General features: G+C 41.7%; 3 protein-coding genes across 3 annotated transcripts; 2 read left to right on the top strand and 1 right to left on the bottom strand.

The window, feature by feature from the left end:
• Window positions 1-11841: 11841 nt before the first annotated feature.
• On the bottom strand, window positions 11842-13318 carry rpa3 (replication protein A3). The gene is made up of 4 exons (XM_079571458.1): window positions 13137-13318; window positions 12988-13062; window positions 12678-12789; window positions 11842-11969 (listed from the first exon to the last, which is right to left on the bottom strand). Exons 1-4 carry the CDS (start codon window positions 13233-13235, stop codon window positions 11887-11889), a joined length of 369 nt encoding a protein of 122 aa, XP_079427584.1. The 5' UTR covers window positions 13236-13318; the 3' UTR covers window positions 11842-11886.
• A 477-nt stretch (window positions 13319-13795) lies between these two features.
• umad1 (UBAP1-MVB12-associated (UMA) domain containing 1) lies at window positions 13796-29474 on the top strand. The gene is made up of 4 exons (XM_079571353.1): window positions 13796-14000; window positions 14396-14486; window positions 21184-21269; window positions 28945-29474. The coding sequence occupies exons 2-4, from the start codon at window positions 14405-14407 to the stop codon at window positions 29242-29244; spliced, it is 468 nt and encodes a 155-aa protein (XP_079427479.1). The 5' UTR covers window positions 13796-14000; window positions 14396-14404; the 3' UTR covers window positions 29245-29474.
• A 3706-nt stretch (window positions 29475-33180) lies between these two features.
• On the top strand, window positions 33181-63520 carry glcci1a (glucocorticoid induced 1a). The gene is made up of 8 exons (XM_079571266.1): window positions 33181-33954; window positions 49880-50028; window positions 57947-58036; window positions 61754-61915; window positions 62168-62320; window positions 62441-62651; window positions 62767-62884; window positions 63095-63520. The coding sequence occupies exons 1-8, from the start codon at window positions 33558-33560 to the stop codon at window positions 63372-63374; spliced, it is 1560 nt and encodes a 519-aa protein (XP_079427392.1). The 5' UTR covers window positions 33181-33557; the 3' UTR covers window positions 63375-63520.
• The last annotated feature ends 321 nt before the right edge of the window (window positions 63521-63841 follow it).

Genomic DNA, 63841 nt, shown 5'->3' with positions numbered 1-63841 from the left:
TTCAGGTGGGGGTTAAGAGGTTAAGTTCAACATCAGTGGTGTAAAAGTTGATTCTTTTGATTACTGCATTATTTGAACTTGAACCAAGTAAAGATATTCACAAAGTTAAAATGCATTTATCTTGCAATAAACTCACTGAACACTTGCAGTCGGTGAATCTAAAAGCTGCACTAAAGTAGTTCTAATCAGAAAACCCACAATAATAAAGTCAGAAAACATTTGTTTCAGTCTCACCCTGATTCATTACAATAATAATAATAAGTCTTCATAAACAAAATAACCCAACTCTTTACGTAGTTTTCAAAAATGCATGTAGTTAGTCCACTATTTCTCCCAGTTTACAATTTACAATAGTAACAGAAGCAGTTATTTTTGGGTCATTACAAAATAAAAATAAACAATAGGTTTCCAGTAATTGTATGACACTTCTTATAATCTACAGAAGAATAATGAATCAGTCAAAAACACTTATTCATTTATTTATTATTTATTATTTCTTAAGATTATAAACAAATATGGGTTTTAATAATGTGGTTCATCAGCGAGTATTAGACAAGAATCTCTATACTCCATAACTCCAACATTTTATCAAAGTATTTTGTAAAGTCACTGGACTGACTGTAGACCTGTCGACTTAAAGGCGATAATCACAATCTGTGTGATTCTATGAGATTTGGATCATAATACATCCATGATTTGGATTGATTGAGTTTGAGCTTTGCAAACATAGTGTGTGCAAAAGGTGCAACGCTAGAGGGCAGCATTGTGAAAAGAAAAATGTTTCTTCAGATAACTGTTATAATAATGTTGTTATTGCAATATTTAGGAAATCAGGCCAAACTTTGATTTACATGCATTCATCTATTTACATGCACAAAATGTCGAAATGTTTATAGCTAATAGGTTTATTTATGGGCGACATATTGGCTACATTGTAACTATTCCTTATGCATTTAGCTAGTTTGCTAATTGACGCAGTAGTTAGCCAGCCTATATTTATGTCCATAATAACTGCACACGTGCTAACTCAGTCTACGTACCTTTGCCTGGTGAACACTCCAAAAGTAACTTCACTAAATGTCAGTGTAAAAATAATAACAAAGACTATGCTTGCAGTCCTACCTGGTCAAAGAGGGACCGTTGAAGTTTAGTCCATGAATGACACGGCGGGCTGCTCCATGAATGGGTGCCTGCAGCGAGGATAGAGAGGCGGGAGAGAGCCCAACCTGCGGCCGCCTGACAGCGCTCTCTCACCGGTGACAAGCTCCGCGCACTCACCGCAGCCCCCGCACGCGCACTTCCGCCTGAGCCTTCAGAACAAAACTCAGGGCCCCCGTATTGCGCGTTGCTTTATTATGTTCGCCTCGGTATTTTGTGGTTTGTAAATAAAATGACTCTTAATGTATAGGACTATATAAAAGGCCATATTATGCTTTATTCAGGCTGTAGCGATTACTTCATTCCCCAAAGTATCTGTTTTAGAGTTCGGGAATGTGACGTCATATCGCTAAGCATTATGGATTAGCAGCAATTGTAAACTAATGGAGATTTTAAAAGTTAAAATACAAGAGTTATTGTTCACATTAAAACACTTGGACACCACAGTGAGTTAGATGTATTTACCAGCAGTAACTCAGCAGCTAACGGAGTGATTCCACGGCTTTTTTTCTCCACTTTTTATACTGTTTTTAGCTATTGTTAGTCAATGGAAATGTATGCTAACAGCTGCAAAGATGGCCGATCTCCATGGTAACTATGGACTTTCCCGAACTCCATTCTGTAGTATAACTTAAAAAAAAAAAACACATTTGTCTCCAAAATATCCGTATGTTTGATTAGATCATAAAATGCAGTTATAGTAAAGCCCAGCAGAGGGTGTAATTGCTGCTTTTGTACATCTGGGCCGCTGTCCAAAAACAAACCTTACAAATAGGCTATGCTAAGCACCGGCAACCATGCTAGTCAGTGCTGGGAAGACGGTATAATCACGGACAGTTTCAGAACCTGTTTGGTGAAGGTGTCTGAGCAGGAGTTTGCAAATTCTCCCCGTTTCTGGATGGATTTCCTCAGGATGCCCCGGTTTCCCCCTATCAACTCAAAACATGCACGCTAGGTGAATCCTCCAGCCAGGTGATTCCAATACCATTACCCCGGTATCAAACATGGGGTCAAATGTAGAATTTCCCTACGCGTACAATAAAATTCACCTTAAAGCCACACTGCGTAGAATTTAACCCAATAAATAAAATTGAAACACAAGCATTTATTTCTATGACAAACATTTTTCATCATTGAAAAATACCTCATAAATGTGCAAACAAACATGTGCTTTTGCTCAGCTCTCCTAAGAAATGACTGTAAGTTTACCGGGAGTGGGTGCGTCTCCAGCTCGTCTCCATGGAAACGTCAGCAGAATTTGAGATTTACATAAAAAGGTTCTCATCCAAATCAATTCTTTGATTACCCACTGCAGTAATAGCATTTTCTGTGTCGAGCTGGTCATTAAGAGCGTTTTGTACTGATGGCAACAGTATAGTCCAAAATGTTACACAGTGTGCCTTTAACCTGAATTAGACATAAAACAAAAAAATAAGCATTTAGGTACAGCAAATAAAACGAAAGTAGTATGTAATATGATATCTCGGTTCGCTGTTCTGTGTGGAATTTGCATGTTCTCCCCGTGTCTGCGTACTCTGGGTTTCCCCTACCACTAAAAACATGTACAATAGGTCAGGATGAATGAGTGAGTTTGAGCGTACGAGTCGGGGACAACAGATGGAAATTAGCCCATGGCTGCATGAGTCCCATGTGTGTTCAATAGCATGCACGAACAAGCAAAGCAATTTCCAGCCCCCCAGGTTGGGACCCAGTGAATTAGGTGGTGTTTGTGGGGGGGCGGGCGGAGGGGGTTGAATTAATCTTGAAAGAAACTGCAGATGTGTTTTTGATGGAATAAATGACATCATTAAAAGCAAAAACAAAACAAGTAATGTCAGCATGCAGGACCTTTAGTATAATGTGGTAGATTTTTGTTTCTTGCTTTAATTATATACTATACTACTATTCAAAACGTGGGAATGGTAAGAGATTCCTTTAGAAAGTAAATTCCAATGCTGTGCTTTTATTTTTTTAAACTCCAACTCCACTTCCCTTTCACCAGAGCGAGCAATTGACCCAACTGGACCTTCACACACACATTCATACATCAGTGTACACAGGCACTGGGGGCAAGGCGGGTGAGGTGCAATGCCCAAGGGCACAATGGCCAAGCCCTTAAGCCAACTTAGCTCACTTTTAATGTTTGAAACAGTCAGTGGACCTGGGCTATGTGAGGAACAAAGGCATTATTGTTAGACAGGGGACATAAAGTCAAACAGCACAAGAGACATTAGCATTTACAGCCCACCTACAGCCGGACTGGGCCGCTTTGAAATACTTCTATTAGCTGCGGCTATAATTCACACGGACAGACTTTGGAGGGGAAAAAAATCTCCCCTGTAGCAAGTGTAAATCACAGATGTGTCAGTGGCAAAAAGTTACCAATCAATCCGTAAATATTAGCTGGAAGCTTCAAGAGAAAACTTGACTTCAGGTTACACACTTTGGAGTGTCCTTTCACCTTCGGGAAATAAATCATAGGCTGCTATTGTCAAAAACGCATTTTTGCTCAGTACATTACTTGTGAAAAAGCAAATAATTATAGTTTGGCCCGTTCGGTTTGCACATGTAGACCACCCCTGGGTTCTGAAAGCCCACCAAAATGTCAGAGAGGCTGGGACAGTAAAGTGGAGAATTTGAATTTACTGATAATATAATATATTCTGAATAACTATGCAAAATATGCAGACAAAAGTAACCTGGGTAAACAAGCAGCAACCCCCTGTCTCTTGGTACAGCAGCGTTTTTTGTTTTGCCTTTTTGTAGTCTCTGTGTTCCACAATTGTTGCTTGATACTTTTGTGCATCTTTGCTGTGTTTTCGTGAGGTTCAGTGGATTTTTTTTTTACTGCAGAGAGTCTGTACCAAAGTAAACTGCTAGCTTATGAGCTAAAGGCACCCAGAGCCTCTTCAGTATTTCTCTCCTCTTCAGACACCTGCAGCACAGTGGAGGCAGCACAAGGGGCACTACAGGAAACACAAAGGGGACAAACAAGGAGGTATTAGGGCAAGACTCACAGCTGGGAGATGGTGACAGACCCCAGAAGGCAGTGCACAGTTTCGGAGGAGCCAGCCAGGTTTCCCGGGTTTTCCTCCTGGTCAGATTAGCCCACAGTCGCAGCGAGACTAACCCAACGCCTGAATGACAGTTTGTTACTTACTTACCTTAAAAGGATTTGTCAGCAAGTATTGACCTCTAGCAGCAGGTTGGATATGCGCCGATCCACGAACCAGATGATAGCTTAAAAAAACACTTAACTCTCCTAAAAGATCTGCCATGGTGGGGACCGTGGGGGGAAGTAAGAGGGTTTCCCAGGGGGCACAGGAAGTTGTCATGTCGCACGGTACTTCGGTATGTCGCGGTAAGGGTTAGCGATGCCCTTGGGGCCGAGCTCGTTGTTGTTTGGTTGCATCGCCGACTGCTTGTATGAATGACCCGCTTATCGGATCACCGCGAGATGCCACTTTTACAAAGACTTCCATCGCGGAAAAAACTCTTTAAGAACTTTTGTCAACTATTGGAAAACTCACACAAACATATAACAATAGGGTTAGCCCGGTTTTAACAGACCCTGGTACTCATTGTGTTTCGTACAAGGGTCTGGACCTTCACAATTGAGCACTGTTATCAGGTGGGAGGGGTGAACGCCTTTGAAACGATTGGATCTGATGTTCGCTGGTGTTTGAAACGATTGGATCTGATGTTCGCTAGTGTTTGAAACGATTGGATCTGATGTTCGCTGGTGTTTGAAACGATTGGATCTGATGTTCGCTAGTGTTTGAAACGATTGGATCTGATATTCGCTAGTGTTTGAAACGATTGGATCTGATGTTCGCTAGTGTTTGGTCGTGACGTATGTAATGTAATGAGCCAGCTTATCCAATGGGCTAGCAGGGTGTGGAGCCCAGGGGCCAGGGACCAGTCAAAGGCCTATCAGAATGTAGGAGGAGCATGGTTAGGTTTTTTTTTGTGGGATTTAGGGTTAGGGCTAGGTTAGCGTTAGGGTTCGCACTGAGGGGGGGTGGGGGCCTACAATTCTGTTTAAGCCCGGGGCCTATGGGTACATCAAGGTGGGCCTGCTTGGGAGCACTACTTGCGCATTCCAAGGCTTCAATTTTAACCATTTTAGCCACAACGGATTGACGAGCTTCCATTACTTTCGCCGCCACTACAACCAGCAAATGCGGCGCAAATGCTTGACGTCACCTACAACACCCGCCTCCCCCACTCGCTCAATGGTAGGTAGAAATTCAACCGATGTAACACGGCAGGTGAGATCAGACCCAGACATACATGTACGGAAATTATGACTGGAGTTTACGGATGGCTAAGGCCAGGCTACAATAGGGTGCAAGCTCAGCAAAAGTATTCAAATATCAGCTCAAATGAGGCCAAAACACTTTGCCCCTTTGGTTCTCAAGCGGGTCGCGGGCCATTTCCTTCAATATTTATCTTCTGAGAAAGTATAACACCATCTGAGTCTGTTAAAATAACTGTTATCAGCTTGTTTTCATCACAATGTCAGCTCTTTAGGCTTATCGATTGCTTATTCAACAATCATTCGTGGGGAAAACCCAATATTTTTGCGTGATAGAAGACAAAATCTATTCTTTTTTGGGTCGCAGCTCGTCATCCTATGTTTTGGCTCCCGGGTCCCACCATCACAGCGGCGTTTTGCAATGGCGGCCCCTCAAAGCGAGAAAGGGCCCTGAAGCAGCCTGTGGGTGCGTGACGCTGCTGGTGGGAATAGACCAAAGTCAATGTGGCTGCAGACGGCTCAGTGCTAAGACAACACGGCCGCTTCCTGTCACATATTTGGTTAAGCCTTTACCAGGGCACTACAGTGGCCTGCCAAACCCAGGAAGTTATGGCTATGAAGCAATGAATCAATGGCTTGTATTAAAATTTAGGATAAAAACTACAGATGTGTGTAATCAAAGGGAGGGGAGTTCTTTTTACAGGTTATTCATGACCCACTTGTCTGGAAGATTCTTTTGTTGGAGGTGTAAAGCATGGCTATGTCTGTTGTTCACTGTAGAATGGTCAATGAATCAATGTCCTGTCTCTCACCGATGGAATATAAGCCATCCAAAAACAACTGGGGATTTATTTCTGTTGAGAAATATGTATAGCCGACAGAAAATATGATTTGAAATGGCAGGACATACTCAGTCATATTTTCACTTAGCGAGTTAGCGGTCACACTGAAATATTCGGGTGCGACAGTGTGTTAGATGTATTCATAGAGACCCAGCTGTTGGTCGAGTTGTCCCGAAGCTTAAATCCGGTGTGAACCCAAGAGCTGAAGAAGCCTCTGGGATGAGACGCCTTTATTTCACATCTCAATAACCCAGTCAGATTACTAATTTGTTGTTTGCTACTTGCTTACGACAAACGTAGCAGATCAATCTCTATCTTCATAGCCAGAATAGATAGTAGCCTCTAACAGTTTGTCCCATAGAGACTCTGCTTTTAAAGTTTCCTTTGGAGCAGGGCCGGCCCAGGCTTTCACGGGGCCCTGAGCATAATTTGAATTGGGGCCCCTCATTAACCTCTTACCACCCGCCTAAACCAAATGCATTCTGTCCTCTTTGGCCATCATATAGGCCTGTGTAACACCTCATTTGAAAGCTAAGACCCGCAAAACTGATCTTTTTCCTTGCATTGTTGCTGTGTTGTGTCACCTTTTGTATGTTTTTTTTCTTCTTTTCTTTATTTTTATTTTTGTGACATTTTTGTTGAGTTTTTGTGACATTTTTGTTGAATTTTTGTCACATTTTTGTTGAATTTTTGTCACTCTTTGGTTGAGTTTTTGTCACATTTTTGTTGAATTTTACATTCTTTTTACATCCTTGTTTTCTTCTCATCTATTGTGGCTATTTTGGTGCTTTTTCCCAAGAAGCTTTTTGATTAGGGTAAAGCCAAACTGGAGAAAATAGGATCCGTTCAGGTGGGAGTTAAGAGGTTAAACATGTGCTGATTGGGCTCGATATTGATGTACGTAAGTTAAATTTAACTTCTCGTCCGTCTTGAAGGGAATGGAATATTTATAGGCAACATAAATTCAGCTAGGCTAGGCTAAATAAACAGAGTTTTATTATTTTGTTAACTATATTGAGCGTACTGTGGTTTTCACAACATTGTTTTTAATGTTTTCTGCAATAAAAATGTAGGCACTCTTCAGGGGCCCCTGGTCACCTCAGCCCTAAGCAACTACGGCCTATGCTGTCCCTGCTTTTGAGGTCGTTTTGAAGATCCTTCATGAAATGGGCCTACCTTTGTGCTAACTACCAGTGCATGAGGCAAGAAACTAAAAAAGACTAGAAACAGCTCAGCTTTTACACAAAGGTGTGATGTGTCCTTATATCTAACCCTGATGTCCTCATCCAGTGGGGCGGCTTCAGAGGCAGCCATGACCGTTTCTGTCTGTGGACCATTTGCGACAGCGCTCCCTGTTGCACTTCAGACTGCGGCAGGCCTGACAGCTCCAGTCCAAACCTCCCTCTGCCCGGGGCCCCAATATAGGCCTGTGATAGATGTGCCGACATGTTGGCTCACAGAGCGTCAAGATGAACTGCAAGGTTAAGGCCAAATGTGGTGCAAAAATGCACAGGTTCATCCCGGTATGTGGCATTATGAACCATTAGCCTTTGCTGGTATGCTAACGGCGGAGTGAGGGGAGTTTACAAAGGCCTCTGCGTATTTTGAACTCCAGATACTTGTAGATACTAGAAGCGGACCGGGACGCACAGCAGTGAGAGATGACGGATTGAGTGGGTAATCATCTTGTTAGGCGAAAGTAAACAGACAGTCTTTGGAGCCGCCGTCAGAGTGAGCTCTTTATTTGACAGTGTCAGAAGTGTCAGGGTGTAAAACCTGCCCTGTTCTGCCTCCGATGTTAACCCCAAAAAGAATTTCACCCAACAGAGTTTGAGCGGCTTCCAAAGGTCTCTTATCATGGGCCAGTACAATAAACACAAAATATCAGAGCCACAGGACTTGTCTCGTCTCGCTTTATTGAAATGCAACATACTTACGTCACTTGTAGTGAAGTAACTGTAGTTCTTGAAATAGTTTTATCACAGAGTACTTTCAAGTCTATGCTATTTTGAAGTAAAGCATTTGGTTATCCACTGTGAGTAAATCTGTAACATAAGAAAATACATATTTTCCAATTAAATTCCAATAAATTTTTACGCGCCTTTCTTTTAAAAAAGTGGATGTTTGGAAATATCTGAATTTTCACTTTTTTTTGCCTTGTCTGTCTTATCACATCAATATTTGGTTGTAAATATGACTTTTACACTCAGTTGTATTCTAGTAGCTTGGCCAGCCATACACATTTCTCTTTAAATCTGAAATATATTCAAAGGAAAATAATCTCCAGTTTAGAATAAACAGAAGAGAAAATAAAATACAAAACATGCTCCTTATGACATGGAAAATGTAGTTTTTGCAGTGGATAATCAAAGAATAGATTTGTATGAGGACCTCTCATATTTAGCTGCCTTTATTCGACATCTCCATGGCGACGAGCTGGAGGCCTCCCTTTCCCAGTAAAGATACAGTCAGGTTTGGGAGGAGGTGAGCTGCTCACAGCAAACACACATATTTGTTCATTTTTCCGGGTATTTTTCAATGATAAAAATATCTGTAATAAAAAAAAATGCTTGTATTTTATTCAATCTAATGGATGGAAATGTTATGTCGTGTGGCCTTGACCTCTTAACCCCCATTTTTTTGGTAACTGTTTTGTTGCATTTTTGTCACTATTTGATTAAATGTGCTCGGGTAAGGCGGGGGGTTCAGAGGTTAAAGCAATGTTACTTGATGACAATACAGTACAAGGACTGGGACAAGTCACTTTAGTTGCGATACAATGATACACATCACGATACATAGGCCGATACGATACGTTTTGTGATACAGTAAGTATTGCGGTGTCAAAAAGCCAAATGGCATTTGACATATTTTGTCTAAACACTTTATAGTGTTTAGACTATAAAGTGCATTTCCAACATGGGTTTAATACCGAGTGCTGCGTAACTGTTCCTGAAGAAATTTTACGTTATAAAAGTCTTGAATGGATTGATACTTTGATAAAGTATTGATACTTGGTGTTACAACAAAGGCTTACTGCGATATACTGCAAAACAGTATATTGTCCCAGCCTTATAAATATATGGGCGGAGGCTATTCTAGCAGCCTCTTCCCCAGAGTCTCCACGTGGAGAAGCACTGGCCCGAATCCAAGCTCCTTCTTTTGTATCTGAGCTCAGAAACTCCAAAACGCCCACTGCAGTTTGGGATAAGCACTGTGCGGATAACCCCAGCTCCAAGTCTGGGAGAGAATAAAATGATTAAATGACAATAAATTTGAACGATAGTCATCTCATGGACACTTTCCTGATCTACATTTTTTTTTTTTAGATGCGGTTGTGTCGGAAAACGAGTGGGTTTCCATGACAAACAGGTAGAAACATAAACAGCGCTGTCTGAACCTGCAGAGTTTGGGCAGCTGGCTCCCCCTGGGCGACTCTCTGTATCTCTCTCAGTCAGGCTGTGGCAGGAGACCATCACTGCGCCCGGCCTGCTAAACATATACACATCAGTACATTAGTTAGCCATAAAGATACAGCACTGTCTTCATTTCCCAGCCAATACACTCATGTTACCGTCTCCAAGAGTCATTTGTCATCCCGTTTGCAGACAGAAGTACAAATCAAAGCGCTGTCAGATACTGCCCGCGGCTCTGGAAAAAAAAAGAAAGAAAAAAGATTCTATTACACACTCTGTCAGGACTTAAATGTACGGTATTTCAATGATTTAAATCTGACACCTTTAACTCTGTCCAGGAGCAATGACATTTGAGAGAAGACGGAAATATAAAGTGCCAAAAGAGGATCCCAAACCTTTATGTCTATGACGTTATAGAGCAGTGGGTCCAGAACTTTTCACAACATCAAATATTTAATCTTCCGAATTCCGCCAGGCCTAAATAAAGATCAAGCAGGACTAAGACAGGTCTAAAATGTTTCTACAAAAAGCTCCTCAACTGAACAAATCTGGGCCCAAATCAGAAAAGCACCAAACTGCAAATGCATTTATGACTTCCTGTTTCGATCCAGCACGCCAAAATAAAAGCACCATCTTATTCATTTGGCTCAGCAGTTCATTAGTTCAACTTTCTTTCTGCCTTCATATTAACAGACAAAACACTTAAAATGTGTGTATTTAATTATATTCTTGTAACGTTGCAAGTACCTGCTGAACTAATCAACGAGACGAGCTGTGCGCCTTTATTTTGGCGTGCTGGACTGAAACAGGAAGTCACTTCTTGGGCGGCGTTGTTATGATTGGAAGCTATGCACAAAGTCAATTATAATGAATAAAGTCTGAAGTCGATATTGGAGGTTAACGGACAGTTTTCCACGGACTTAAAGGTGCATTACGGAACTTTTTTCTGCAAATAAAACCTTGGTGTTAATGCATATTTCAACCCAGTGGCGTATGAGTGGTTAGCGTAGCATGTCGGGGAGCCCGGGGCTGGTTGTCTCACAGTTGATGAGCGCTGGACTCTAGAAGGAAGTGTGACAACCAGCCCCGCCGGATTCCCTGCGAAGACTAACATTTGGGGAAACACTAAATAGAGTATGGCGCGGCCTGACAATTCTTTGCATTCTTAAAGGTAGGTATAGTATTGAGAGGCATGTGCTCTTTAAGTTGCGGGGTTATCAAGGTGACAGACATGATTGATATGTTGAATTATTTGACAGGTGATGACGCTGGCGCAGCATTATGAGCCAGTTTTAACTTGATTACTTTCCGTGATGCAACATCGAGCAGGCTTATGTTGTTCACACGTTTATGGCTTTAAAATATGGGTTTTAGCTTGAGATTGTTTTATTTATTTTTTCGTTTGCAGTTAAACTACGTGGTACATGAAAGGCTGCGTTGGTCAAGAGTTATCGTTTGGCGAGTATCACTTACGGCCAGTAGAGGGAGCCAACTTCACCTACTAATTTAAAACTACATATTTTCTTAATTCTGATCATTTGATTTAACCTCTTAACCCCCACCTGAACTGAGCACATTTTCTCCAGTTTGGCTTTACCCAAATCTAAAAACTTCTTAAAAAAAGCTTCAAAATAGCGAGGGTGAAAACGCAAAAAAAAAAAAGTGAAAAAAAATGCAACAAAAATAAAATAAAAAAACAAAGAAACAAAGTGATGTTAAAGCAACAATAAACGGCCCAAAAAAAACTACAAAAAATGTGACAAAGCGACAGAAGTTACGATCGGTTCTGTGGGTCTTAGCTTTCAAATGAGGCGTGACACTGGCCTAATATAGACCATAGTATAGTCTGTAAGTTCCAGTCGAGAACCATTTAGATTTGGGTAAAACTGAACCGGAGGAAATATACATGGTTAAGAGGTTAAATAGCCTTGCATTAAACCTTTTTGACAATTGTTTTCATTGCACAATATATTAATTTATAACTGATATTTTCAAACATTATTCAGTAGGGGCAAAGGGCAAATTTCTCAAAAATCCTGACAACACTATGATGCTACAATGCTACCATCTGCTGGCCATTATGTTTCATGCTTTGTGACAAAACATACCAAATGTAGCAGTTTCAGCTGTGTTCAAATTATATTTATTTCGAAAACAATTTTTTTTACAAATATACATAAAGAAAAGTGAAACAGTTGCGCGTGTCGAGAGCTTAACCGCTGGCCGCTCCTTCAAACGGGTAGTGCTGGGGGAAGTCGTGGATGATCTTCAGCGCTTCGTTGTACAGCTGGACATCTGCGGGACGGAGAAAACGTCACTTGAGGAAAGAGTTGCAGTTTGAGGCGAGGAGAAAGAATTCTGAAATGCACTCGAGAGAATATTCATGTTGTTCTTTCCATTCCATCTTAAAGGAATAGGCCACCGTTTTTACATACTGAGATATGCTCCTAAAGGTTATTGACGGAAGTGAGCGGGGGAAGTCTTTAGGAGTTACTGCGCGGACGTTTTGCTCCTCGTATCATTACGCCTCACAATATAGTCCCCCTTTTCATTTGCTTATAAAATCGACATGCTACATTTCTGTGTAAATATACTTCGCATGAAAACACTTCACGTAACTTTATTTAAATAGGGAACACGTGGAAGAGCTTGGTAGCTTCTATCGTGAGCTTTTTTGGAGCTATATGACATGTGGGAGAGGCTGCGTATGTGCTCCGTTTGCGTGACAGAGCGCACGGACAAAGACCAGACGGGGATATATTAACTCGTCTAAGGTTAGGTAAGAGCATATCTCAGTATGTAAAATATTCCTTTAATGAAGAGGAACAGGTCATACTATATTTGATAACTCTATAGCTCTGTAGAAGAAATTACACAATAACGCAGCTTTCCAAGCCCAAATACTACTACTACTACTACGTGGGTATTAGTATGAACTGAAAGTACTTATGCATGTGTTTCCAATGTTAAATGTTATAAATGTGGTTTACTAATCCGACATACCAAATGGAATGCCTTTGTCCTCTCTGAGCATGTTGTATGTCGTGGCCATTATGACTCCTTTATTAGACACCATACCGATGACCTCCACTGCTCCAGACAGCTCCTCCTCAAGCTGGGAGACACAAGACGGCACAGCTTTAAACATAATGTCATCTTTCTGATGGGTATTGAAGACAGTGAACAGTCATTTTGACAGCTACAGTCCTGTCTAGTTCATACTGCTGTTGTTTGTTTTGCTCTTGGGACCTGCAGTCTGCACACAACATAAAGCTACATATTTACGATCCAAGTGGAAAATGTGAACACTTACAGGATCATTTAACTCCACTGTTGCCACCTTTCCCTCTCCATCCGACACGGTGAAGGTTTTTCCAGTGGGGTGGACCTGACAAAGACGACAAGACACATCAATAAGAGAAAATACTTATGACCAGAGCCATGACTGACATGTTTACAAACCTTTTCCACCCGCCCGACAAAACAAACCGGTCTGTTGATGTGCTGTGAGAGCATAGAGGAGTTTATTCTCGGTTTGGGGACGTCTATAATGTTTGCCATGTTGATAATAGGCTTCTGTGGCGCGGTTGTGAGGGGAAAATGGATCTGCGCGCGCGAAATTGCTTGAGGTGCACCTTTGTGTGGAAGGGAAACGCCGAGTAGGGCGGGATACAAGGACTTTACATTCACAAAACTACACGGCGTCCGCGCGGGCAACCCTGGAGTGGAAAACGAGCGCTCCTTCGACTTGCTAAGCGGTGTAACAGAAAAGGGGTCCCCAGAAACAGAACAGTATGGTTCCGCTACATTTCTCTTATGTATTTTTTAAATTGCAACAATCTCGTTTTAATAATCACAGCATTTAGGATTCGACATGTACATTTAGCAGGACATGAAAAATAATAATAATTTAATAATATAAAATATATATATATATAACATTTGAATATCCCCATTTCAGAAAATAATGACCCCTGTCCCATAACCTAAAAATATATTTAGAACATTTGTATATCAACGGAGAAATATAATATGGTTTTAATTTTTTATTTTTTAATGCAGCGGAACCACTTTGCTAAAGGAAGTTTCTGCAGGGACGTTTATCTACCGTAACACACGCATCTAAACACCGATCAAAACATCAGGAGCGATCATGAAATACCAATAACATGCCGTCAAACGCTTAAATTGTGTTATATATCTGCCTAAATATACTGTTTATTAATCCCTTGCTGAATCAAAAGCAAGTTGAGCGTGACAGAAAGTAAAAGCTCGCCAGTTTCGCTTTGACAGCCTCTCAAGGGGACTTTGTCGGGAAATTAAAAGGTAAACTTCAGTCGACATTTTGCTTTTTTGCTATAAACCTATCAGAGGATTACTCTGGGCTTTTATTAAAGTTAAGTTTGTGGTTTTATAATTATAATCAAGATGAATCTCGATGAAAACCATTAAGTCAAATGTTTTGCAAGAGTACAAATTGATGATAGATGAAAACGTCATGCATATTAACTACAGTATTTTTCTTTGACTACAAACCAATTGCCTTTCAGTTAATGTTACTACTATATTTCACTATAATATCCATGACCCAAAATAACCAAACTTTATCTGGATGCATTTCAAATGTATACTGTGTGTAATGTAATCATTGCTACATTAACATACTTCCATGGTCTTAACTATCATTGGTTGAGTAACATAATTATTATTTGTGTTGACAGGTGGAAATCATGTTTAATTTATTTGGATTTCGCAAAGACTCAAAGAAGTCGACATCAGACAAGGAAGTAGAAGGAGGGTTTGTTATTGTAGGTAAGTAATCCTAGCTCTTAGAAACAGAACAAGGAACAAAGCTATTCTTCTATTCTTTGTCTTTATTTTTAAGGTATGATTTTTAAGGTATGTTGTAAGGAAAAAACATTGCTTGGACTGTCTTTTTTTCATGCTTTAATAATCCCACATTTTTAGCCTGACTGTTATGTGCCAATATGAAACAAAGAAACGCTGACACAAAAGACCGACCAAATGTCCAGGTCCCATGAGTAGCGTGCGACCCAATTTGGAAACCACACATTTCACAATACTTTATGCAACACATTTACCGTTAACACAGTAGTGTAGTTTAAGTAAGCAGATGGTCAGGGGCAGTGTGGTATTTTTGGAAGAAGAGGCCTTGGCTGGTGTCACGGCCAGACTTTCTCTTTTGAGGTGTGGGGGGGACACGCTGCGTTCACAGGCGCTCACTGTAAAACCCCCTGCTTAGTCACGGCAGCGCTGGAAAGACACGGATGCAATCGGACTTACAGTGAGGTCAATGTCTGAGTCATGGTTACGGCGACAATAAGGTTTTATTCTTCGAAAGTGTTCACAGTCTGCTGGTCCGAAAGTACTTCACTTCATCAAGTTATTTTAAGGTAGTGACTAATTGAATAGGTACAATATCACGACTATTAAAAAGTTTTTACACTACTTTGGACACCCGTAGAAGAATACCATTTGTGTGAAGAAAAATTCCGTTAGTTGTCGTAAAATTATTATAGAATATGATGCAAGGCGTACATGTGCACTGACAAGGTATGTAGTTAGAATAAGCTAAAATAATGATGATTGATAAACAACTTGATAAACAATTTGAGCGCTGACATGTCCAGGTCAAGTACCTGTATAAAGTTGCCCCCCATAGTGTCTGAATCACTCCAAAATGGTGTCATTTGTTGGTGCTTAAAGGAATAGGCCACCGTTTTTACATACATATGTTCTTACCTTAGCTTTGACGAGTTCTTTAGGACCTGTCTGGTCTTCACCCGTGCCTTCAGTCACGTAAACACAGCGCAGACGGCGTTAGCATTTAGCCTCTCCCTCTCTCCTCTATAGCTCCAAAACAGGTCAAGATAGAAGCTACCAAGCTCTTCCACGTTTTCCCTATTTAAATATGGTTACGTGAAGTGTTCCACTACAAAGTATAATTACACAAAATTAAACAATGTGGATTTTCTAAGCGAATAAAAGGGGGAACTATATTGTAAGGCGTAATAATACCAGGAGTAGTTCGAAATCCGCGCAGTAATCTTCACTTTACTGTGCGGATGCCAAACTACTCCTGGTATTACTACGCCTTACATTATAGTTCCCCCTTTTATCCACTTAAAAAATCCACATTGTTTAATTTTGTGTAATTATACTTTGTAGTGGAACACTTCACGTAACCATATTTAAATAGGGAAAACCTGGAAGAGCTTGGTAGCTTCTATCTTGACCTGTTTTGGAGCTATAGTGGAGAGAGGGAGAGGCTAAATGCTAACGCCGTCTGCGCTGTGTTTACGTGACTGAAGGCACGGTGGAAGATCAGACAGGTCCTAAAGAACTCGTCAAAGCTAAGGTAAGAACATATCTCAGTATGTAAAAACGGTGGCCTATTCCTTTAAAGGAGCTAGATGCAAGTTGGCCATTTTATACTCATCACTGCCACCTCAGGTCATACGTGTAACTGCAGCTTCTATATTAAGCTTGTGCATGACGGCAATTCGGACCCGAAGTAACACCTTTTTGAGTGACAGTGCAGGATTTTAGAGGCAGTTGTGGTGAACTGGTCTGAGCTCATTCTACACATTAGGACATGGCTGGAACATGTAGGGGAAGGAAAATACATACATTTATAATTTTTATTTATTTATTATTTTATTTTTAGCGCATTTTCTCCAGTTCGGTTTTCCCTAAATCCAAGAGCTTCCTACCTTTTTTGTCGTGTTTTCGTAGTTTCTTTGTCATGTTTTAGGCAATTTTCATCACATTTTTGTCACTTTTTTGTCTCTCTTTTGTGGCTTTCTTGTTGATTTTTTTGTGTTTTTTCATCACTCGTGTGTTTTGGTTGCTTTTTTTATTGTGTTATTGTTGCTTTTCCGGCACGTCTTTGTCGCTCTTCTGACACTTTTTTGCTTTAAGATTTGGGTAATGCGAAACTGGAGAAAATGTGCTCGGTGAAGGCGGGGGTTAAGGGGTTAAAAGGCATTCACTAATTTCGTTTATCGCAGTATTTCCCCAATAATATAGAATTTCTACTACTTCCTACATGTACAATAGGTTAATTCTCCATCCAGCCAGGTGATTCAGACCATAAGCCTGACGCGACATCTTGAGAAAGGTCCCGGGGCGCTGGACAAAACAACATTATTTAGATATTAAGGGACAGTGCAGACTTTTCAAAGGCCAATAACATTCACAAATAAATAAAAGCACTTCTGTCATGTTTTTGAAAAGGCTCCAACATTATAACGTGGCTAAGACCTCAAAAACACTGATGTTGAAGCTCGTGTCCAGGCTCTGGCACTAGATCACAACACTCATTCTTCATCGGCGCCACGTCACATGACAGTTGATACCTATTATATTGTTATCAGATAAGAGCTCGCATGTGTAACAGGAGCGAACCGCGGACAATTGTTGCTCCAGTCGTACAAGGGGAAAGTGCGGAGATCCAAGCAGCTGGTGGAGCGGTTTACGCCCGATACCATCTGGCCTCGCACAAAGAGCCCGGGCCCCCGTGGCGTCCCACAGGAGCAGAGATGGGAAGTTACTGTCACATCAAAACAAAAGGCGTCTCCCAAGTAGCTACACTGTAAACGATTTCGCCTGACCATGAATGAATGACTAACTCTTATTGGATCCCATATAAAGACTCCCGTCCTGTTCCTTGTAACGTCTTAGCCAAACTTTGACCTAAATTGCTCAAATAGATTTCTTTCGCATGACAAACAACTTCAAAATATAACACCTCTATAACCTCACAATGCCGAAATACATGGTAACCTTTGATGCTCCTCAGTTCTTCACAATGCGCCCTCTGCGGGTGTGTATACACATTTATCACATCAAGGCCTTACAAAAGTTAAAGCAGTACTGAGTAACTCTTGCCCCTAGAGGCCATAAGCGCCATTGCAGGTGTCGTAGTATGTTGTATGTTTTACTCATTAATTGTCCATGAGAGAAAATACTACGCTGACAGACAAGGGAGAGGGATATTGTACATCGAATTACACAATGGAGATAATGTTTTTCACTCAAACTTGGCTGTATACTGTTTAAGTGGGCCTCATTCCGATTTCCAACCAAGTTAAGCCATAAGCCACGCCCCCGCAAATTCTGATTGGATGTCATTCCAAATGCAGCATTTTCAGTTTGCTTTATTAAGTTAATATTGTCGTTTTACAAATGTTTAAGGTTAGGAATTAAGGCTAGGGTTAGGATTAAGGTTAGGAAATAGGATTTGGTTAGAGTCAGAACAATGTGGGGGTGGGATCATGGCGTAACTGGGTTGCAAAGCGTAAAGACGCCTTAAGTGGCGCTAGCCCGCAGTTAGCTTTGCCTGTTAGCCTGTTAGCTTCTGCTTCATGATTCCATTAGTGTGTATTGGTGACTCCGACCCGTAGGCAGTGAAGTTGCAATTGTGGTTTTCTGGCCAGAGACACCAGGGGGAGATGAAAGACCCCCCAATCATCCCATTAACACCTGTATTACCCCCAGAGGGACTACGAACAGGATTTATTAAGATAAACAAGTTACTTAGTACTACTTTAACCTTTGAGAACTTTATCAAATTTTCTCAATTGAAAGGGGCTAGATGCAAGTTGCTCATTTTATACTCACTACTGCCATCTCAGGTCATACGTGTAACTGCACCTTCTATATTAAGCTTGTGCATGACGGCAATTCGGACCCGATAAAACTCTAGATCGGACATTGCGCTCCTTAACCTGGCAAACGTGGCGCCCATCTTGTGACTGGCCGACGAGGCTAACCCCTATAACAACCAATGCAAAACCAGGAGTAACATTTTCATTGATTCAATGGCAATCTTGTCGTTTTAATTGTGTTTGCATTGTTTGCATTCCTAGGGCTCAGTGGTTAGCATTCCTTGTATCACTATCACATGTTCAATTCAAATATTGGTCATGTAGTGTTAAAAAAAAATACAGAAATGCTGTTTTAAAGTAGGAAACATGTGTTTTATTTAAGATACCTTGAAGTGAATGATTTGAAGTGTTTGACAAAGGAAAATCCATGAACAAATGGAGCTAAATGTAAATGTAGCTGTAACCGAAATAGAATTTGAAAAACTGCAAATGCGTTATTTTCTTGCCAAGTATGACAATAGGTCAGCCACAATTGTCAAAGAGTCATGAAGTAACTCAAAATAGATCAATACAGTACCAAGGAAATAATTGGTGTTTGATTTGATTTCATTGCACTGGGTTAGAGGGACCAGGAACAAGATGGCCGCCAGGATTGCCATTCGTCACAACATATTACTTTGTCCATGTCCTATAGAGTTTTATTAAATATCTTTGCACTAAACACTTGCATCAGCAGGTCTTTAGTGTGCACAGTTCCTCTTTGGGCTGTGGGCTAAAGGATCAGAGGTTCTCGCAGGAACAGCCAAGTCCTGAGGCATAAAACTGCTTTTGGTCAGTCAGCCTCCAAAGAACTGAAGGGAAAGTTAAACAGAGACCTTTTTAAACATAAGCTAAAAGACTCTTTGAGCAAAGGTCAGATGAAGCTCTGTTTTCTCCTTGGAAAATCACATCTAGGGATTAGCTTTGCATACAATGTAACACGAGCTCTTGAAGCATTTTTGTGCCTACACAAATCAACACAAATAAATAACAGGCATTTCTCGACACATATTATTCGAAATTAAACATACTTCAGGAATGACAGAGACTAAGGTGTTGAATGTAGTTATACATCCATAATAATGCTAATATAAATAAGTAGTAGTAAGAAAGCTTCTAAGTGCTTCAATGTGATTAACTTTCATGCATTTGAGAATAATACAAGTGAGGACTAATGTGTATTATAAAATGATTATCATACACAGTAGGGGTGGGAACCTCTGGGTACCTCACGATTTGATCCGATACTTGATACATGGCTCACGATGATGACAACCTTACGGTGCCGATGCTGCGATAATTGATATATTGCACAAAACATACCTACGATGCACAATACGATACATTTCTTTTGACGACAGAGGTCTAAGAAACATGTGATTTTTAAACTTTTTTTTTAACATACTACATATTATTCATCATTTGCATTTAACTTAAAATGATCCCTGATTTTCTGAAAATGGGTCTATTGATCTGCCAGTGACCGCATTTACATTTAGATAAACAAGAAGCCACAGTCCCATCTCAAAAATCAACCCCAAATTTGTCTTATTTATATTTATAGAAACTATCATTAAAAGTCATATATTTGTGGGACTGTGTTTGGTCCAAGTGCTTAAAATTATCGTGCTGCCCTCTACTGTTCTGGCTGAATTCTTGGTCATTATTGGCCTCTATTGACTGTGAAAACTGAGGAGCACTGCTACCCCATTAATATGCGTGACATCATCATAAGTATTGACATCAGAATAAAAAGTACGTCCTGCAAAAACAAAAAATCACTAATTACCAGGCAAATACACAGCCAGAGCGTGCATCCTGTTTACGTACAGTTAATAAGAGAATAAGAAGTTGATATGTTCCTTTTTCCAAACCCAGGCCCACAGTCATGAACCTGTTTTTGCATTAAAATTATGTGTTATTGCCAATTTCAACAACACAATGTTTAGCATTAACCTTACGATTTGCAGCATTGACAATGACGAAGCTTTTACTTTTCACATCATTATTAACTGCTGAAAATTTGTGAGAAGTATTTAGTAACTTATTAATAACATAATAATTAGTATATGGAAGAAATGGAACGGAAATAGAAATTAAATGTTTGTCACCCGAAAAACCTATCATTACTTAGAAACGCCAGGCAGTTTTTAAGCAAACGTGTTGTATAGTTTAGACCCACATAACAACAGCTGCACCCTTCCCTTTCTCTCTCGGCTCTTCCCTCCTTTGTTTTATCCTCCTTTGACGACAGAGGTCTAATTAGCTCAGGACGGGCTGGAAATAGACCCATTTGCAAGGAATATATGATTTTGACGTGAACGCTCCACCAAGCCTCCCGGCTAATTTAAGGATATTTTTGTACGCAGGGCAATAAACACTGTTGTGTAAATGGGGGGGGCCGGGCTGTATTTGGTACATCATGTGGTTGTTTGGCCGTGGCTTACTTATAATTATCTACATTTGAGTTATTTTGTGATGAAATCAAATGTGTCGAGACTCGTGGAGTTACGCGGTAGCACACCTTACAGAACCGCCACTGGGTAAAAAGAAACACATATTGATCTTTTTTTATATTAAAGGGACGTTACCCCATTTTTTTGTATTGTAGAATAGTACATTTCGTTTGCCACCATCAGCCTAAACCGTGACGTCTATCAGCAATAAAAGTGCAACACAAAACTAGGTCCAATCCAATCCTCGGACTTACCTGGAGATTTTGATTTGGAGAATGATTTGATAATATCTATACATTTTTTTCATCTAATATTGTTGCTTTCTATTGTTTATGCTCGACATTACATTCTAATGCTAATGTGGACTGATCTCTTTTCAATCAGGAGAGACTGTGGAGGAGCAAAGGCAGAAGATGCAGACAATGAACATCACTCAACCCTCAACAAATGTCATCGTACAGACATCAAAGGTGAGGCCGTTTTTTTTCCAGTATATAACTATTCTTTTGGCAGAAATGGCAAATATTTTGGACTTTGTTTTGTAAATTGCAAAGCGGTTTTCCTCCTCGTTGGGCTGTGCAATTAATCGAAATTCGATTACAATTTCGATTATTCCACAAAATGATTACAAAATTAGCATAATCGAAAAAAATAACTTTTGACGTAATCAAAAAAAACAACAACATTTTTTTCACTTTAAAAATAAATAAATTGCAAAGCAGACTTGCATATTTCATGGCGCTGGGATTATTTCCCCTTCGCATTTCACATGCCATGGCTCATGCTTTTGCCTGACTGAAAAAGAAACAGTGCTGCTCAGTTTGCTTGCGCAGGTGTGAGGGCTGGCCAGCAGGGGGCAGGTGTGAAACAGAGACCTCTCCTTAATCGAGGCACACGTGAAATCATTTGAACTTTTATGACAGCTCAGAAAACAGAAATATTCAGCATAGTTTTTTTTATTAATAAATATATACATAAAATAAAGACCTTTTTTTATAAGGAACAAATAATCGTTTCAATAATTGTGATTTCAATTATGACAAAAATAATCGTGATTATTATTTTTTCAATAATCGAGCAGCCCTACCTCCTCGTAAATGTACTGATTTCAGAAGCATTAGAAGTACTCTGTGAAAATCTGTGGCACCAGCATGGAATCTGACACCACTATTGTATCAGAAGATCCCAATAGGACAGTTTTTTTTTGGAATTTAGCTTGTTGCGTATCGGCTGTTTATAAGTGTTAAAGGTCAAAGTTCAACATCAACATACTGCCGTCCGTGCTTGATCACCAACTTCCACACATATCTGAGAAACCTCCACCGACCTGTTATTAAATTGCTATATCATACGCCTTTTGAGAAATGTTTTCACCACACAGATTCTAATTAGGTTCATATTTGCGGCCAGCGCCACGTGCTGCCTCCATACGTCCTTCTCCTGCTGCCGCTTTCTCGTGTCGTCGGGTGTGTCTTCTTTTAATCATGCGGTGGCAGGACGCACTTCAAAGCTCGCAAATGAACGCTTATTTCCCGCCATGGACATTTCCCGCAGTAATGACAGGATCGCGGCGCAACGTGAGAGTTCTGTTGCACTTGCTACATCACAACCTTGGACCAAGAGTCTTGAGTAAGATTCAGAAGTGTTTATAACCGACCAATGGTAAGTAAGAGGTCAAGAACGCCGTGTCGAGGAAAAAAACATGAATAAAAAGTAGGCTCACACATGGCCGTGTTAAATCCTGCATTTTGTCCATCGATGCCTGCTCCGACACGCATCAGAACATTGTGAACATTTTAAAGTCCATACACTCCCTCCAGACTTGTTCTTGTCATTGCAGCGCTCAGATCTCCAGCCCTAGCCAGTTTAGCCACTTTCAAGTTAAGGCCTTTTCACAGTCACCGACCTGCTTATCTCTTGTCTGGAGTGGTTGGACAAATGAATGAAAGCCTCGTGCAAATGAAAACAAAGTTCCTCCCACTTTAGCCAACAGCTGCAATAAACCAGTCCATTGAGTTCATAGCTCATAGTTCATAAATACGTGAGTGAATGTAGCATAAACATTTGTTTCAAAAGGTTGTCTCTGCACACTTTAGCCTCTGGGTACTTCACGATTCGATACGATTCACAAAACATGGCTCACGTTAACAATAATCTCACGATATGCCGATACTGCAATAATCGATATATTGCACAAAATAATATATCATGATTATAAAGAAACATATGCCTTTTTTTACCATTTGTAACAGTGTTACTTTCTAGACAATTGCATGTTCCATAGTTTATATGATTAACATTGGTTTTCATGTACATTGTTGCCCTTTCTCTTGCATAAATCAGTGAATAACTATTAACTGCCGAGTGACCCTCAGGTGACAGTGGCACGCCACCACATTCAAATTTAAATGCTCAAGACACTAGTCCTTTTTCCAAAATCCAAGATAAAGCAGTACAAAGTAACTTGTTTACCATAATAACACGTCTGCGTTGTCCCTGTGGGGGTAATGCAAGTGTTGATGGGATGATTGGGGGGGTCTTTCATTGCCACCTGGTGTCTCTGTCCAAAAAAACACAATTGCAACTTTCCCTGCTCCCACCCGGAGGCGCCATACACACTAATGGAATCACGAAGAAGTTAACAGGCTAATGGGCAAAGCTAACTGCGGGATGTTTAGCAGTATTTACAGCCACGGTTGAGTGACCGTGGTTGTGGCACAATGTACAATATCCCTCTCTCCCTTTGTCTTTTCTGTCAGCGTAGTGTTTGCTCTCATGGACAATTAATGAGTTAAAAAAACGCAACATGATACGACACCTGCAGAAGCGCTTATGGTCTCTAGGGGCATGAGTTACTCAGTTCTGCTTTAACTTGATCTTATCTATAAAATACATGAGATAAATAAAAGCTATAGTTAAAAGTAATATATGTGTGTGACAGTGTTTGATCCAAATGTTTAACATTGTAATGCAGCCCTCTACTGTTGTGACTGACTTCTTGACCATTATTGGCTCTCAATTGACCGTCAAAGCAATGGAGTACTGCAGCCACATTGATATGCATGACGTCTTCATATACATGATCCTCAAAAGTATCGATATCGGAATAATAAACATCGGTGTTCTATCGTTCTGCAAAGTATTGTGATTGATTTATGAACGTTGTGTTCATGAACGTTGTTCATAAACACACAAAGACATGGCCTGCAGATAGCGATCATGCATTTCGTTGGTGTGAAGCCTTGTTTTGGCCTTTGTTGTCGGCTTGTTTCGAATTATAACTCTGCTCTGCCCTTGACTAGTGCCCTCTGCTGGTGTTCGGTATATGTCACGATACAGTATGTATCACGGTGCAACACAATCCATATTGTGATCCCGAAAAGTATTCCATGAAGTATTGCAACAGTATATCCGGAGTGAAAAGAAAATGATTTGCACAAGCTGTATTTCCAGAAGTTAATACACACATTAAAAGTGTAGCTTAGCTTTGTGTGATAGGATGTCTACAGGTTGTTTAAAAAAACGTATCCTCGAAACTGCGAAATTATCACCTCATTCTGAACGTTTGCTTTCTTTTTTCTTCGTGACTTTCTCGAAGCGTATAGGAAACCCCAGCCCAGGCCGTGCGGAGGAAGCCTCAGCCTCGTCGTAATCGCACAGGAATAGTCATTTCCTGCAAAAACATCTTCTCTGCATTTAGTCTGACGTCCTCCTGTAATTGCACACTACGACCCGATCTGAGATGTGCAAAGCAAGATTGACTCTGAAACGTTTACATAAGGCTCCTGTGGCTACTTAGGCGCAGCGTCAGATGTTCAGCAGATTGTAACCACTGTAGAACATGACTCATCTGGTTCTCGCTTCCCCCAGCACTGACTCTGTTGATCAAATAAACCAATCGAAGATGCATGAGACAATGCTAGTTTCATTTGTGTGCGTGGGAGTGCTGGAATGTTTAACCCAGTAAACTGCAAACAGAGTCCAGCTGGCAATAACAGTGATTAATCGTGACAGAGGTTTTAATTGACATCTTTTGTCAGGAGCTTGATGCGTTTTCTAGTCAGCCTTTTGGGGGCCCATATTGATCTATTTGCATTTTTGATTAATGTAAAAAAAACAACAACAAATAAATTCCACTCCAAGTACTACTGAACACAGGACAGTTTCCAATTTATTCCTCAAAGTAGAAACTCTGAAGGCTGTCCATGCTGATGATACGACACCTTGTGGCATATCAGCCACAGATTTTTTTCACGAGCGTCACCCGGATTTCCTGACTTTTGGCCATGTGTGAGTCAAACACAAAGTTTACAAAGCGACCGAACCGACTAAAATGCTCAAAAGTCGGTCACCTCAAAGCTGATTTGTTCATGTAATTGACATCAGACTTTTATAAACAGTTTGACCGTCTCTGTGTGGGAAAAACAAAAAACTCACAATATGGCTCCCCCAATGATTCTCATTGTGTCCCAGTCCCAGACACACTGTTTTTAATGTGGAAAATCTGGTCACCCTACAATAATAAGCACTGGGTCTACTTACTACTATTACTACAGTTTCATTATTGTCAGATAAATGTAAAAAATAGCTTAACTCTTGCCCCTAGAGGCCATAAGCGCAACTGCAGGTGTCGTAGCATGTTGCGATTTTTTTTACTTATTAATTGTCCGTGAGAGTAAATACTACGCTGACAGAAAAGGTGAAGGGAGAGAGGGATATTGTTCATCCAGTTACACAATGGAAATAATTTTTTTGACTCAAACTTGGCTGGAAACACTGTTTAAGTGGCGCTAGCCCGCAGTTAGCCTTGGCCGTTAGCCTGTTAGCTTTTTCTTCGTGATTCCATTAGTGTGTATTGGCGGCTCCGGTCTGGCAGTCAAGTTGCAATTGTGGTTTTCTGGCCAATCAACCCATTAACACTTGTATTACCCCCAGAGGGACTACGAAAAAGTAATAAAGTAAACAAACAAACAAACAAAACAAACAAACAAAAAGGATTTATAGTTACTTTGTATTGCTTTAATATTTATTTATTGTAAGCTAGAAACAGAAAATGCTATTCTTCTTTCTGCTGTGGGTCTACTGGTCTCAATGGAGATGCTCCACAATGTTTCCACCGCTAACAACAGCGCGTCTAATGTACCCAGAAAGAGGCTTCCCCACATGTAAGTGCACTATTGTATTTCAGACCTGTGCATAAGTTACGACACACCGGAGAGGCAGACAGGATTAAGGCTTTGTTTTGGGAGAGCGCTCTAATGAGGAACAGGATGGAGGGACGTGCATCACCACACATGACCAACAGCGCCTACTGACCTCGGCCAAACCCACAAGTGTCACCAGTTCTCAAAGACCAGCGCAGGAAATGAATGTTGAAGAAAAGTTATGTCATGCAAAATCTGGTGGTGAGGAAGTCTGTGAAGTCGAGGAGACTACCAACCATCCAAGTGTGAAGTCATGCGAATATGCTATATACGTGTATTTCTCGTGACTTTAAAGCGAGGCACGGCAGGTGTTTTTATGCCTTAGAGCAGGGGTAGGCAAGTTTGCTTAGTGGAGGACTGATTTTCTTCATTGTAAAAAGACCAAGGGCCGGACCTGCCAATTTTAGCCCAATGTAAAGCATTATTTTCTACAAATGCCAGCGTTGTATGTACACGATTAGGGCTACCATTAAACGATAGTCTGGTATCGGGAAAAAAGTTTAGGTAGGTAGCTACTGGTATCTAAATGTAGTTACTGGGGGGGGGGAAATACTGTTTTGATGTTGTTGGTCAAGGGACAGCATTAAAGGAAGTGACTCGGTTATTTTCCCCAATTTTTTATTACAATATTTTCTATATTGGAGAGTCCAGCCTCTATTGACGTCGAAAGGAGCCAGCTGAGGTGGCTCGGGCTTCTGTTCCGGATGCCTCCTGGTCGCCTCCCGCGGGAGGTATTCCAGGCATGTCCTAGTGGGACAAGGCCTCGTGGAAGACCCAGGACACGGTGGTGGGACTATGTCTCCGAGCTGGCCTGGTGTCGCCTCAGGGTCCCCCCAGAACAGCTGGAGGAGGTGTGTGTGGATCGGGAAGTTTGGGCATCTCTGCTGAGACTGTGCCCCCGCGACCCGGCCCCGGATAAAGCGGAAGAAAATGGATGGATGGATGGATTTTCTATATTTCCCCAGTCTATTCCCCATTTATGTTTGTCCCATTTCTTCACACAATTTTTCCTTATTTTGAGCCACATTTTCCCCAAATTATTCCCCATTTTCACACATTTCTTGCCATTGGAGATGAACCCGATATTGTAAATTTGCAAATCTTCCAAACATTATTGTTTCGTTTTCTGTTTCTAAATGACAGATATTATATATCATTCAGGTTCTGTTTGAAGATTTTTATGAAGAATTGACTGTATTTCACACATTTTTAGAGTTTTCACAGGCATTTGATCTTTCATTTGTGTCATATCATCTTCAAAATCATAAAAAAACATCCTGAGGGCCACAGGTTCTTAGCAGAAGGGCCGGATTTGGCCCCCGGGCCTGACGTTGCCTACCCCTGCCTTAGAGTAAATAAAAGACCAAACTCCCCCTAAGACGCTTATTTTATGACTTTTTCTCAACTCGATTGCCGTAGTTTTTCAGGGTAATCACTACACCAGCGCGGCCCCTCGTCATGTGCGCCTTCATTCCCAAATATTGTCATGTTTGGCATGCACTTGTAGCAAGCATGGCGACCGAGATGACGCTGTAATGCAAAGATGGTCTTTTTTTCCCCCCTTTCTTTAGGGAAGACTGCAGCAGCAAAAAAAGTCAGTGATACATGCGCATATGCACAGACGTTTTAAAACTGTAGGTCCTCTTTTCTCAAACTGTGGTTTTCCTCACTCTATCGCAACAATATCTTCACTTCAGTAGCTCTGACAGACTCCAAACTTTCCGGTCTTGTACTTAATACTTACTTAATATTTTGAGGTTTCTCCCCTGATTTTTTAAATAGCTTTTAATAGTAATAGTAATGCATTGGTTTTATATAGCATTTTTCCGGACACTCAAAGACGCTTTATTCATTCACTCCATACTCTGTAGTGGTACGGCTTCTATTGTAGCCACAGCTGCCCTGGGGTAGACTGACGGAAACGAGCCTTAGCTTCAGAGATCTGACGGGATAGGCGGCATTGGGCAGAGCAAAGGCGGTATGATGAATAATGAAATTTGAACGTCCCCCTCCTCAAAAAAACATAACAAGGTAAGCCCATTCAGGAACTAGATGATCCAAAATCCCCTCAGAAGTTTTTTTCCCCCTAGCAACTATTATAGCAACAAAATAATAAAACCATAAATTAAAATATTAAGATCTGGCTCGAGTATTTAGATTTAGTCGTTGAAAACATAGGCAAAAAGAAAGTGCCTTATTTCTTCATGAAAACAGAAAACAACAGAAAACTTGCAATAAATGTTGTCCTCATATTTCTTACTTTCTTACCGTGGCACGGTAGCGCAGCGGTTAGTGCTCTCGCTTCACAGGTAGAAGGTCCGGGTTCGATTCCCACCTGCATGGGGCCTTTCTGTGTGGAGTTTGCATGTTCTCCCCGTGTCTGCGTAGGTTTCCTCCGGGTACTCCGGTTTCCCCTACCACTAAAAACATGCACAATAGGCCAGGATGAACGATGTGTGTGAGTAAATGTATGGTCCGTAATCAAAGTTTGACATTCATTTATTCATTCGCTATTTACTTGCCTTATAATATTAAAGGTCTTGATTCAGTCTTATTCAGCCACTGGGCAATGCCAAACACAGACAATGTTATTTTTGCAGCGAGTTATCAAAATAAAACATTAAGAAGACTAAAATGTACTGGCTAGTCACAGCAAAGCAGAAACCCTCCATGGAAACAAGCTGGTGATGTTGGAGGAAAGGCAAGCCCGCCCACATTGAAGATGCATGTGTTTTTTGGATAGTTTTCACACCTATGATGATACCAATGCTTGTGTATGTATTTTTTTTATTGGGTGAAATGTTACACAGTATGGCTTCTATTAAGACACGTCGAAAGCAACACTGATAACTGAATGACTCATTACACTCTTCATCCTGTCTGACGTTGAACTGTTTACTCTATTTGTAATATTTGTAACAATAATAATCTTTTCTTCCAGACGTCTCGCCCGCTCCCGCCTCATCCGGTCGACCCGAAGTTCCCCGTGGCCTTCTCCAACACCGGGCTCCCCCCCGCTCCCGGACCCTCGTCGCCGGCGGGGGCGTTGTCGTATGCCGCCGCGCCCGCCCTCCCGGACCTCCTCGGGGACATCCCTTTCACTCTGGCCCCCCACGTGCTGGCCATGCAGGCTGGGTTACCCCTCATACCCGACGTGCTGCTGTCCCGGGACATTAACTACAACCTGGCCAGCTTCCAGTACGACTTCACTTTGGAGAACTCGGTGCTTCACAACATGTAGCAGGAGGATGAAAAATGTACAGCTCATTATATAGCAGTCGGCGACAGAATGGAGTTGGGATCGGTTTTGTTTTATAGATGACGTAGACAGAACTGGCTCGTTTTAACACTAACGTACTGTGAACCACATAGAGGAATGACTGAAAATCCAATCTAGTTTGAAAGTGAACGTAGCACTCGGCATGTTTTTGTGCAGGCGTCGCCAACCCTAGTAGTTCCTCAGACTTGTTTGAAAAATAAGTTTCTTGCAATGTAATTTATTGAAGCTGCTTCTTATGACTCTCAATTTCTCAAACATATGGCTTTAAAGACCCTGTACTCCATTGTTTTATTGAGCAGTGGAATGGCCGGCTATTGTTGTTAGCATTGTTAGCTAGTTTTGGAACATAAAGCTCCCGTTTACTCCCTATAAGTTATGAACTGTGCATAAAAACACATCCTTGGGAAGAATTGGGTTGCTAGAATGAGATTGGACAAAAGCTAATACTTAATCTTCACTCACTGTGTCACTGATTGGTCATTTTCAGTTTGTCATTGTCCGTCGGTCAAAATTCAGATGAAGAGAAGGATTCATTTTATTGTATAGAATTCAACAAATGCTGGGTCTGGCCGGTGGTTTGTAACTTTGGTGGTGAACTGGTTTTGATTGTAGGTTTTTTCACCTTTTTAGTGTGACTGGGAAGAACATTTGTCCAAAGTTGAATCCACGTTCTACCAACTGACCTGCTGGAAAGTATAAGCCAAGTCATTTCAAATCATTTTTACACAGTTCGTTCATACCTATTGGATTGATCAATTTGTTAATCCACCTGAAAAGAACAAACCAGGCAGTCGGCCTCCCCATATAGTAAGCTTGATGAGTAGAGCTTTAAATACTGTCCCGGTGAAGAAACTTGTATCGGGTCACATTCATGAATACAGTTTCTTTATGAAAACGTTCAGTGTATCCTCAAAGCAAAAGTAGCTCTCTGATTTGTTTCTCTGGGAAAGTATCACACAGGTGTAAGGATGTTTTTTTTCTTTTTGTTTGTCCTTTTTGTCAGAAACATAGAAGTCAGAACCATGCAGTGACTACGAGTGGTGGAAGATGTATTCAAATTGTTTAAGCTCAACTTAAATAAATACAGGAGCCAATCAATTACTAAAATGGACTACGTAAAAGTATCTGATGAAAATTACAGACTATCAACGTAAAGTGATAGTCTGTAAGATTGCAAAATGAGGGGAGATGGAGAGAAATTTCAAAAGTAAATAATCAAATCCCCTCCCCCTCCTGACTGGACCTGAAAGTCACTCCTAGTTTGCAAAATGAGGAGAAAAGAGAGACCTTTTCAGGCCGGTTCACAGGAAAGCTCGTCTCATTGGTCAAAGCTATGGCACCTTGGATTCTGATTAGCTGCTGAGATCTAACGTTACTGACAGGCCCAGGCGGTCGATTACACACAATCTTTGAAATTTGTAAAACATTTAAAGTTGCAGACTATCACTTTAAAGGAGCAGGCCACCGTTTTTCCACACTGAGATATGTTCTTACCTGAGCTTAGACGAGTTGATGTGTACTTGTCGCACAAAGACCAGACAGGTACGTATCAACTCGTCTAAGCTCAGGCAAGAAATCTATGTAAAAGCGGTGGCCTGTTCCTTAAGCAAGAGTATAAAAGGATCCACTTTAAAATGTACTTTAAGGACAAAGTAGACATATTTGACACGTTGGAAAGAATGAAATGTGCGTTATTTTTTTAATGAAAAATGGTGCCCATGTTCTACGGAAAACGCTGAATGTGCCGCTGGTGTTTTCAGACTTGCATTGTTACTTTCCACGACTGCTGACTATGAAGTGTGAAGGGAGTGGGACTGATTGTACTTGTACTGTACACGACTTGTAGATAGACAGATAAACAATCGTTATTTTTATCACAGAAGATTCCCATAGATGATACACAGATTCAGATATTCAACAAAGCAGCTTAAGATCAAGTATGGGGTTCTGCACAATTACACCTTTTCAAAATGTATATTTATATTATTGGGTGATATGTTGTACTGTATTCTGTTTCTATGCTGTTTTTATTTAGTCAAACCCTAGAAGCAGTGGTTGTCAAATGGTGTAGCTTCGAGAGCCCCATGACCCACTGTCCTGACCCACTTTGGGGTCCCGAGCCTCCCGAGGTTTCTTTTATTCTACTTTTTGCCATAACAACAAATTCCTCCATTGTTTAGCCTTGAAATATGACAGCGATGCATGCCACTTTGTTACCTTTTTCCTATTTTATGTAAGTTTGATAAGAAGTACCAAGTGCAAAGTGTCAGGGATGAAGTACTTTTTGGAGTCTTGCTGATATTGTACCAAGTCTTTAGGTTCCTGCTGGGAAACACTGTCCGATGTAGCGTGACGTAGTAGGGTACTTTATTCTCTGTTTTGTGATTATGTGATCAGATGTTTACAAAAATGCCCTGCTGATTTTTTTGAAGGTACAGCTTTGCATGGCATCTGGTAAACTAACCAAATTGTGCCTTAAATATTTGAAAGTTATGAAATTGTAATATAATAATGTGTAAGCCTCTACATGAATTAAATCATCCAATGCTGATCTGTATGGGTTCTTGTCTTGTATGGCTATTTTGGTCATGTTTAGCGTTTTTATTTACTTATATTTTCTCAAATAAGAATAGCAAAACTTTATTTTAGGATTTTTGACATAGGGCCTCATTTCCTAATCATCCAGAGCGTTGTTGATTTCATGCAGTTCTTATATTTGAAGAGTTTAGTGGTGCTAGGCTAGTGCTAGGCTAGTGCATGTCTATGGTAACTAGTAGCCTCCATTAAAAACCTCTTCAAAATCATGGGGTCGTCCTCCAAACGTTGCCATATCTGATTTGTAGAAAGCTCCTTTGTGAATTCCACGTGTAGTAATGACGGCCGCAGGTAAAAAAAACAAAAAACAAACTACTGTAGATCCGGTAACCTAGCAGATCACTCCGCCGCTGCGTAGCTACAACCAGGAAGCTGATGCTGCTCAAATATAAGTTCTTTTAAATGCAAAATGGTTATATTTCCAAAAATATTCAGTCAACACAGACATTTATATGGGTAGTCTGGTGTTATAAGTGATTTGCCTCAGGTGCACTGTGCTTGGGTCAGACTGTTTTTAATGGAAGCTACTAGTTACCATTGACATGTGCTAGCTTAGCACTAGCCTAGCACCACTAAACTCTTCAAATATAAGGACCGCATGAATAATTAAAAAACTAAAGCTAACTAGGAAATGAGGCCCTATGTCAAAAATCCTGAAATATCCCTTTAACCCCCACCTGAACCGAGCACATTTTCTTCAGTTTTACCCAAATCTAAAAGCTTCTCGACTGGAGCTCACAGCCTATAGGCCAGAGTAACGCCTTATTGGAAAGCTAAGACCTACAAAATTCATCGTAGCTTTTTCTCCTCTCTTTTTGGTGCTTTTTTGACATGTTTTCATACTTTTTTGTTGTGTTTTTGTCGATTTTTTGACATGATTTTCTTTGTCGCTCATTATTGCGGTTTTGTTGCTTCTTTGTTGTGTTTTTGTCACTCTTTTTTAATTTTGTTCATCACTATTTTGACACAGAAAATATGCTCGGTTGAGGTGGAGGGTAAGAGGTTACAACTACTGCACTGACAGGAGGATTGAGGAAGTGAGAGAGAGTTTTAGGTGTATTTCCAAACTGGTTTAAACTACACAAACAAATATTGAAAAAAAGAAAGAATGTTTAATCGCGAGAGCATAGTTGCAAACTATTTCAATAACTGAAATAAGTTGTCGGGTTGTTTCAGCCCCACTTATATCCTGTGTGTTTTATGTCAGTCTCTTCTCATTAAAGGTCGCGAGCCTTTTGCCCCAGCCTCCTCCAGGAAGTGTCCCGGGCCAATCAGAGCTCGTAGCACGTCGTTAAAGTGCGGTAAGCCCGCCCCCTGAGGAAACCACGGCCACGGGTGTTTTTGACAACAACTGCTGTCTTGGAAATTGCGACAGCGCAGAAAGGCAATAATTAAACCAAGAAGACACTCGGATTATCATTTCCTCTGCCACGTTAGAGCCCCTTTTTAGTTACTTTGGTGAGGCAACAAAAGGCAAGAGTTTGTGTCAAACTTTGAGAGCTCGGGCTTGTGTGATTGTTTTTACAACAACAACAGGCGAGCGTGGCAAACTTTGGCCAGAGCGGCTGCGAGGTTTGGCAAGACCTCCGTGTAGTTAGGTAACTGCTTTACAATCTCACCCGGACTTGTCAGTGCACAACTAATGCTCTTACATAAAGTTGTTTAAGTGCTGCAGGAGAATGTCCGCGGCGGCAGCATCCTCTCCAGCGCTGGACCCCTCTTCCCCTCGGCGGCTGAAGCACGGCGGCTCGCCCCCTGCCTCCTCCCGCATCACCAGCCCCAGCCCGGCCCGGTGTCAGCCTATCCGTGCCACGGTGCCGTACCAGCTTTTGCGTGGAAACCAGCTCAGCCCAACCCGCTCCGTTTCCTCCTCCTCCTCCTCCTCTTCCTCAGCAGCAGCAGCAACAGCAGCAGCAGCCAAGAGCCACACAGTACCGACGACGTCCCGCTGCTCCAGCCCCGCACACCCGGGTGGAAGCGCCTCCTCGGACGGCAGGCTGGTCCCCTGGCACAGGCTTTCCCCTCCGGACAGGACGAGCTCTCCAGAGGGCTCCTCGTTTTCTCCTGCGGTCAAAGGTAAATGTCTAAACACGCATCATCGATGATATAGCTCTGTGCTAAGCTAGGCGATCTCCGATCTACAGAGAAGTGAATGTCACGTCGAACTCGCCTTCCAGAAACGTGCTTTTTAATGTTTGTCTAAATCGTTTGCGCGGATTTAATAAGTAAACGTAGATGAAATTTAACTTTGGCGAATGCGCTTGATGTTATTTCATGTTCGGCATAACTATCTTCAACTGAACATGAGCTCCCATAAGTAATTTAATGAGTTTTATAGCAAAACCTGTTCCTCGTCATCTAACGCCACGTTGTGTTTTGGAAAGAAAAGACAGTAAAATTATGGGCGACGCTGCAAAACTCGGGCCATTTTTCACTTAAAATGCGAAATGAATCTTATTCAAACAAATGCCGAACTGTAAAGGCCACTTTTATTGCACCGTAACCCCCGGGGCTAAGCCGGGGCTGCTGTTGAATGGGCACATTTTACGGACATTGTAAAATTGCTAGGTTTTTCATGGCTAGCTTGAACATAGCTGCTCGTTCCATTTACTCCAACGCGAGGCTGGATGCTAAGCTAGTTGGCTAGCTTTATAATTGGGTCATAACACATTAAAGCTCAAATGGCTGACGGTAAACAAACAACAGCAGATTTACGAGCGCTGTATTGAGCAGGAGCATTGCCCTGTTAATCCCACAGCATCATCCTAATACCAAAACATATTACGGAGTATTATTACTGCGAGATATTTATTCTAGCTCTCTATTTTATAGCTCTGCGCATATTTAATTTCACTGACAGTACTGCACTATTTCAAGAGTCATGTTGTGGATGCTCGTGGGGTGATGATGCAGCTACCTTGTCGATGATGCAGTCCACATTTTGCATGAATGAATGATCACTACAATGCTTAAGAGTATGATTGCTTTATAATTACATTATGCATGTTTTCCTAGACAGAAGGATTAAAAAAGGAACATGTCCTGAGCTGCCAGCTTATTGCAGCAGGGGCCTTGTAGCATTTGAAACATAAACACAAGAAGGTAAGCAGGCGAGGAGCAGGCCAGCCTCTGCAAATGCAAGCATATTGTTGTGAAATGGCCATAAAAACTAAGCCGCCCCAGTTGGTAGCCGTAACACTGTGGCTTCCACATGATATAAATATAAAAGATCAATGCCGCGCTCGGTAGACCGCTTACGGCAGGTGTCACAGAGGTTACATGGCTGTACAGAGGTGTTAGCTGGGATGTGGGAGAGGTGTTCTGTCACCCGATAGGCGAGCCGCACCACTTCACGCTCCGTCTTTTCAATATTAGATGCTGCCGGTTAAGTCCGAAGCCTTTTTCTTTTTAAGATTTTTTTTTTCCTTTTTTTGACCAGGAGCGTGCCAAACGTTGCAAGGCTGGCCTGAATCACTGCCAGACAGCCATTAACACAAACTTTAATTTCGATCATCCAAGCCAAAGAGCGAGAGTGGAATTTGAGACCGCAGCCCGACACCCATTATTGTCTACTGTAACAGACTGACAGATGGTGCAGATGAATTGATACGACAACAGGTAGACGTAGCATCTTTTCCCCCTTTTTACTGTGCAGTGCAGGCCCTGTGTCTCCTAACAGGCGCCAGTTAATGCTTATAGCCTACTTTTAAATTCCCTGAGCTGTAGTAACCCAATTTTGACAGAAAACTGATCGAGAAATGGCCCGGATCCATATGCCTTTACAGCCCACGCAGTTCATTCTTTTGAAAATATTGTTTGTGCACTGGCAGGCAGCTGTTTTTAGACAATTCAATGATAAGAATCAAAGAGCTAGGACATGCTGTGGTCGGATCTGTGCTGGTGATAAAACATGAGGTAAGCCTCGAGGAGTTGCTTTTCGTGGATAGCTTTAAGTGCACAGAAACTGTAACTGTAGCACCTAGATGTGTGGCGTGCTGAACCTAATCAATGGCAGTGTGTAAAGTTAAATGCATATCTTGACAAATGTGTGACTGTTTTTGGATAACAATATAATGCAAGAGTAAAAGTCACTGATAGCAAAGTTTTATGGCTGTAGTTTTGGCAGTCATGGAATCTAGTGACTGACTCTTGTACGACTGAGTCGACTGGTTTTCAGTAACATGACAAATCCAACACAACCTGTTGTCTATGTCCTATTAGTTAGGACACTTTAGCTCTGATGTGAATTACATTCTGTTCCTTCTCAGGACTAAAACATACATGATCTTCGTTCATGTTTTTAAGAGCAGGCTCAAGACCCACCTTTTTAGCTTAGCTTTTAACTGACTAACCTATTTATTTAATCCTAATATATAAAATATATATATAGGAGGTTGTGCCAGGCGTATTGTTTTAAATGTTGTAATCTGTAAAGCACTTTGTGATACCTTTCGGTATGAAAAGCGCTTTATGAAGCTGAATGAAGCTTAATGAGGCTGAAGCTAGAAACGTAGCTTTCCACCACCGAGTATGGAGTGAATGTACAACTGTCTCATGTAAAGCGCTTTGTGACCATGTCTGTGAAAGGCGCTATATAAATAAAGATCTTCTTCTTCTATAAATAAAGTTTGATTGATTGATTGATTGATCTTTTGCATTATATATTTCACTTCTTATTTAGCTCTAATAATAATCATAATAATAATGCTTTAGACTTGCTTTTCCAGATGCTCAACGACGCTTATAAATTTTGTGCATTATTCATTCACTCCATACTTGGTGATGGTAAGCTACTATTGTAGCCACAGCTGCCCTGGGGTCGACTGACAGAAACGTAGCTGCCAGTCTGACCATTGACCCCTCCGACCACCACCAACCACTCACTCACACACTACATTCACCCAGGCGTCCTAGTGTTCCCAAACGATCTCCCATCCAAGTACCAACCAGGCGCTTCCTGCTTAGCTTCTGAGATGTGACGGGATCGGGCAGAGCGAAGGCGGTGTGGCCACTGAAATGAGGAGTTAATAGCAGGAAAGGTACTTAGATGTAGAAGTTGAGTTTTGTATTTTTTACTCTTCATCTGTTGCCGTTTTACAGTTGGGTGGTTGGAAACCGCAGAATGAGACCACAAGTAATGCAAATGGACTGCCACTCCTTCTGTGATGTGGGCTGGCGCTGCAGATACTTTAAATACTTCAACAACTAATAATAGGAATGTAACAACATTAGCCATGCTGTGACGTCGCAGCTTGAAAAGTCTCACATGATTATCTTTGATAAGTGTATTGTTTGTTACATTGGAGAATGGAATTCAGCAGCAGGTAGTGCTCAGTTACTTTTACTCAAGTACATGTACTCAGTTACATTTACTCAAGTACATGTACTCAGTTACTTTTACTCAAGTACATGTGCTCAGTTACATTTACTCAAGTACATGTGCTCAGTTACATTTACTCAAGTACATGTGCTCAGTTACATTTACTCAAGTACATGTGCTCAGTTACATTTACTCAAGTACATGTGCTCAGTTACATTTACTCAAGTACATGTGCTCAGTTACATTTACTCAAGTACATGTACTCAGTTACATTTACTCAAGTACATGTACTCAGTTACATTTACTCAAGTACATGTACTCAGCTACATTTACTCAAGTACATGTGCTCAGCTACATTTACTCAAGTACATGTGCTCAGCTACATTTACTCAAGTACATGTACTCAGTTACATTTACTCAAGTGCATGTACTCAGTTACATTTACTCAAGTGCATGTACTCAGTTACATTTACTAATTGTTTGAGTCACTATTATTTACTTCTACTTGAGTCGGTGCGACGGTGGCACAGATAGTAGAGCGGGTCGCTTTGTGACCAGAGGGTCAGCAGATCAAATCTTAAATATAAATGTGACCAGTTATTTAAAAAGATTTGAAAGCAACATTACTCTTACTTGAGTAAATATTTTGGCTTCTTAACTCGTTTTTGTGTTGGATGTATGTTGTATATCATAAAAACCTTTTGCCTGACAAAGGCCACTGGCCGAGGCGTTGCATTAAATAAAGAAACACTGGTGTTGGAAGTAGACGGTGTGGAAGATTTTTCCTGGGCTACTTAACTCCACCTCTGATGGAGTTTAATCATGTGCATTGCTCTTCATCGATGCAGCCAACATGTAGAAATGAACAATGATCTTTGTTCATTGTTTTGTTTGACAGCAATAATTCTCACTTCAATTTCAAGGACAGTTTACAATGATTAGCACAATAGCACAGTAAATGTGTATTGTATGAGATTACTAGGAAGTAGCATATACTAGTAAGTTTCTCTTTGCATAACAAGTCCCTCATTCATTAACTCGTGTTACCTGTTGATTGACAAAAAGACCCCTCCTTTCCAAAGACCTGTTTTTTTTTCAAATCACTGTTTTGCATGTTTGCGTATAGATGTTAGGATTATATGTTGCATTCCAGCTCCCTGTATAGACGACGTGTTTTAACAATGCGTGTCATAATGCTGTAATCTGGCGTGGAGCTAATTTCCCTGGAGTGAAATGCTATAGGGCTAATTAGAAGTTCTATACCTGTACGCGGCTGTGGAGTGAGATGGCTGCCCCACACAGGTGCAGCGGGGCCCAGGGCTAATCACTGAGCCTCACACCAGCCTTTGTGAGCTCCCTTTGGGTCAGGCCTCAGTACTTCAAATGCTACTCGTCTGAATACACTGTGAGCTCCAGCTGCCTTCTGCAGTCTGGACACGTCACCTTAAAGTATAAGAAGTTCTGTCTACATGCTTTAATATTGTTACTGCTGTATCAGCTAATGAGATAGTATTAACGTTGTTTTAGCTTGATCCCTTTGCTGATGTGCTGAATGCTGATTAGTATAGTACGAGATTTTAAAAAAATATGTAACTGTCATTTTTCTGACGATTATTGCCGTTACGTCTAGATTTGCAAGATGTATATTAAAATTTCAGAACCTGTTTGTAGAGGTCTGCTCTACACTGCTGGTGTCGTAGCATGTTGCGTTTTTTTACTCATTAATTGTCCGTGAGAGTAAATACTACGCTGACAGAAAAGACAAAGGGAGAGAGGGATATTGTACATCCAATTACACAATGAAGATCATTTTTTTCACTCAAACTTGGCTGTAAATACTGTTTAAGTGGTGCTATCCCGCAATTAGCTTTGCCCGTTAGCCTGTTAGCTTCTTTTTCCTGATTCCATTAGTGTGTATTGGGCCACGGTGCAGGGAAGTTGCAAGGGTGGTTTTCTAGCCAGAGACACCAGGGGGAGATGAAAGACTTTCCAATCATCCCATTAATACTTGTATTACCCCAGAGGGACTACGAAAGGATTTATTAAGGTAAACAAGTTACTTCTTAGTTCTTCTTTAAGCCTCATTTGACTTTTTACATAACAAAACTTTTTAAGTAACAAAAACGTCAGGGGCGACCAAACTGTTATGTGAAGGCGTTAAAGAATTCGGCGTGCTAGTCTGTTCAATCTTTGGAAAATTGTGACTGGTGAAAATGTTCTTTCCTTCATTAATTACCATATTTGCCGGTACATTTTAATTGTACGTAATTTTAACTTTAGCATGGCTTCCTTTGCCACCGGAGCACCAGAGGCTAGATTGTGCCCTCTGCTTTCCAAGACGTATACAACATTATTTTAAGTTGTACTTCAAAACCTACCAAGGCAGTGGTATCGTAAAAAGGCCGAATCTTAATGTGCTAGCATTTGGACTTTTTCACTTTGTATTGCAAGCTCGATTGGTGGCAGGATTTGAGTATTCAAACGGACTGAAATCCATTTTGTAAGGCTCATACTGATTGGTCAGTTGCGTGGTGGTGTTGCAAGGTGTTTTGCCACATTGTATTAAAACTACTTTTATGATATATATGTTTTAAATTTCGCTTTATAACCTCAAAACTTGTAGAGTGTGTCTCCAAATGTCTCTCTCTTCATACAGGATTGTAAAACTTGAGACGATCTACTCATGCCAAAATTTGTAATGAACAACCATTCGAAAACATAATGGCTCCGCAATTCCAGTCTGTTGTTTCATATTTTTTGCGTTGCTGCCGTAGCAGACAGGTTTCCCAGTGTAAATCAATGCTTTGTGTGTAACTGTGACTCAGAGATCTAATAATGGGCCTATTTGCCCCTCTCCCCCTCAGCCCAGCCTCAGCCCAGCCGCAGACAGAGCGCTCTCCTCAGCTGAGCGTTTCTGCAGCTGGCATCGCAGCCATTTCATCCGCAAGCCTCAATTTAGTTATTATACCATTTTATGTGCTTTTGTGAGGTGCGAGCTTTTTATTTCCGTAGCTTCAAGTCATGGCAGCCGATGAAAGTGCTCTGTTGTTGCCATTATGGCTGGAAGTGTGCTACGTCCAATTAGGGCTGTGCTATATGAGAAAATAATTTGATGCTCAACTCAACGATGTGTTCAGTATGAGGCATTGTATATAGTATAAGTATAAATACATTTTTCTCTAAAGGCTTTCTTTTGCATAATCCATCGCACACAAAGCTTTCCTGCTGTCTAGCTGCGTGGTCATTAGGAGGTTGGGCCATATAATATCGTTCACAATAAATGGCAATTTCTTTTGAGGGGGTGATAGTTTGCATGCACATGTTCAAATGTGCAGAGCACAGCAAATGGTGCTACCGTTAACACTGATAAAAATCAGGAAATTGCCTTAAAGGAGACGTATCATTCAAATACTGACCAGCCCAATCTCACCTCACTCCTTACCGTTTTTCTTTACATAGACATTGCAAATATTAAAGTGAAAAATCTTGATATTGAGGTGCCCTAAAACTTGTTTTAAGCCTCAGTTGTGTTTGGCACGCTCACTTTAAATGCAGTTTTGTAATGTTTTGTCTGGTGTCAAATATGTCTTCAGTTTGTTATCGCAATAATCAATAAATCGAGCTGAGGACCCTTGTTGGATGAAAAGTGAAAACCCAGTCCAGATGACTACCTTTTGAACCTTAGCTACTATAGTTCTGTATAATACTCCATGTATAGTGCAGCCCTTCCCTTGCTGCAGAGACTATAGACCCCCCAGTGTGCTGTTTACCGTTGACTCGCACTATCAGCAATAGGCCAATATGACGCAGCAGTAAAAATCGAAACGGGAGGGAAACCTGCGTTGTTCTAAATCGAGGGGTGTGAATTATACATGAGCGCTCATTGGAAGGCTGTGGTTTGGGGTGGTCATATGACCCCGCAGTTGGGCTGTCCGTGACCTTGCCGTACGCCACAGAGGAAGAGAGATGGCAATTGAACAGAAACGGCACTATGATTACAGCTTTTCCTCCACATACAAGACTGTAAAATTTGGGGAATGCATGAAAGAAATGATCGCGTTTTGCTCCTGCATTTTGTCTTTGCTGGTATAACTATAAACATGTGTAAAATTTCACCAAAATGGCTGCTGACTGACATTGTGGTCGTGATGGGCCTGTGTAAGCACAATCGTCTGGGTCCTAACTGGCTGTGCTTGTATATACAGAAGGCAAGTTTATGATTTCATTTATCTTTTCAAGCATGTTGTTTTTCCTCCAAAAAACGAAAAGTGACGCACTGACTTTCTATTTTTAAAACGGCGCTGAACACTTGTGTCCTAATTTTGTGTGGCACTGGCAAAAAGCAGACAACACAATCGGCACAGTTGTCCCTTTATACTAGAGGATTCTTCGCAGCATCAAGAAGAATGAAAAACAAAAGGTCCTGGTAAACACAAGGAAGCATATGAGATATTGGTAATAAATACACAAGCACCTCAAGGTGAGCACAGTCGCAGAGTTGGGTGGATATCCTGGTTTTGGTTCCTGGGCTGGGTGGGGTCTTTCAATGTGGAGTTTGCATGCTCTCCCTGCGCCCGGGTGGCCTTCCTCCACGCATCCCTTTTGCTCCATCAATCAAAAAAAAAAAAACATGCCCATACACCATTATGATCCTAGCTATAGAAGGTACCACGGTACTGTAGTTACCCTCTGCTCCTGACTGGACGCCCTGAGGCACTGGTTGAACGGAGGGCTGGCTCTGATATTGAATTTTAAATTGAATCGTGATCAAAGTGATGGTAAATGGTCTCAACTTATATAGTGCCTTTCAAGCTTGATCAGGCCCAAAGCGCTTTACAGTAAGGAACCAGTCACCCATTCATACACCAATGTACACAGACACTGGAGGCAAGGTGGGTGAAGTGTCTTGCCAAAGGACACAATGACAGTAAGCAACGTCAGGAGCTGGGATTTGAACCCCTGACCTTCCGAACATGAGACGACCTGTTCTACCAATTGCACCACTGTGGTTGCATGATCACTGGAGCTTAGAGCCTTTTATTTGAAAGGTCTATCTGCCATTCCTGTGCCAGTAACAGTTCATTGCTTGGAGGACAGGCGTGGAAAGCAAAGTCTAATGTAGGCACTTCTATTGTAATTTAAGACACAATTTCATAGGTACCCTGTATACACCTTGTTGTACTTCTAGGTGCAGATTGACTTTTCTGTTTTTGGCTTATTGTTCAGAGGCTAACCTTGTATATTCTCCCTGCACTGTGGCTTTTATTGTCTCTCTCCACCGCAGCGATTCCCAAATGAAAAGGATTCGGTGAGGTTAGCTGTGCCGTTGGGCCCAGTGGTGTTGATCACTGTGCTAAGTTTGCTTCATAACGCCTTAGGGCTGCTGCCAGTGCGCCCTTAGCTATGGATTAGGTCAGGAATGCTCCCAGCCTGTGCAGAGCCAACCTCCCAGTGACCTGGGATTGGACAAATTAGAGCAATTTAATTTCACTAAACCAAAGGTTATGAGGGGCAACGGTCAACGCTGAAGTGCTAGCTAGTGATTTTGATTGGCTTGAACATCTTTACAAGTAAAGTATTATCTACTTTTTTAGAACTTTCTGCCATGTTGTATTGTTGCTCCCTGATCAAAAACTTGTCTACGGTTGCTTTTTGTGTTTTTAGTTAGTAACGCGTTTTTTTAATGATCTTTATATAGCAAAATGTATAAACTTGGCTCAGAGTTTTAAAATCTCAAAAGTTCTATACATTCATTTCTAACTAAGCATTGACCCCACCAACTTACCATTTTTAAGCAAAATCTTAGAAAAAACTTCTAAGATTTTAGAATCTTAGAATCTTTTCTAAGATTCTAAAATCTTAGAAAAAACAGCACCGAGACAGCCCTCTTAAAGATTTTAAATGACTTTAGATTAAATTATGACTCACAGAAGGTCACAGTGTTGGTTCTTCTGGATCTGAGCGCTGCCTTTGATACAGTCGACCACACTATTCTTTTAACTCGTTTAAAGCACATCGGCCTCTCCGGTGCTGTACACAAATGGTTTACTTCCTACCTCACAGACAGGACGTTCATGGTGAGTGTGGATGCCTGCTCCTCTAAGGTGCATGGAATTGCATGTGGTGTGCCCCAGGGTTCAATTTTAGGCCCAGTGCTTTTTAATCTGTATATGCTCCCTCTTGGTGATGTCATCAGGAGACATGGAGTCAACTTTCACAGTTATGCTGATGATACACAGTTATACATCTCCATGTCTCCTGATGACACCAGGCCAATAGATGCACTTTTTAACTGCATTTTAGATATCAAATTCTGGATGGCAGAAAACTTTCTCCAGCTTAACCAGGACAAAACTGAAATGTTAGTCATCGGTCCTGAGGCCCAGAGAGAGAGACTTTTACCCAAACTACAGACACTGTCAATTAATCCTTCCTCACAGTTGAAAAACCTGGGTGTGATCTTTGACTCTGAGCTGGCGTTTAATCCACACATTAAGAAAATCACAAAGATAGATTTTTACCATCTAAAGAACATTGCCAGAGTCCGCCCCATTCTCTCTCGGGCCAACACGGAGACACTAATGCATGCTTTTATCACCAGTCGCATCGACTACTGTAATGCCCTGCTTTCTGGTCTTCCCAAAAAGAGTATCTCAAGTTTACAACTTTTACAAAATTCGGCAGCTCGTGTCCTGACGAGGACCAGGAGGCGGGACCACATTACATCGGTTTTCTGTGTTTCAGGATCAATTTTAAAGTTCTTTTAATGGTTTTTAAATGTCTTAATTGTCTTGGTCCTTCTTATCTTTCAGAACTGCTTTTACCTTACGAACCTTCACGGCCCCTTCGCTCCTCCGGCAGGGGTCTCCTAGTCATTCCTAAAGTCAATAATAAGACTCTTGGTGAGGCGTCTTTCCAATATTACGGCCCTCGCCTCTGGAACGACCTGCCGGAGGAGCTCAGGGCTGCAGAGAACGAAAATGTTTTTAAGAGCAGGCTCAAGACCCACCTTTTTAGGTTAGCCTTTAACTGACTAATCTATTTATTTAATCCTAATATACAAAATGTATATATATGGGAGGTTGTCCCGGGCGCATTGTTTTAAATGTTGTAATCTGTAAAGCACTTTGTGATACCTTTCGGTATGAAAGTGCTTTATAAATAAAGTTTGATTGATTGATTGATTGACCTGGACCTTTCAAAATTTCGATCGTTCGAATGTTCGATCGCTAACTGCTAACGGCTATAGGAAAAATACATTGAGCAGGCAAACGAACGCTGAAACGTTTCCCAAACTTGCCTTTTATTTACCTTTTAAGAATTTCTCTACGCATGCTTTATTAAACTCTCATCCTCAAGATTGTCCCTAAGCTGAGGGTTTCTGTATTGTGTTGCATTAGTTGTGCAATAGATATCGGTTTCTCTTTTGTGTGCATCGGTAAAATGAGGCTGGCGTAAAAAGTTTTAATTATACATTATCTGACTGCGCCGCTGTCCCATACATCATGTGGATATTATGCGCTGTGTTTTTCTTGCTGGGTTACATTGCAGCTCTGATTGCACACTGGGGACGTCTAAGTTCAGTTGACAGGAAGTAGTGGCGCTCGCACCCGGAGCTGGTTAACAACCCACACTGTGCATTCTACTCACTGACACTGGACTATTCGCAACCCTGCACAATGTTGTTTTTTATAGAAGCCACGGATTGTTTTAATGGTATTTCCCCCCCACACATTTTACACGATTTTGGATTTCCTGAGCTTGGACGAGGTAAAGCTTTTTCACACATAGTGGCATTAAGTAGGTGAAACTTGACTTTCTGTCTTTAATAAGCACTGGCCCTTTTTTTTTTTTTTAATTAAGCAGTTAGAAGTGATTAATAACACATAGTTTAGGGTGTGTACTGCTCTTACTGGAGTTCAGACCTCAAGACAAACCTGCCCAGTCTAGTCTGATTGACTGCTAGTTAATTCATGTTGGAACCATGGCATGGCAAGTCCAAGGCAAATTTCCCTTTGGGACAAAAAAGTTTAATCTAACCTGACCTAGTTGAAGTGACTGTTAAAAGTTCGCTTGATACTTCATTTGTAGTATTTTTTACCAATGAGGTACCAAGATGGTTTGGGGTTTGACACACCCCGTGATCCACCAGTCAAACCCTGGATGTTCTTCCTGTGGCGAGAATATTAACCACTTTGCCATAGTGCTGATCATGACAATGTAATGGTCGATCCTAATGTATGCAGACAGTCGGCTCGTCAGGCAAACTTTGCTCAATGTATTTTTAATATGTCCATTAGCATTTCGCCATCAAACTTGGCAAATTATGAGATCCAGATGTTTTCAGCTGTCGTCACCCCATCAGCCATATTTAGGTTAGGGCTGGATTTACCGATTTTCCTTTGAACAGCCTGATTTCGATTAAAAAAAAAACTTAAATCAATCCTTTTAATACGTCTTTTTATAATGCCATGTGACATCGTGCATTATTGTTTTGATCAGGTCATATTAAATACAAAATGATTAATGTAACTGCATTGGGTTTCAATTCTTAACACATTGAGTGCCAGAAACGTTAAGTTTTTTTTATTATTACGAACCTAGACACTCTAATACACCTTATGTGTGATCTTGGTAGCCCTGTGATGAACAGAACTGAAATAAATGACAATCAAAAATATGTGAAAAGTTGTGATCTGGACATTTCATATGTATTATTGAATTTCTTTTTTTTTAGTCCGAGGGGGCGTGGTGGAACAGCTGTAAACCCGACACTTCTCTCTCTCTCTGAGGCGCGTTTGACAAAGCAGAGCCGCTTCCCATGGACAGATCGTAACAGTTAAATGGTTAAAAAGAAAAAAACTGTGATTTTGATCAAAACTAGCCTATTTAGCTTAGGATTTCTCAGGAACAGAGGAGTAAACCTACGGAGAGCTTAGAGTCTCACTTTTCAAACGAGCCATAGCATGTGTCAATAGCTATAACATAGAATACGCTCTGGTGCTACAAATATCATGAAAAACGGTCTGGATTGTTGGCTCTCTACAGCGAAATCCCCAAAACAGCACAGCACTCGATGTGTTATGGTAAATATTCATATTTTTATTTCATATTTTCATATTTCATATTTTCACCAAGTTAGCGTTAGCTCTTCTGAGAATGTCTTCCATATCCAAGTAAAAGTGGTACTGCGTGATATCCTTAATTGAATCGAAAATCAATCAAATTGAACTGAATCAAATCGGCCCATTGTGAAGTTAATCGAATCGAATCGATTTGGGAAACATGAATCGATACCCAGCCCTAATGTAGGTGATATCAAATGTAGATTTTAGCTGCTGCGGTAACCTAACCTCAAGGGTTAGCTAATGCCATTTCTGTGATTTCTGTGATGTAATGCACAAGGTTTTACCATATATAGAAGTAGCTGCGAAACATTACATTTTCGGTTCAGGAGCTAACCTTACTGTAGCCTACAGTGGTTGCAACCAACACTGTATCTTGCCTCACATCCAAGCTGTTACATGTCTACGGGCAAAGCTCTGAGAAAGCCTCTTGAATACCAGATGAAACATTTTTAACTCAAAAATAACCTACTCCAGATGACTACTTTTAGGAAACTTTTGCCACTAGTCTATTATTACACATAAGCGACAGAGAGACTGAACAACCTTCAATGTAGTTCACAATATTGCCAAATGCAGTTTCTTTTAATTTCATACCACCTAACTTCTTAATGTCGCGGATCCTTTTTTGATCCTTCTTAATCGTATAATACCCTACCAGTTTCCACTGTCTCTGCAGCCATGTCCTCATTATTCTCCGATATGGCACATGTGTAGGATGATTTCGGTGAGCGCGTGTGCAGGTGAGTATGTGGCTGATAACCCATGTCATACAGTGGGAACAGGATTACGACACTGTCCTCCAGGAGCTGTAGCAGCGGTCTAATTCAGTCAGCTATCGTAGTGTAATCCTATGGATTTACAACACTGACCCTGGCCTCTTCCGTGTTTAATAGGATTCTCTGTTGAGGGAGCAGGAGCCAGGAGCACAGATTACTACAGGTACTGACTGTCAGCTGAGGACAGCCGGAAAAAGGAAAGCTTGAAAGTTGAAACCTTTCTCTAGAAGAATCACAAGAAGCATTGTCATTGTTGCTGCTTTTGTCACTGCTCTGCCGTCACCGTTATCAATCTGGAATGGCCGTTGGAATTGTTTGTGAAATTGATGGACGTTAAGATAAACATTTGCGGCCGATGGGATCAAATGCGCCAATCACAACAAGTCTCAATGCGGACCACAGTCATTCATTCACGCCTATTTCAAGTTGCTACAAGTTAGCGCCGTGTTATTCCGATGTGCTTGTGATGTAATAAATTGACTTGGAGGCGAAGGAGACTGTGATTGTGGTGCACTTTGAAAAAACTTTGATTTGGCAGGACTTTGACAGGGTTATTTGCGTGGACCAGGTTGAGCTCGACCGTGCACGAGACAAGCTCATTACTAATGTCAGTGCGACTATGAAAGAGTAAAAGGCTGAGCTGGGCCGTCTGTGGATCACCCTTTGAACGACGTGGAGAGAGACACTCCAAATGCCACTGAAATGCACCAGAATCAAAGTGCAACACGCGATATTTCTTTTCTTTTTTTTGACATATTCAGAACAGTAAAGAACAAAGGGTACCAATTCAACTCTAAAAATGCTTTTCTCGCTGCATCAGCTTTGGAGGAGACATTTTTTTTCCAAAGAAATCCATCCATTGTCCCTTTATTGCATTACAGACGTCGCTACATGTTCTCACTTCTTTTTCTTTTCTTAGCGGGCATAAGCTGATGAAGAAGTACAGCTGCACGCATAGCTACTGCCGTGATGTAAAACTACCGCAAAAAATGTACGAGTACTTTTTGAAGTGTACAGACGGTTTATAGGCTGCTATGTGGAATATTGTATTTCCACAGTGTGTTGCTCTGTGATCTCATCAGCGGAGCAGTCGCACGTCAAGTTTCTGGTATCGGGACCACATCTGGTATCGGGACCACACCAGGGTTTCTGGTATCAGGACCACTTTAATGAGTATCAGTATAAGCAGGTGGTATCGAGCTGTACCCGATTCTGGTATCGGTGCATCCTTAGTTCCTACTGCTGCTAACTACAGAGTTGGGGAGAGTAGCCAAAAATGATTAGGGCTGCACAATATGAGGGGGAAAAAAATGATTTTCAATAACTCTGTTGCAAAAAGATATAATTTGCGAGATATTGTGGCAGGATTTTGGTCACATTTTTCTTGCATGTTTGTTGCTTTTTCATCACTTTTTAAACATGTTTTTGTCGCTTTTTTGTCACTTTTTGGTCGCGTTTTCATCCACGTTTTTGTCTCTATTTTCGGATTTTTTTTTAAATATTCGGGCAAAGCCAAACTGGGGAAAATATGCTTGGTTCAGATGGAGGTTGAGAGATTAAACGACTTACCTTAGATAACCCGCCAACTTCCTTCAGTGGTATCCACAAGTTCCTTAAACTAACTTGTATGTGTGCATACATTGCCCAAATTCCACTTGTTGAGCTAACACACCCACGATAATGTGATTACAAGGAATTTATACTTCCAGTTCACTACTTTGCATAAACTCTTGCTTTGGGAGATCAGGATTTGAAGATTACTCAAAGATGTGCGAATGGTTCGAAACTCAAGGTATGTTTTTGATGAACATTGTCGCTTGGTAAAAAGTTCTTAAGAGTTGATTTTGCATAATGCCCAACTTTAATACTGCACAATACTGAAGTGCAAGTAAAAAAAATACTGTGATAAAACTACCCCAAGAAGAATACTGCTACAGTTACTTTTAAAAGTTACTCAAATACACAACCACCAAACAAATCGAACCAAAACCAGCTGATACAGATACATGAGCAGTATCATGGAGCCAAGTTAGGAATATTCTACAGTTGTGCACTGGAATTCAAGTATATTAGACTCGACATATGCAGAGTTCAATCGAAAACTATGCCTTTCTCATTGATTATGGAGCGAGGAGCCAGTTTTGCTTCCAGCTTTCCTTTTACTCTGAGAGAGCGCACTCTTTACTGCCTCCACTGTTTACACTGATACGAGCCCCATAAAGACAGGCCTGGGCGGCTGGAGGTGGCGCTGCGCTGTAAATGTCACTGTTACTACTGTAGACAAACTAGAACAGTAAAGCCTGAAGCTTCTGCTGGTTTTGATGGAAATATTCACCATATGCAAACACAAAGCTGGAATTTCATGTATTCTTTCGCCAAATCTGATTCTAATCATCTTTTAAAGGGCACATATGCAAATTATATACTGTATGTAGCTTTTAACTGTTATAACATTGCTCCCTCATCAAAATCATACCTGGAGAAGTATTTTTGCTACTTTCAGTTTTCAGGCATCCTGTTTATCTTGGTTGTTTCTTCTTCTACTGCCGAAGTGCTCCGATCTGTATTTCTTTTTGTGTAAGAAATGGAAAGTAGAAAAGTCTTCTGCATTTTTAAAGTCCATAAGCCGTCACTGAATCCGTGTCGAGCTCTCAAACTGTGTTCATCACGAAGACATCACCAGCAATTTGTTAGCATGCTGTTCGCTCAAAATGACGGCTTGTATTTAGGGTTTTCATGTCATTAAAGCGTTTTCATGTGGTGTTTTGTGTTTGCAGTTGAACGGAACAAGCCCCAGCAGGCGGGCTTAGGGGTGATCCGCCGCACCTCGTCCCTGGGCACCATCACCGGGCCCTACCTGAGCGGACAGTGGCCCCGGGACCCGAACGTGCCATACCCCTCGTGTATGAGAGATAAGTCCACACAGGTAAGAATGCTGCCCACATACCCCTATGTACAGTATGTAGAGGTATCTACAGCAAAGCTTACTTTTTTGAGATCTGTAGCCATGTTATAAAATCGTTCTCTTGTCTAACACATACCTGCAGTTCTAATTTCATGCATTCACATGGCTTTAAAGGGGGCCTATTATGCAAAATCGACTTTTTCAAGCTTTACATCATGTTATTAAGTCATTCCCTCATTAAAACCATGCCTGAAGTGTTGCCTGGGCACATTCACGTATTTTCGAGTAATCTGTAGAAACTCTGATGGCAGCCATTTTAGGGATAAAACGCCTGATTCCTTCAGGAAACGCCCTCGACCTCCAGGATACGCCTCCGACCTTTCGTCACCAGCCGAGTAACCAACCACTGCCCCTCAGCAGAACCCCCTCCCCGCAGTGTCTAGCCCTAAGATGTAAACAGAGTCATCATGGAGGATTAGCTTCATGTGTTGTGAACCGGAGCCACAGCAGACTTTTACAAAGACACACGTCAGTGTTTCTGTTACCGAAACACCCAGGATTAAAACCGGTGACAAGAACGCTTATTTCAGCGGCTGGTTCTGCGCTGGGCCTTGATGATGCACAGAGCCTCCGGAGAAAGCTAATGCTAAGCTAAACCTCGAGTCATCGCGTGAAAACGAAAAATATGCACAAATAAAGTCAATAAAACCACCACACACATAAAGAACCGTTTAACAATGATCACACACGGAGCCAGGCTTGTTGATTTGGAAGTTTATTGCTCACATTTAATCTACAATGGGTCATAGCCGAGTGGTTTTCTCCCGGAGCTAACAAGCTAGCCGCGACAAGCTAACGGGAAAATTCACTGAATACAAGCATATTATGCATTGAAAACGTCACTAAAACAGGCAACTGCTTGAAGCAGCCTTTATGATGATCACACACTGAGCCGGGCTTGTTGATTTCGTAGTTTATTGCTCACATTTCATCTACAGTGAGTCGTAGCCGAGTGGTTTTCTCCCGGAGCTAAGGCACTATTAGCCGCGACAAGCTAACAACCTTCACCTTCACAACATTCATTGAAAACAGGCAGCATATTATGCACAAATAACGTCAATAAAGCCGGCAACTACTCGAAGCAGCCTTTACGATGATCACACAATGAGCCTGGCTTTACACATTTGTGGTTTATTACAGACTTTTCATCAACAATGAGCTGTAGTCGATTATAACAAGCTAATGGGTAACCTCGAAAAACCACTGTCCACCTGCACAGATAATGTCCGTCTTTGAATCGTATGGGCTCCTGCAGATCCTGGTGTCGTCCATGGGGGTATAGTTAGAGATCCATAGGGCATGGCAGATGCAAAGAGATAGCCTCCAAACAGCAGTTATTTTTCAGGCAAGAGCCCCTTCCAAGCGTCCGGTGTGGAAGGTTTGTCTCCAAATAATATCCTGTGTGGCCATTGTTCACAAAGTGATAAACAGTAGCTCCTTTCCAACAATAAAAATTAAAATGCACCGATCGTAGTTTCAATACTGTTGAGACGAGCGCAGTGTTGTTGTTATGCCACAGACAGCGTGTGGAGGGGGCGTGTCGGAAAGGGTCAGAGGTTCTTAAAGAGACAAAGGCCTATTTCAAGTCATTTGCTAACGCCATTTTGAAAGAGCAATTTTATACAAGGCAGTTATTCTAATTTACTGCATTGACAGACCAACAGAAGGTTTCGTCATCATTGTAGTGTGCTATAGACTGGTGCTATGTGGCTGAAAAAAGCATAATACCCCCTCTTTAAGTAATTTCACTTGTGTATTAGATGCTCCGATTTGTGTTTCCTTTATTTTGTGGTGGAATTACTGCATTTTTAAATCCATAAACCACCACCAGACTTGTTCTGAAGAGTTCTGCGCTCTAACCGCGTTTATCACGGCGCCATCAATTTGTCAGCGCGCCGTTAGCAAAAAAATGGTGGCTTGTGTCTTGTTTTTACCAGATGTAATTCCCCCTGCTGCTCCCGCCTGTGGACTCCAAATAAAGGTTAAGTATAAATGCTGAGGAGCCCCAAAACAATTTTATAAACCACAATTATTCCCGATGTCCACATTTTGAGGACATACAATATTATGAGCGTTCTGCTGATTCATCATTTTTGGCCGTGGGTTGAGAACCGCTGGCTCAAATAATCGCAGTCTTTGTGATTTGCTAATTGACTTTCTTGCAGTTTATGATGTGGTAATTTATCTAAAGTGAGCCCATAAACAAGTCACATTTCCTCAGGCTTTATCAGATCAACAATGGAGCTGTTTAGATTCACCAAGAATTCACATGCTGCTCCACCGGCCACAAGTTTTTATTTCCTTTTCGTAGAATTCTGTCTCGAGGCATTTGTTTTCCACGGTCTACTTGCTGGACATAAACAGCCTTGATTATTTATTTATTTTTTATTTTAATCATGTTAATCGTGCATTTCCATTGCATCTCCTCCTCAATAGCTTAAAACAAGTGTTCATACATTTTAATTAGACCGATTCTAATTGCCTCCACTACAAGTCATTTCTTTCCAATTGCTCTCTAATGTTAAAGCGGTGCTAAGCTTTAATAAATCCTTTTCGTAGTCCCTCTGGGGGTAATACAAGTGTTAATGGGATGATAGGGGGGTCTTTCATCTCCCCCTGGTGTCTCTGGACAGAAAACCACAATTGCAACTTGACTGCCACCGAACCAGAGCAACCAATACACACTAATAGAATCACGAAGAAGAAGCTAACAGGCTAGCGGGCAAAGCTAACTGCGGGCTAGCGCCACTTAAACAGTATTTACAGCCAAGTTTGAGTGAAAAAAATATTTCCAATTGGATGTACAATATCCCTCTCTCCCTTTGTCTTTTCTGTCAGCGTAGTTTACTCTCATGGACAATTAATAAGGTAATAAATCGCAACTTGCTACGACACCTGCAATTGCGCTTATGGCCTCTAGGGGCAAGAGTTACTTAGTACTGCTGTAAGGGTAGGCGTTTTGCATCAGAAATTATGTACGCGTATGAACTACTTTCCATACACGTACATTATAGATGCTACAAAAGGTGAAAAAAAAAAAAAAATCCAATGTATGTAGGGATGTCCTGAACCGATATTCAGTATCAGTACTAGCTAATCCAGGCATTTTGAGAGAATTGAATTGGATCGACTTTAATGACTGGCTTGGGTTTGTTCCAGCAAAAGACTCTTGTGAAACTGTGGTCCGGAGCCAGTGCAGGTTTTATTTTATTTACTGTAGCACCACTAATGCTACCGCTAAGCTAGTACCGCGAAGACACACTGCAGCCACTAGAAACTCGGGCAGAATCCAATCCAGCAGCAGAGATGAGAGCGCTCTCTTAGGTACGTGCGTGTGTTTATCCATAATGATTAGCCATGTGCTCCTAGTGCCTATGACTTTGAGCGCTCCTAAACGTTTGAAGCAGATGGAGATGAAACTACAGTATAAAAATAAATGAAATAATAATAAAATGCTGCTGCTAACTTTTTGCTTTTATGTAAAATGCCTACATTAGCGCTATATTACCCTCGTGCCCTTTTATTCGAAAATGTACTTACCCTTAGGCTTTTCTGATACTAGCGCGGATGTCCGACAGTATCTACTTCCTTTGAATAATCTGTTTTAGATCAAGATGTGTTTGAAACGATCACCAAACACCACCAGTTATACATTATGTGTAGCCTTTAATGCTGTATCTTAAAGAAATGTTGACAACGATTCACTGCGTGCTACAGTTCAAAAGTTGAGTGCCACCATGCCCGCACAAAGCAACCACATCTCCTCAGATTGTAATCTCTGGCTAGTGTTTGAAAAGCCCTAGTTGTCCTCCCACATGCACTCAAAGAAAAGGCCTCTGTGTGCCTCGTGTCACCAGATAATCATATTATTAAGTTATAGTAACATTACCAGCTCGCTCTCTTCGATTCGTGATTCACGCTATTTCAAGTACACCCCTGCAAATGAGCCCAAATGAGGTCAATTTAGTTTGGACTAAACAAAACAGCCCACTGAAAGTCTGTTCTCTTTCAAACTTTTGTCTTTTTTTTTGCTTGGGAAAATAACTGAAGTCGAGTGCAATGTTTTGATCTCCCAAAGCATGAGTTTATGCAAAGTAGTGAACTGGAAGTATAAGTTCCTTGTAATCACATTATCGTGGGTGTGTTAGCTCAACAAGTGGAATTTTGGCAATGTAAGCGCACATACAAGTTAGTTTAAGGAACTTGTGGATACCACTGAAGGAAGTTGGCGGGTTATCAAAGGTAAGTCGTTTAATCTCTCAACCTCCATCTGAACCAAACATATTTTCCCCAGTTTGGCTTTGCCCGAATATTAAAAAAAAATCAGAAAATAGAGACAAAAAACGTGGATGAAAACGCAACCAAAAAGTGACCAAAAAGCGACAAAAACATGTTTAAAAAGTGATGAAAAAGTAACAAACATGCAAGAAAAATGTGACCAAAAAGGCAGAAAAAGTTCTCTGGTCATTAAGCTTTTAAGATTCAGGTGAACGGAAAACGAGAAATACGCACGAATAAAGTCAATAAAACCGCCATCTATAAAGCATCCGTTTAACAATGATCACACACTGAGCTGGGCTTTTTGATTCTGAAGTTTATTGCTCACATTTCATCTGCCGTAGCCGAGTGGTTTTCTCCCGGAGCTAACGCGCTATTACCCGTGAGCGAGCTCGGAACGATTCATTGAAAACAAGCAGCCTATTATGCAGAAATAACGTCAATAAAGCGGGCAACTACTTGAAGCAGCCTTTATGATCACACAATGAGCCTGGCTTTACACATTTGTGGTTTATTGCAGACTTTTCATCAACAATGAGCTGTAGCCGACTATAACGTGCTAACGGGGGTAGCCTCGGATAACCATTGTCCACCTGCACAGATAATGCCCCGCTGGATATGGGCTTAAATTCTGGGGAGATCCTGGTGTAGACCATGGGGGTATAGTTAAAGATCCGTAGGGCATGGCAGTAGCAAAGAGGGACTAGATGGCCTCCAAACAGGCAAGCATCGCACACTTATTTTTCCAACTGTGCGGTGTGGACACAGAGCCTCTGAACTCTCAAAGGTTTGTCTCCAAAGTCACTTTTCAGGTCAGACACTGGATCAAATCACATCTTGCGTGGCCATTGTTCACAAAGTGATAAAGTGCAGCTCCTTTCCAACAGTAAAATGAAAATGCACCGAAAATTGATTGTAGTTTCAATACAATTCTTAAAGAGACAGAGGCCTATTTCAAGAGAGCAAATTCATTCAAGACAGTTATTTTAATTTACTGCATTTACAGACCAACATAAGGTTGCATCATCATTGTAGCGTGCTATAGACTGGTGCTATGTGATTGAAAAAAGCATAATACCCCATCTTTAAGGAAGAAATGACTTGTCAAACAAAACAACCAAACCTTAAGGAGTCTTCGTTAAATTAGTGACATAATGTGCATCCCTGAATTCACTTTTTCGTGCTTTGACAAAACTATTTCCACCTAATCCCGGGGGACTCGAAGGGCCCTTGAGCTTGTGCCAACAGTGAGTGACCCTTCATCATCTTCAGTTTCCGCCATCTGCAGACCGGGCCATTCAACCGCCTCTTTGTAGGTGACGAACAACAGCATCTTGGCAGCCCATAGGGTCGAGTGTTGCACATGGCCCAATGATGACTGATATTATAGCGCCGTGTTAAGGCTGACCTTATTTGTGCCCACTCATTCCGCTCTCCTCCTGCCCGCGTGACATTTCCACCTACGCCTGTGCGGTCCTCAAAGGCCGCTCCACTGCGTTGCATGTAGTAGATGTGCTGCCGTGGCTTGTTGGAAGTGGTTTGGCTGGTTTATGGTCTGCTGATGTTAGTGTGTGAAATTTGGTCAGTAAAAAGATGTTAGGCAAAGCTTCGCAATGAAGAGAATTATTCAAAGTGCTTGCGCTCTGAGCTCGAGTCATCATTACCCCGTTTAACCATATTGAATATTGTGTAATACTAATTTAAAAAAATGGCGTTGTGTAAGACTGGGTGATCAAATGAGCTCACACCTGCCTTTTGTGTGCTTAACACCTGGAAAACAACAGTGATTGAGATATTGATGGCCTGTAAAAAAAAAAAATCGCTAAATACCAGACCCCATGGCTACCACAGTAAAGAAGTCTGTCCGAACATAACTTACCACTGTTTAGTCCAAATATGGAAATATATTCCCCTACTTCCTCATTTAAGGCAATTTTGATGTGTTTTACACAGTGGTTTTATTTCCTTTGTTATGCTTTTTAAATGATCTGGCTAACTGGTCAAACCATGCGATCCAATGACAATATGTTGTTTGTGTAGTTTGGTGAGGCCAAAGAAGCCACCACTGAGGGGGACTAGCATTTAGGGCTTACGGCGGGATTGTGTGAAAATCAGGAGGTAAAACTACTGGACATTTAGTTTGCGCTGTTTTAGATCAATTTAGCTTTTTCCAACCAACAAAGTGTAAGTGATTAAGATGTGTTTGACATTATTACCAAATACATGCAAAAAAGCATAACACCCACTGTTTAAGAGCAGCATAAGAGGTTCGCATTAGCACTTATGTGTGACCTACATTCAGATTGACTTGTGCACAGTGAGAGCAGGTGGTTGGCCCCATTGATGTACTGGCGAATACTGAGAGGAAACACATGAAGCAGCGCTGGCTAAATTGCGTGCTATTGTGTGAGTGAGGAGGGAACACACATGCTTTGCCCTTACCACCTTATCCCAAAAATGACTGTTGAAGTACACGTTCTCCTGCTGTACAGATGAAATAATCAACAAAGATAAAACTCTGACATGTGACAGTTATTACAACACTGTGCAAGTCAGGCATTTTTCATGGCTGTTGGCTTTTTGATTTCAAAGAAAATAGATAGAGATGCTACTGCCTTGCTTTGACTGTAGTTAGTTAGAAGCACTTTAGGTAATGCCGGAATGTTTTTGTTTTGAGCCAATGCTTTTGTGAAGTAGCCACACATGACCTGGAATGTTCCGCAGCGTGGCTTTTACTTCATTTGAAGTTGTAGTTTTCAGCTGCTCCGATCTGGGCCACACTTTGGAACAGAAGAGCGCTGTAGTCAGTGCTCAGTCTGACACAGGCAGCTCTTTGACAAGAGCCATTAGGATGAGCAGGGAGTGGCTCCAGGGCAGGTGCTGCAGATGCAGAGACTGGCTTCATTTAGTGCTACGCCCTCTACCCTACTATCAGAAAATAGACATGTCCACATGAATCAATCAGGTCAGGATCAGACGTTACAATATCATTTTAGTAGGATAATCATCAAAAATCACATGATGCACAAGGAAATAAAGGATCATGAAAGCTGATCACATTCAACATGTTGATCAATGCGATTATTTCATTTCATTTTCATTTATTTATTCATTTGAGCAGAAAAAGTATGTCAACATTTTACAGAAAGAAAAAAAAATACAAAACAAGACTTTGTGCTCAAAAGGAGTAGGAAGAAGTTCAAAGAACTTATAGTAAACCTACCCCTTATCTCTCATTCAAGTAATCATCACATACATTTTCCGCTATACTCATGCAGGAAACCGATGCATGGGTCTGTGCTTACATGTTGATAAAAATCGTTTATGATCGTACAAAATGTCAAAGAATTTCATCATATTTACCAAAAAATAAAAAATAAAGGATTTATCATTTACAGTCGTATTAATAGATAAATCATAAAACTTGCCTCTTCATATAATATTAATAGTCTTACATCATGCGCATTATGAGGCTGAAACGCTCTTGTTTTCTAACTGGTCACTTCAAAAATACTATAGACTTTGACCTTTGGATTTTGATTGAAATTCACTTCATGGACTTGTTGCCTCCTCACACGCTGTTTTTCATTTGGTTCTTCAGACTCCTGGATGTTGGAGTGAGGACCACGCAGAGAAGAGGAGTGCCCACCAGCGCTCCGTGTCCTGGGGCAGTGCCGATCAGCTCAAAGAGGTAAGAACATGATCACACACACCAGCCAGATACCCGATCACCTCTAAAGAACTCTCAATTCATAACGGAAAATGAAAGGAACTTCAGAAGCATGTACATTTGAGAGTACATTGAAATACAGACTGCTAAACCAATACAATATAAGATACAATACAATATTACAGAACATGGTGTAAACCCGGTGGCCAAAAACCAGGTTGACGTTAATGCATCTCATTGCACGAACATACTCAAACGTTGAAGGGCCTATCTCACCGGACTGGAGACAAGTTGGAGACTCGAGTTGCCGCTGGTCACATACATGACTCAGAGACGTCCCCTGGAGATAAGGCGAGTCTCCAGGTAGTCTCGGTGAAAACGAACAGGTTCCATTTCAGCGGAGTCTGCATGGAGAGTTGAAAAAGACTCCATGGTGTCACTGAGATGTCACTGATACGTCCCCTCGAGTCTCCAAATGGTCTCAGAGAGGTCTCCAGCAGTTGTGTTGCGATTCATACCATTTGTTGTCCTCGCTAAACGCTAAACGATACGTCCCCTTGGAGACTCCAGGGGACGTATCGGTGACTGCTCCGTGACCAGCGACGACTCGAGTCTCACAGCATAATAATTGTGCGATGTTAAGTTTACGGAACCATCTTTTTTTGTAATATTGTGGGTATTGTTGGGTCACAGTATTCTAAAGGCACTTTATCATCTCCCAAATTGTCCTGATAAGTATTTGATCGAGAAGTATTTCAAAAAGATGAAGGTTCAAATAAATTAGTTTGAGTCCAATAGTCAAAGAGTTAGCAGCTTTTAATCTCGACATTATAGTGCATAAATCATTGCAGACTTTGCAATTAGCTAAATGCAGTCATTACGCAAAATTGCAAGATTGATTTGCTGCAGCCCTAATGATGTTGCACTAATATAGCAGCATGGTTGAATATAAAGGCGTCGGTCTAACTGCGTACGTACTTTTGAATGCAGTGTTTGGTGGTTAGTCTGTTGCAGAAGCTATTACTATAGAAATGTAGCCTCCAAGTCTCCAAGTTCCAATGGGTGTGACTGACAGGCGGATTAATAAATCAGAAACGCACAATGAAACAACGCTTCGGGTGATGCACTGAACGCTGTTTATCAGAGGTGAGAGAAGTTTGCTCTGAAAAGTTGTGGGAGAGTTCATTTGCTGTGAGCTCACCGGTTTACTGGAGTATGACACTTTACTGCCAATGTGTCAGGAAGGGCATCTGCCTTAAAGGCCACCGTTTTTACGTACTGAGATAAGTTCTTACCTGAGCTTAGACGAGTTGATACGTACCTGTCTGGTCTTTGTGTGTGCCTGTGGAAGAGCGTGGTCGCTTCCAACTTCACCCCGTTTGGAGCTATAGGAATGCATTGGGAGAGGCCAAATGCTAGCAACATCTTTGGTTGTTTTGTGTGACTGAGCGCACGCACAAAGACCAGACAGGTACGCATCAACTCTTCTATGCTCAGGTAAGAACATTTCTCAGTACGTAAAAACGGTGGCCTGTTCCTTTAATCTGCATCTGCCTCTCACTCTGTGTATGTAAAATCTCTTTGCCTAAAGGGCTGTATCATACTAAATTTACCTTTTTTTTAAGAGCTTTTTTTCCTCCTGAAAATATAACTGGAGCTTTGTTTCAACCCACCTGCACTTCTTTGAGTGATGTTGGAATCTTCTCCAGTGCCTGTTTGTAGCAACGTGGTGGCAGCTCCCAAGAAGCTCCCCGTCCCCTCTTGCAAAGCTATATCCTTTCATTGCAAAGTAAAAGTACTCGTCATAGCTTCACCACAGCAGCTACGAGCAGCACGTATATTTTTTGTTTGCTTTTTGCTGTATTGAAACAGGCTGACAGTGAGATTATGTGAAAACCAGTGTGTAAGTCGATGATGAAGATGGGTTTGATTGTTACCTAAGACCTCCCAAAAGCATGATATCCCCTCTTTAAAATCAAATAATATGCCAGCACGATGGCGTCCGATATTCACTGCAGACTTTGATGTGGCCTTAAATCAAACTCCTCACAGTCTCCCCTGAGCTCTGTCCGTACGACCCGGGCAGGTGCCAGAGAGCACTCCCATCTCCCTCTCCTTCGCCTTTGCACCGGCCATTAGCCGCCGCCGTTTATGGAGAGTCCAGGCCCAGCTGGCTCCTGCGGCAGACAGCTGAGAGGATACAGCTGAGCTCCTCCGCATTCCACCGTGCTACGTAGACACCCCCGAGCTCGGCCTGGGCATGAAAAGGCTATAAATTCAGTTATAGATTTCATTAGAAAAGCTCGGGCTGCCAAAGTAATCACGAATGAAGCAAAATCAAAGCTGGAATGAAAGCAGCACGCATCATTTAGGTTATATATTGCTTTCTGTAACCAACAAAATATTGTCTACAAAGGGATGTGTCACTCTTTAGTTTCTGTGGTTCTCATCTGGTTTGTAGTTGCTTAGCACTGAGCTGCACAACTATAATAATGTGCAGTCAATCACGTCTCGATTTTAAAACATAAATGTCAAATCCACTCACAGATGTTTTTTTCGCAGCCCTGGTTTAGCTGTTCTTATTATGGCATAAAGATGATGACATGATGGGTTCAGTCTCATCACAGCAAGCCGTACCCATGAGCTGGCGGTTATGTAAGCGGGACATGCACAGGCGCACATTTGGCTGTGAGGCAGGAGCAGTAAGCACCTCTACTACCCCTGCTGGTACATGTCATTAGATATAGCCTAATCCCTCCATTCCTAGGTTCATGCGTCACTTTTATTTACGAGTTTTAACACTAGATGTTCAGGAAAAAAGTGGTGAAAATACAATATAACAGGAAAAACCAACAACAAAAAAGTTGTTGTGTGTCCAGTTAATATTTTATATGTTTAGTTGAATGTCTGATAAAAGCATTGAGTAAGGAAACACATGTTGCTGTTTTATCCAAAATACAACAAGTTAAATGCACTACTATGAGTATAATGGCATAATGTTTGATCACACAGAGCTGCATGAGAAGTGAACTGTGACATCTGCTGGCTGAATGGGAAAGTGGGGCTGCCTGAATTGTTGATTACTGAATAACAACAACCCATTAAATGGAATACAAGCGTGAAGAAAATCCAGAGTAAAAGTCATATTTCTGTGCGCCTGTAGTCGGCTCTACAGCAGGTTAAAATCAGCTAAATGGCAACACGCAGCGCTCGTGCGTAACATCTACAAGATCCCAGGTTCGATTCCCACCTGGACAGGGCTTTCCTGTGTGGAGTTTGCATGTTCTCCCTGTGTTTGCGTCAGTTTCCAGCAGTTTCCCCTACGACTGAAAACATGTACAATAGGCCAGGATGAATGATGTGTCTGTGTTTCTGCCAGTGTCCCACAGGGGAAACTGAACACCAACGAGCATGGAGTGAATGTATAATTGTCTCATGTAAAGTGCTTTGTGACCATGTCTGTGAAAGGTGCTGTATACAGTAAATAAAGTTATTCTTCTTCTAAATCCCCTTAGGGTGAACAGGGCAAAATCTCAGTTGGACCCAGAAGTAAAGTGATCACTTAACAAACGTTTACCAGCGTATTTATGTTTTCTTCTTCTAAATGAATACATATACTGCAGCAGGACTATGCTTGTTTATGTTTTGAGTTATATCACCTGGAATGTTCCGCAGTGTGGCTTTAAGTGCTGCAATTTGATCACTTTTTCTTTTTTTCTTTTGACTTTGTCTCCGCAGATAGTCAAGCTCCGACACCAGCTCCAGCGCGGCAAACAGGGGGGCCGTCCCAGCAGCAAAGACCTCCTGTCCCCCCACCCGTTCACCCCCCACACACCGCCCCACATTCACTGCTGCCTCTGCCCCAGCCATACAGCGTCGGCTCTGGAGGGGCAAGCACAGGTACGGCCCTGGCCACCTCAGAAACACCCCTGGTCAAAATGTCGTTTCCATTACATTTCAAATAAGAGTAGGAGATTTCTGTATCTTGCACTCACCATTGTGGATTTTATGGCACATTTAAAATCAACCATTTGTAGCAGCCATCCTCTTTTCCTCTCTGTTCGTCCCTAGATCCGTGATACTTCAGTGTTGTGTTTTTTACACCACATCTCTGGCTCCTCTAACAATAATGTGCCTGTGTCCGACCCACAGCAGGGTTCCATGTCGAAGTCGGCTCAGATGCCGCTGTCCAACATCACGGTGCCAAAGCCCTCCATATCCAGGGTCCCCAGCAGCATGGAGGGTATCAACCACGAGCTGGAGAAGGTCTTCATCCGGGACAACGGCGACAAGGAGGAGCTCAAGGTTCACTTCACCAAATCATATATGAAACGAAAAATGTGTGGCGACTAGAATGAAATTAGAATGAAACAAAAATCTCAGCTCAGCTCCAAAAATGATGCGGCGATATCGTGTTCGTTTCAGTCCTTGGAGGTCCCAGACGGCCGACGGGCGCCCTTCCCTCCCCAGCAGCGCAGCAGCAGCACCCGCAGCGTGGACACCCAGACGCCCTCTGCCCCGGGGAGATCCAGCAGCTGCTCCAGCCTGTCGCCCTGCCCCTCGCCCGCCTGCCCGCCCGGCTCACACGACGGCAGCCCCTACTCCACAGACGAGCTGCTCTACGACAGAGACAAAGGTGCGCAAATACTACACAAAAGCTTTACCTCTGATTTAGACAGGTTTTATTCCAAGGTTTACTTCTCTGTGTAAAAACATGCATTAAAAGGGCTGTGGCCTGTGTGTGCTCACAGACAGTGGAAGCAGTTCGCCTCTGCCCAAGTTTGCGTCCTCACCCAAACCCAACAACACTTACATGTTCAAGAGGGAGCCGCCGGAGGGCTGTGAGAAGGTCAAAGCCTTCGAGGAAAGGTACGTTTATCCAGAAAGTAAAAGTAGCATTATTTTTTTCTGATATTATTCAGTTGATCCTTTAAGCAGAACTTTGTCAACCTGCTCTAGATTTGGGTAAAGTCAAACATGAGATAGTGTGCTCGGTTCAGGAGGTTCATCATGTGATCGATGGTTGGCTTTGTTTGTGGGGAATCCTGCCCTCACACACCTCTCCCCTCCCGTGTCCAGCTCCAGGCAGTCGGCGTCCGCCTCCGCCCCCCACTTCTCCTGCCCCGACAAGAACAAGGTCAACTTCATCCCCACCGGCTCGGCCTTCTGCCCCGTCAAACTGCCCGGCTCGCTGCCCCTGCCCCCCACCGCCGAGGACCGAGAGTTGGGGGCGGCGGCGCTGCACGGGCCCCCCGCGCAGGTGTCCGCCAGCACCAGCACGGACGACGACCCGCCCGAGGAGACAGCCGCCCCCTCAGAGACTGACGCTTCCCAGACAGACGACGCCGCCATCAGCTAGGCCCGACCCAACACTGACTGACTGCAACAAAAGGGGGGCGCTCTTTCTTTCTCTTTCTCACTCTCTCTGTACGTCTCAGCCCCCGGCAAACCCCCGCGCGATCTGCATGACGTAGCTAACTATGTCCCCCCAGTAACTACACACACCACAACAGACTGGCCCGGCCTCGCTGCCCCGACCACGGAGGACCACAAGAGGGCGCAACAGACCGGAGTACTATATGGGACAGGCACAGGGGGTGGGGGGGCATGCGTTTTACACCGGTTAGTTCTATTTCTGAGATTAAATTATGTGTTGTGTTACGTTTTCAAACATTCACAGTAAGAATAAGCTCTTATATATAGACACACTTATATAAATATATATATATATATCTATGAAAAGGAAGAAAATGCTTGTTCAAACAAACAAACAGACAAAAAACTCCTAAACTGTGTAATTGCTGTGTAACAGGCTGTACTCTTCAG

This window comes from Gobius niger, assembly GCF_951799975.1.
Source record: "Gobius niger genome assembly, chromosome: 14".
NCBI lineage: Eukaryota > Metazoa > Chordata > Actinopteri > Gobiiformes > Gobiidae > Gobius > Gobius niger.
The sequence above is the reverse complement of the archived record's forward strand: the minus strand, read 5'-3'. Positions and strand labels throughout refer to the sequence as shown.

Bases quoted from the DNA above. Each gene is read 5' to 3' on its own strand.
- rpa3 (XM_079571458.1), bottom strand. From the start codon at position 13,235: ATGGCAAACATTATAGACGTCCCCAAACCGAGAATAAACTCCTCTATG. The intron at 13,063-13,136 runs GTTTGTAAACAT...CGTCTTTGTCAG, and splicing joins TTGTCGGGCGGGTGGAAAAG to GTCCACCCCACTGGAAAAAC. The intron at 12,790-12,987 runs GTAAGTGTTCAC...TGTGTCTCCCAG, and splicing joins CAGTGGAGTTAAATGATCCT to CTTGAGGAGGAGCTGTCTGG.
- umad1 (XM_079571353.1), top strand. From the start codon at position 14,405: ATGTTTAATTTATTTGGATTTCGCAAAGACTCAAAGAAGTCGACATCA. The intron at 14,487-21,183 runs GTAAGTAATCCT...CTTTTCAATCAG, and splicing joins AGGAGGGTTTGTTATTGTAG to GAGAGACTGTGGAGGAGCAA. The intron at 21,270-28,944 runs GTGAGGCCGTTT...CTTTTCTTCCAG, and splicing joins TCATCGTACAGACATCAAAG to ACGTCTCGCCCGCTCCCGCC.
- glcci1a (XM_079571266.1), top strand. From the start codon at position 33,558: ATGTCCGCGGCGGCAGCATCCTCTCCAGCGCTGGACCCCTCTTCCCCT. The intron at 62,652-62,766 runs GTGCGCAAATAC...GTGTGCTCACAG, and splicing joins GCTCTACGACAGAGACAAAG to ACAGTGGAAGCAGTTCGCCT. The intron at 62,885-63,094 runs GTACGTTTATCC...TCCCGTGTCCAG, and splicing joins GTCAAAGCCTTCGAGGAAAG to CTCCAGGCAGTCGGCGTCCG.